Here is a 60948-nt window from a genome sequence, read left to right as displayed (position 1 = left end):
AGGATTCTGACAATACCTCCCCTTAATATCCTCCTCAGAGCTAAAGTCAACACCCACTCCACTCGGAGTGAAAGAAACCGTGGATTGGCTTCTGGATCCCGATGGAACCAGCAAATGAGAGCTGAGAAAGGGACGGGTGCGTCTTAAATCCCTCTGGTTGATCCATTTGCGCCCCCCATGATCTGAGCCGCTACGCTGCCTCAGCAGACGCGAGACCTGAACCATGGCGGGTGTGAATCTGGCCCTCCTTGAAGAGCGTTAGGCAGGAGCGGAGCGTCCTCAGCGGAAGACGTTCACAATGAACACACAGACCCCTCGACAGCATGCTTTGCTCCCAAGCAGACCACTCAAAGATCATGGGCCTCATTTATGAAAGAATCAACATGTGCAATTAATGACAGAAAACTGGGCATAAGGCCGTTTCCACGCAAAACTTGGCATTTATCAATAGGCCCATAAACTGCTTATTGGCCTATATATTCCTACAGGATAAACAACACCAAATCTAGGTTGTTTGCACATGACGTCACGCTGTGGCTCGAGATGCAGATTGAGGGCAGGACGCCATTTTCTACATAGTAAAGCACTTTCACAAACTCAAAATGCCTATGTTTTGTGTCGATTATGGTTGCTCAAATCGATCAAACCGTGAAACCACAAGGAGCTTTTATCATTTACGTAACTTTGATAGTTTTAATTTTAACTGCTTACCTTTTGACTTGGTTAAATATTCACATTCTTCATGGTATCGTTTGCAGTGAAGAGAAGCTATTTTATCCCATTGCATGATCATTTGATGTTTTCACTGAAGTTTTGTAGAATTCTGTTCACAATGTTGATAGTTCTGTGAAAACAGTGTCACGCGCTGCTGCTTCAGCCATCATATGGTAGAAATGTCTAATATAAAAATGTGTTCAACAAGCTGACAGAAGTCGATCCATTTCTTTGTTGGTGAAATGTAACTGAAGTTTTATAGTTGTCATTGTAAATATTCACTTTCCCATACAGTATGACCACAGAGGAGAATCGGAGCGTCATGTTCAGCGGACAGACACCGACACACTGTATTTTTTGTATTAATTTCAACAGATGACAACAAAAATCAAATCTATAGAAGCTTGTGAACAGGTCTGAAGTGGCTGTGTGCAAGTTCTGCTAATTCACAACCTGAGTGAGAATCATACTCACAAATGTAATGTTAATTATTAAACCAAATAAAATACAAACCTTTCAAAAACACTCAGCAATATGATTATTTTATTGAGTGATGAGGTTTAATCAGTGACATTATTACAACATTTGCTATCTGGCATCTTCCCGTCTCCTCCTCAACCTGCTTCCCTTAGTGTTTTTACACATAGACAAGGTGAAAAAGCATATTATATCGCCTAGTTTTCTCCCTGAACGATGATGTGAGTTCCTATGGCAATTCTCCATTCAGCATGAATGACATTTTTCACAATCACAACAGAAAATCTAAATACTGCCCTAGCAGAAAGGCAGTGTGAAATAAACAAACCAGACCTCAGCTTCACATTCTCTATATCTACCGCCTCAAATGGCAGGCAATGCTCCTCTTCATAACATAAGGATCACGTCCAACATATGTTGTGATTTTCTGTTTTATACCTTTCTATACTAGCACAGTACGGACTTTCCTCCATCTCGTCCATTCTGCTTTTCTCTTCCTGACCTCCATCTGAATTTTGCGCGTCATCAGAATCACGTGTCAACAAACAAGCTATAGACGGAGTAACATAGAGCGCTCACTGAAGGAACAGAAGCTGACGATGCTTTCTTCAACGGTACGCTATTATGTGTTTGAGCCAATACTACAAAACAGAACAAAACCTTTTTCAATGCTTTTATTGATTGGAGAAATTAAAGTTAAAAAGAGGTTGAAAATCAGATTTACATAATGTAGATGCTGTATGTTTCTATTACACTTAAATTGTCATCAATAAAGTAAGTTCCCTTTTAAAAAAAAAAAAGATTTCTGTAGTAAAGATAAATTCAGAAAATGTTTTAATGCATGTTCAATCAATGAACTTGTGAGCAGAATAACTTTTAATAAAGAGGTCTTTCACAAATATAAGGAATTTGTTCATGTTCTTGACCGTCATTCCAGCAGTGGTCACCTAGGATAAGATAATCAATAAATACATGATTATTTTTCAAATCAAAGACACTTTTATTATTGCAATTAACTTTATATTTAATTAGTTTGAAGAAATCTGTTATGTTCATACCATAGTTTATTGCCAGAACGCTCTCATTATTTCCATAATTGTCAGGTTGTCCACTGCACCAGTAGTTGTAGTCAAAGACAGATCCATCAGTCCACATCCACTGTCCTTCCTAAAGAGTGAATGGAGTGGTTAGAAAGTCTTCTGTTCTGAAACTCATTTCACAAGTTCATTTGTTGTTTACACACTTACTTATTGCAATTGATTAACTTTTTTCCTTTTTGTAAAATATTTGTGCCCAAATTCATATTGCGTCCATCTGACTGTTTCGATCACCAGCTGGAGTGCCCTTGAGAGCCACCAGAGGGCGCTCCACATCAGACTATTGTGACCCTCACAAACTACATTTCCCATAATTCTCTGCAGGGACTCATCAGCACTCATTGTTTCAGCTGTGTCTCATTATCCTGTTTAGCTCACCCTATATAAGCCTGGTTCATTCTGTTATTCTCTGCAAAGTCCTGTACATTTCGAACGGTATTTCTGAGTGCTTTTGTATCCTGGTTCTCTTGTTTCTCTGTCTGTTCCCTTGGATTTCTCTCTTTGCCTCAGCCCTTAAAGGTCCCCTGAAATCAAAATTTAAGATCTAAATATTAAGTAAGAATATGTTAGCCTTAAGGTTATGAACATTGTTCCTAAACAATGACAAAATTCACATTTAGGAGACATAAGCATTTAAACTTACAGTCTCTCACTTCCGCTAAAATAGATCAGGGATTTTTATGACATCACCGCAGACTTCAGCTTCTCGTCACATCTTCTGTCCAATCAAATTGCTCTCTAGAATTTAAAGCTCCACCCCCTCTACTATAAACACCACCTGGCCAAAGCGTCAATCGTTGGCTCGTTGCGGAGCAATATGTGTTGGAGAAGTGTGTTTGGTTGCTCTATTTATTTATTTATAATGCATCTCAAATCCAATACAAAAAAAAAAAAAAACTAAGCATATAATACATACAAATCTATGTTACATTATTGATGATTTACCATTTAAGCTTTATACTACGTTAAAAGGAATTAACCAATCTTCAATACCTTGTTAAAGGGAGAGACATTTGCTATGTTCCACATTTGATCTATTTCATAAGCTGTCAATTTCTGTGCATCTCTTAAAATACAGTCACCAATACATCTTAAGCTCGATTTTACTACTGATTTAACCGGGATCTCATAAGTCTGAAAGACACAAATATTTATAGATTTCCATAACGCTTCTTTAAAGGGGTGGTTGATTATGATTTCACTTTTTTAACTTTAGTTAGTGTGTAATGTTGCTGTTTGAGCATAAACAACATCTGCAAAGTTACGACGCTCAAAGTTCAAAGCAAAGGGAGATATTTTCTTTTAAAGAAAACGTTTTTTAAGGACTACAACAAACGGCTGGTTGGGACTACACAACATTCCTCCCGTTTTAGTGACATCACATAAACCCCGCCCCCATGAACACGATTTATAGATTATCAAGACAGAATATGCTAATCAATGACTAAAAGATAGACACATCAGCTACATAAATTCATTAACCATTCAGAAATGTCCTGTTGCTTCTACATGTTGTCACTTCTTCTCGAGTCTCCATCATTGTCTGACTCCGGTTTGAACATAAAAGGCTAAAAGTTTTTGAAATTTTCAGTGCATGTCTGTGTGAGGTAAAAGGACACAAGCTGTTGAAGCTCCGCCCCCTGTGCCAGGAGCAGCAGCTCATTTGCATTTAAAGGGACAGACACAAAAACTGTGTGTTTTAGCTCAGCCTCAAAAAGTGACAACTTTAACATGCTATATACAAATATCTGTGGGTATTTTGAGCTAAAACTTCACACACACACTCTGGGGACATCAGAGACTTATTTTACATCCTGTGAAAAGGGCATTATACCACCCCTTTAAAAATGTTTATAATTGTCCACCAACAAATCCATTTATTAAAATGAACCTCATTTAATTCTCCATACCAAATATCTCCCTCGCTTGGCACTCTATACAGATTTGACAACCATGGTCGAATTAAATTCCGTGCCTTCTAAGCATATGAACATTCCCACAAACAATGTCTAATTGTCTCTTCTTCACCACAGTTCGTTCTAGGACACAGCGTGCTACGGGTACAATTTCTTTTCTTCAGAAAAACCCGAGTGGGTACAATTCTGTACAACTTGCCAAGCAATATCTTTATGATAATTGAGTAAGAAGTCATAATTCACATTCCTCCAAACTTGAATACATTCTGATTCAATAAGCTTACAGACAGGGGTCATTTTAAGTAAGAAAGGGGATAACTTTTCTTCTATTAGTAGTCTATTCAAATTACCGATTGGGATATTGGACCAAGACGCTTTCTTTAATAAACGCAGTATTATATCGTACATAGCTGGTCTAATTTCTGCATGTGGGGTATTTTGTGGCGTTCGCTTATTCCATATTCTCCTTGTTTCTTGGCCTACCCAAAACTTCGCAAAGAAACTACTGAGATTTTTTTTTTCATCATTTAGACAAGCTTTTATTAAAGGAAGAAGGATCATGGCATGTAATTTAGCTTCAATATCAGGTAGCCTACTGCTAATCCTCCTTTCTCACATTTTTTGACATACTATTTCGCGTTTCAATTTCTCTTGATTAGAACCCCATAAAAAACGAAACATAATTTTCTTTACTGAATAAAAAAAAAAAAAAATCTTTACTGAATTTCAAAAGGTTGCTATAACTGCGTTGTGTGGTGAAGGTTTTTACAGCGTTGTTACAATGTTGACATTAAACCACCATTCAGGGCCATTGCTTAAGGTTGTGCCAATGGTGTCTAGACAACCACTGGACTACATATGTACTCGTCACTGCCCTGAAGCGCGAAAATCAGCCTTTTAAATTTCAACCACCTGTTGGGCTCATTGTGTTCTCATTCTTCATCGAGCAAGGATACGTGAGAATTGCGTTTAATTTACCTCAGATAAATAAGATACGTAATTATTCAAACACAACCTACAACTTCCTTGTTTAATGTGACATTTATTTGTTCTGTCTAATTGAAGGGACAGAATAACCTTAGCTGATAATTCATGGAGTTTGTAATCTTGTGTAAATTATGAATGAATGAATGAATGAATGCTTTATTTCGAACATAAACATAAAACAAGTAACAAAAGAAAGTAAACTGAAAAATAAAAAGCCAAACAAACCAAACAATTTATGATAATAATATGAAACCAACATGTCCCAAAAGGAGTAGGATGAAGCATAAACTTATTAAAACCTACCACTATTCTCCACTATTCAATAAACAATCAGTTTTCCCTAATAAACATATTTACATAATACCTATCTACAAAAAATATAAAAAATAAATAAATTAAGAAAACAAATACATAAATTATTTACAAAAAAACACCCGATTGCTAAATCCCTTCCTCCTCCCTGTACCTTGTGAAAACCATGTGTTTGTACTGCTTCTTAAACTGGATCATGCTTGGACATCGCTTAAGCTCCACACCCAAACTGTTCCACAACCTCACTCCACAAACAGAAACACAGTATTTACATACTGTGTTTCTGTTTGTGCCTACACTAATACAGAAATTACAGTATTAGTGTAGGCTATGCTAACGTTAGCTATATTTATTTTAGCATTCATCCTTTAATTCTTACCGTTAGGAAAAGTGTTGAACATATTCTGGTCAGTTATGACTAATATTTTAAACTTATGACAAAAGTTATAAGCCATAATGAAGCCAAAATGACTTAAATGATGAGTTATTGACATTTCAGCACTCCTTGAACAGACAGCGACTTACGTTAATGTTTTTTCCTATATTTGAAAACGCACAGAAAAAAAAAATGTTTGTAACCACTCGCACAAGGATAAACTATTTAACCCTCTGGGGTCTAAGGTGTTTTTGGGGCCCTTGAGATGTTCTGACATGCCCTGACATTTGTGCTTTTTTCAGTTGCTTATAAACATATTAATGGCAAAGGTGTAATTACACTCTATTTAGCACAAACAGGGCTACCATAATATGTGAGCAACATGTATGTACATGTTTGTATTTTTGAGAGAATAATGTTTATGCATGGTTGTAAATATGTGTCCACAAGACTTTTGACTAATGGATGTTGTTGCCTAGAGTTTTTGCTTCAAAATGTCCTGAAAATCATCCTGCCTAATCATTCACATAAAACAGTACATTGATTTAAACTTTGTAAGACACGTTTTGTTTGGAAAGGCAATATGCTTGGAGGCGTGAAGGATCATGAATAATGCTGTGATTCACACCTGAGAAGACAATGACCCGCATAATGAGCTGCATAATGAGCTTACATTGTTGCTTACATCTACCTTGTAAATATATGTTTTGCTATTTTATTAAACAATTTTCACATATAAATCAACAACAATTACAATTTTAACAATATTTCAAGTGTAATCTTTCTTTTTAAAAAGTATACATTTTAGCTGATCTTAGTTGATAATTCAATATACCTACTTTATTTTTGACAAAACATCACATAATATATTTACCATATGAGCAGAAATTGATGAACAAAAGCTTATTTGATGTGACAGTCTTTTTTACAGTAAAAACTTTATAATCTATCAAAAACTAATCAACGAAATCTTGTCTAAATATTCATATTTCGTCTGTAACATATCATTTTTATGATATATTAGCATATAAATGTTAATTTGCAGTTTAATACGTTGCTTATACCAAGACATTTTATTTCAACATATTTCAGTAGATTTTTACTCATCTCAGTATGGCAATATAGCTTGGTAAAAGCTAAACTATTAGATGTGTTCATGTAAAAATAACATGTTTACTAATGTAAGTTCAAGTGTGAATGAACGGCACAGATGCACGCTGTTGTTTACTACAGCAGTGCTGTTCATTCATTCACACACAGACACGCGATTCATATTTAAACAGTCTTTTTGCGGTTTACAGACACTATTGCATATCGCGATTAGAACAGAGCACTTAAGAATAAAGAACTTACTATTAACAATCCTCAGCTGGATCTGTTGCTCCTCGAAGTGAAACTAAACCAGCACTTCTGAGGTAAATTTCCCAGGATTATTCCTCACAGAGAAGCTAGACGACCTAAAGTACACGAGTCTGATTAAACTTGATGTGTTTTATCCAGCTGATGTGGGCGTTGACACGTTTGCATAGATCTTCTCAGATAATTTGTGTTTGAATTGCATGCGCTCTCCGTGGGCGTGTGCACATTAGCAGATAATAAGCTATAATGAGCTGAGATGAGACCGACTGACATCTCTCTCTTTTCATACATATTACATAAACTGTGAATATTTGTTTTTTATAAAAATTACTTCATTTAAAAGAAGAGAATTCAAGCTTCATGCCTGTGTGTCTGTGTGACTGTTTGACTGAGTATTCGCTGAGTTATAGTTCATTTTCGGACGCGTTTCAGAATGGACTACACTGACAGAGAGAAGGCAGAACTCGCATCATGTTTATTTTTCTTTATTTGGTAAAAAGCGCAACACTTTGTTTTTATTGTGAGTTTACACAAAAAAAATACACACTTAACAGGATCGATTGATGTGTGATCAAAGTCAACAGAGTATTTTGAGTCTCTTTTGCACTGAGAAGAAAGAAAGCGAGCAGATCACGCCGGCATGATCGCCGACCCCAGAGGGTTAAAATGTATATAATGATTTAAAGGGCACCTATTATGCCCCTTTTTACAAGATGTAATATTGGTCTTGGGTATCCCCAGAATGCATTTGTGAAGTTTCAGCACAAAATACCCCACAGTTAATTTATTATAACCATTTGAAAATGTCATTTTTGGGGCCTGTTTTAAAAAGAGCTGTTTTGGTGTGTACCACCTTAAATGTAAAAGAGCTGCATAATCCCCGCCCTGCTGGACCCAGATGATGAAGAGACTCCGGCAGAAGAAACACGAATGAGAATGGACCAGGGAATGTTTTTTTAATACATTTATGTACTTATAGAGTTTTAATCGCGTCCCCTTTGCAATTATGGATGTGCAACACACACACACACACACACACAAACAAATTGTGATAACTTTCGCGCAATTTTTTGAAACTACACACACGCTTATGTGGCAAATGTGAGAAGATGGCTAATGTTACAGAACCAGAAAACAAATGCTGCAGGGAGATAGACGTTTATATACTGTCTATGGAGATAGAGGTATTCATTTATTTACATTTGTTATTGCTGCAAAACATAATACGTGACATAAAACAGACAGTCTGACGTTGTTTGTTGAGACATCCTATGACGACGACAATAAATAGCTTTAGACGCATTTGTTGTTACTGCTGTGCTGACATCGATTGAAATGACTATTTGCTCATAAATCATAAAATACACTTACTTCTGGAGGTGACGTTGGATCGCGAACTGTTAGGCAACGATCCACACTTGATGATTAACTTTGACCCTTGTTCACTAAACAGTCAGTCGGAAAATGATTCTCGTATTTAGGAAGTTTAAGTGGCGCCTTTTCTTCATAAATAAAATCCATCCGCTGCGTTTTCAGTGGCTCTGATGTCAGTGAAGACTAGTATGTCCATTCTTACATCCCACAACAGAACACCTACACTTCTTATGAGACATTACACACACCGGCTGTCGTTGAAACAATGGAGGATGGTGTACAGATCACCGAGGGCGGGGTCTATGCCAAAACCAGACTGTCAATCAAATCACGTCGGTGGGGCTTAGCGCAATTCTACGTCACAGTGCGGGAAATCTAGAACAGGGCGATCTGAGACAGTGCTTATGATTTATTGAGATAGTAAAAAAACTACTGGGTGGATTTTTATCATTCTAGGGTGGTTTTGCTCACACACTGCCAACACACATTTATGTTCAAACACCATGTAAAAGTGAATTTTGCATAATAGGTGCCCTTTAACATCTGACTAATTAAAAATGAACCACAAAAATTACATGCTAAATGGGGGATATCTATATCTAGCATTAAAAAAAAGAAAAATTGTCAGAACGTAGCGTTGCTACAGCCCTGTTGCGTCTTACAATTCTACGTTGTTACAATGTTGCAAGCACGTAGACAGCGACGTTGCCATAGCAGAAATGCAACGTGCCACAGACGTTTCCACAATGTAAATGTGTTTGCTGGGACTCTATTTGATGTAATCTAGAGTTCCAATTCATTTCTTCCATTTCTTTACACCATACCATTTCTAATATTTAATGGATTTGTCCTGAGTTTTCAATCCAAAATTTTGTTTAAGTTCTGTCCAATTTAAATATAAAATCTCACTTTTACTTCTATTAATCTTCATACCAGTCGCTAGCACGAATCGTAGCTGAACGAATCGTAACAGGGGGTGACAGATGGCCATTAACCAATATACGACTCTGACACTCTATATATAACAGATTAATCCATCTGTATATTGATTCCCCAAGACTGAAGCTATGTAACACTTTACGTAAAAAACTTTTTATGTAAAGTGTTATTCTGTTTTCTAACTGTACGTTGGTTGAGAATGAAATGGCTAGAATTTATTCACATCTCTACTATTGAATCAAGCTTATCATCAACGCTCGGATACGCTTCCATGGTGCTGTCAGTCTGTGAGGGAAACTAAACGCTATTGGCTATTTGAAAAGGGGGAGGAGCCATTCAATATGCCCCACCTTAGCTTCCAGTTTCAGTGGAAATTACGTCTCAGACAAAGCAGCGCGATCCAAAGCACTTCAGTCGGCCTTTAACTGTTATTTTGTGGATTGTTTGTTTGTGTAAGACCTTTGCCTGGATTTTGATTAGGATTGTGGATTACTCTTTTGATAAATACTGCATTTGGATTCTCAGCCTTTGTCTCTCGCAACAGTTTGTGACACTTACAGGGCTTTTTGAGCCAGATAATGAAAAAATGTGAATTACTTTGAATCTGCATAAAAAGAAATGTTAGGCAAAGTTAGCTACTACACTCATCATGGTTGCTTATTTTATTATGAAATGTACCAATTAACCCACAAAAATATATGTTGTAGTCTTGAACATGTGCATAAACTATATAAAACAATGCATAATTTTTCACAGCCATCTTTTTGTTCTGAATCTATGAACAAACAATAAACACTGACTCGCCGTGTGGAACAGTCATGTTGTATAACAGGCAGAGGCTCACAACATCCCAAGTGTCCAAAGACAATACGCCTGCCCTAAGCTATTTCATGTCACAATATGTAAAGTTACTTTACGAAAATGTAAAGTGTTTTTTCATCTGCATAACCACTTACTTTTACAGCATCATGACCACCAATCCAAGTCGTACCAGGCACCATGTTCAGCAGAAGATCGTTTTCAGCTCTACTGTGCACCGATGCAAGATTTCCACCAAAAGTTTGACAGTGCTTCTGAAAAGGCAGATTCAATCAAAACTAATTATTTTAGTATGTTGTAACATTAATAATGGTAAATGTAGTATTCCTCAGCATTACAGATGTGTTTTTCCAAATGGGATCTGCACTGCGAAAAACAAAACTAAACAAACTAAACAAACATTTAATTTTTTAAATGTACAGACTTTTGCATGCGCACAAGAAACTTTTCATGTTTATGTATACTATAACCTATTTCATTTGTGCGCCACTGCCATTTTACTATGAAGAAGACAGGAGTATGGATGCACATGAATTAATAACGCTATATTTGCTCAAAATGTGGCTTTCATTAGGGCAGTAGTATAGTCTATCTCTAATATCACGGCCTTATCTCTGCTTCATGATATGGGCTGATGGCACAATAGTGTACATTGGGCTTATAAAAATTGTTTATCCCTGAATATTGTGAGAATTGGATGGATATCAAAGATATTTGATATCTTTATTTGGATTCTTCCATAAACATGCTGTAGATAAAAACCTCTGAGGAGTGTAAGCATGGTATGTTTGCTCAGTCCAATGAAACAGTGGATAATAAAGGCCAGTTTATCAGGTTCAATGAATGAGGACCAACAGCAGAGAGAAGGAAAACAGGATGGCAACATCCTATCCATGCAGTGTGAACTTGAACTGGATCTTTCAGACACTCAGCATTATGTATACTATATTTCGCTGAGTCAGGTATACATATTTTACTCTTTACCTCAGAGCATTTGATGTTATGTATTGATTATCTTTGAATTGATTCTGTAATTGGCATGATACATTTACCTGACTAATAATAAATTGTTACATTAGATTTTATTCTGACTTACGCTGAAATTAATTTCTCAAGTAGATTAAGCGAATGCATATGGGTATAAATAGGGTGAGTCTTATCTCTGTTTTAATGTAATGTTACTCTAGCTAAGTGTTTGTGGAAAACCAAGCAATGACCAAACCAAAGCTGCTATCAGAGAGGTAATATTGGTCGGCTTATATCTGTAGTAGTGGTCATGACCTCTGACTAGAGACAATGTTATTTTAATTCAAGTGTATACAGATCTATGGGGACTATACAAAATATCTTAGATAGAGTACGTGTGAATGTGACTCTCTATATTAGCCAATTACCTCTGTTTAGAGACCAAAAACTGACGAGTTTGTGATGGTGAGACCTCCGTTAAACAGCCGGCATGTGGACCCTTAAAGCAACATAGATTCCTAATGAATGGGTAAAATATAAAGTAAAGAGTTAAATATGTGTAGCTACACTATTATATAAATGACCAATAACCAGTTGGCATTCCAACCTAAATTCGAGGTTGTGATAAAATGAAGTCAGATAAAAGTTGAATTTTTAGATAAAAATGGAGTCAGATAAAAGTGAATGATCATAATATTCGACTCCCAGGAACAAATTTTGCCATGAGGCTGAAGCCAAGGAACAAATGTTATTTACATATTCTTTAATTACACAAAATGGAGCAAATCCTTATAAGACAAACAGAACCTTAGATACTTGGTCTCCTGAGATATGGACAACACAAACGCATACTGCCATTTGTCTCCACACCCCACAGAGTGAAGTTGCGGGAAGCTACTTTCCCTCCTGTCCTTCCCTTTACACATCCTTCTATTCAGTCAGTTCACTTAGAAAGATTATTAAGAATGTTCTGTGTAAATACAAGTGAATTAACAGTCATGTTTGGTATCATTTAAAATGTCTCAGTGCGACTGGTACAATAGTCTTATCTCCACAGAAGTAAACCAAATGGTAATAAGGGTTTAGAGATACTTTGCTTACTGGGTGTGCACTTTTTTCCAGGGTCCTTCATGCAAACTACCTCCTGTTCCTCGACAAGGTGTGAACTCCCTGTGTCTATAACTCTAGTCAATGCAAATTCCTATTGTAAGTTCATTCCCCACATTGAGTGATGTTTTGTCTTGGTCTGAGTACTTAAAGAAATTCTTCAAGAGGCTCAGTGTGATTTTGTAGCCAGATCAGCCTGTTATGCTGAATGTCCTCGGACGCTCAGCATTACGTTTTTTTTTTGTAATGTCAGGTATGCATATTTTACTCTTTATCTCTGAGGATTTGATGTTATTGTATTGATTATCTTTGAATTGATTATGTAATTGGCAGAATACATTTACCTGACTAATAATAAATCTAATCTAAATAGGGGTGAGCCTCAACCTCTGATTATTGTATAGTATTATTCTTACTAAGTGTACGTGGGAAACCATGGCATGATTATACAAAGTTACCATTAGAAGTAGTTAAGTTGGTCAGCTTATTTATTTATTTATTTTTTTTTTTTGGTATAGCAGCATGTACATCATAATTACAGGACCGTAATAGTTGCATTTTTCTGCTGTTCAATTTTCTCTTTTAACCTAATACAACAGTAAAATAAAGGATACACAATTACACATACAAAAAATAATATAAAATAATAACAATAATAACAAAAGTTTTACAACTTGAGTGAGGCAATGTTTACTAAATGTTCCAACTATGTGTTGAGGGTGATTATTGTGGATTCTCGGTCCATGATAGGGATTATAGGAGAAAGCATAATATAGTTTCCAATATGTATAAGGAGAGAGTTGTAGGGAAGATTACAATAACTTTCTTCATTCGGTCAGCTTATTTCTATGGTAATGGTCATGAACTCTGGTTTGATACAATCTTATCTTAATTAAGTGTGTTCAGATCTATGGGGACTGAATAATATATTCTAGAATGAGCAAAGTGGAGTACGGCCGTCTAGGATATTAGTCAATCACCTCTGTCTAATGACCGAGACTGACGAGTTTGTGGTTATGAGATCATATATCTGGCCGGAGCAAGACTCAAAGTGTTATAAGAATCCGGATGAATGGGTGTAATTTCAATAAAGAGTTAAATAGAATAAATCAAACATTCACCTAAATTTAATGATTAACAAACATTTTGGAGTCAGATGAAACAAAGAGGTCATTAAATGACTTTGCCATGCTGAAAAGACAGCAAGACGCAAAAACCTTCACCCGCTTATCGGAAACTCTTGTTGGACCGATGGGCAGGCCTTACAAACTGAATGAAATAAAGAACATTGCACAGCCTAGTGGACTATCTCCATTCTCTCCAGTGGTCTCCATTCTCTCCATTCTCTCCAGTGTCTCCATGTCTACTGTGTTCTACGTCCACATCTTCCCTCCAGTCTTCCACCAAACTCCACACCTGTAAGAAGAAACATTCTATTCATCACCAGCACTCCGCTCTCAAAAGCATCACTGCACTTACCACCAACCTACTTTCAGTTTATCCGCTCAGTTTTTGTCGCAATAAACTCCCTGTTATCTTTAATCTCCTTCTTGTGAGTCTGATTCCGTAACAGAAGACTGGACCAATACCGATAAGATGGATCCTGCAGTACTTTTACTTTGCATGGACCAGAACCAGCATTCTCTCGAGGCCCACACCACAGCGTTCCTCGACCTGGCATGCCTTGCCTCCTTCCCTGACCATTCATTGAGTGTTTTCTTCCACACTAGCCTCAATGCGGAGACGAAGACACGCCTGCCCGGTGTGGGACCTCGAGAGAACTTCAAGGCTTATGTGGAGTGGCTCTTATCCAACTGTGAGTCCCAGTTCACCATCAGCCATCCCAGTGATGGTGAACTCGCCGCCCTTCCAGAGCCTCGTCCCAAGATAGCCACCGCCATTACAGAGCCCTTGTCCAAGATGGCCACCGTGTCAGAGCCCTCGTCTAAGATGGCCGTCGCCGCACCTGAATCTCCAGTCTCCATCCTCGTCCCGAGTCCTGAGGTGACTCCAGTCTCTATCCCCGTCCAGAGTCCATCCCAGCGACACCTGGAGCTCCCCAATAATTTTATTTGTGGGGGGTGGGGGGGGGGGGGCATATACCCGTACTGCCGGCTCCACCCTGGTCCCCTGAGCTGCCGGCTCCACCCTGGCAGCCTGAAGGGCATGATCCGCCCTGGCCGCCTGAACCAGCACCGCCCTGGAGGCTACCTGCTCCGAATGATACCTGGAAGTGTCACTGCTGATCCTGGCTAACCACTAAACCTACGGGTTTCTGCCTAGTACATAATAAAGCAATATGCAATAATAACAACAACATATTCAATGTATATTTATTAAAATCATAAATGGATGCTACCTTATTGGGATCTTACTTAATTTCCAAATCTCCTCGCCACCTACCCATCAGCAAGCTCCTTCCTCAGCCCATTCCTCGTTGCCCCACGTCACACCTAGGACTGGACTTCATCCCTGATCTTGCGGCATCAGATGGTCCTTGTGGCAGTGGATTAGCTTTCCAAAGCTTGTTGTCTGGTGCCAATGAAGGGTCTGAATGTAACCCTGATGTACTTCATGCTGTCATTATCATGTGACCTACCAGCATCAGTTGCGTTGCTTCACCACCATTCACAAATCCCAGAAAAATGTTACTGGAATAAATGCTGTTTCCTGTATTATGGTGACTTTTAATTAAGTCAATTAAACTCTGCTTCACGTCGGGCGGTTCTTTGCCTCCACGTCTTGCATTAAATGCACAGCTATCCGTGAATTATCCCACTTATACCATGGTCATTTGCCAGCATTGACAACTTAAAGCTGTTATTGATGTTTGCAGCACAATATTTGACTAGAAGGGTAAAACTGGCGGTTATTTTCATTCATTGAGAAATATAGTGTAGCGGTTCAGCGTAAATGGAGTTTAATTTATTAGGGCATTCCTCAAGTGGAATGGATATGACTGACGGCGCTCTGAAAAGCAAACAGACATATGCGCTGAATTAGAGATGGTAAAAGTGAGTCGTTCCAATGTCATTGTCCCACCCATATACAATGGCTCCAATGCCAATGAAAGTGTCCATCATATGCACACTTTAGAATCTCGCCAGAAGTAGTAGGAACATTTCGCCAGAAAATTCAGGATGCCACCTGGAGATCTAATGCTCCCACATACAAACCAGGGCAGAATGTCTGGCTCTCCACCTGTGACACCGGCTACAGTTGACCAGTCAAGTTGAGTCCCCATTTCGTTGGTCACTTTTCACGTTTCACTCCTCAAACCTCACCATTCCTCTTCACCTACCCCTTCATGGTCTGACAAGAAAGATGGACCTCCTCCTCCTATACCTTAATGGGTACATTTGTATAAACAACCAGCCGTCATTAGGATGCTTTTACACTTGGTTCGGTTGCTGTCACTTGGCTCGTCAGTCACTCTTGTCAAGAAAGTGAGTGAGACACACACAAACACAGTTTTATCGAATCATACATCATCAATATTAGTTCACTTCCGTGATTAAGTAAGATTGTGTTGATATCAGCAGCGAACCGTACCCAAGTTCACATGAACCGTACCCCAGACAACCATTTTTAAATGGAAAAGAACTTTCACATCATCCAAACAAACTGAACTCTGGCGTGAATTTAACTTGTGTGCACCAAAAGAGCTAGTGTGAAAGCACCCTAAGTGTGTACAGTTCTGGTTGTAGGTATGGAGAGGATTTGCTCCATTTTGTGTAATAGTGGTTCTAAGAAATGTGCGATTGTTCACACTTGGGGAAAATAATGAAGGAGAATAAAGCCATTCCTGTGGGGTCATTCTGTGACATTCTAGCCATGCAAAGCAAAGAAACAGTTTGCCAGTAAGAGTTTGCACATACCAGTCACGGTAATTAAAGTATGTTTTCATGTATTTAATCATTTAAGCAGAAACAATGAGCATGTTAAAGCAATGGTTACATGCTGTGATCGTAAAGATGACAAAATATAGAAAATATGTCAATTTTGTATGTTGATTCAGAGTTGGAGGGCTTCTTGCCCAAATGGATGCAAACTGGAGCTGATGTAATCCCGAGGTAGAAACAGAAAGGCAAATGGAGAATAATTAGCATAAATGAAAGCTTTAGCATAAGTTCTGCCGGGAAGACTCAATTGTTTCGTCACATTACCTTCTCATCTAACCAATCATATTCTAATACTTGTGGTATAAAAGATTGGTACTTACACACGTTTGAGTTCGCAGATGCTGACGCTTCCATTCACCTCCATCCTCCCCACCACCTCCAAGACGGATACTTCCCTCCATCCTCCCCACCACCACCAGGATGGTCCCTTCTCATGCCTCACAGGGGGTCGACTGGGCCCCTGCCTTCGTCTTCAGGCAGGATGTGCAGAGTCTGGACCCTCGGATTGCGAGCTACGGACGGGGCCTACGCCAAAGAACTTTATTGCTTGCTGGGCTGTTAATAAATGTATAATTGTCACAGTATTTATTCTCCCGAGTCTTTCTGGTAGAACTGCTGCTCATAACATTTTAAGCAAGATAATCATGTGGATCTCATCTAACTAAGAGTACAAGGTTATGATATGCATTATGTGAATGCTTGGCTATGAGTGTGTCATGGAAAGGGAAATGTAGATAGAGGGCTCAGTTTGACCAGATGAAAGAGTGATGGAGATTCGAACAGAGAAAGAGCGACACGCGTCATAATCTGAAAGCCACGCCCACACCGGGGGGGAAAACAATCCAACCGTCTCCATTGACTTTGTATTGCGTGAAGCTGCCTCCTTGTCATTTCTGACTTGTGCTGCTATGTGACAGGGTGTACAGAAAACAAGCTAAAAACCCAGAAATAAGTTTTTATAAGCTGTTGATCCAAAAAAACAATCGTTTAAGGAGACAAAACTGGATACAGGCAATAAGACGTGAAGCATCAGCTGGAACGAATGGGTAAATTGTGGGATCCTAAGTATGCACTAAGAAAAACACTACGTGTGCAGTAAACATTTTGTTACTGGTAAGTCAAATATCCAAATCTCAATTTATATATTATATTTCTGTAAACTAAGCTATCCTGTCGCCGATTACGTTCCCCTTCAGTGGGTGTAAGTTAGTTCTCAGAGTAAAGGCACATTGCGCTCTGTCTCAATTGTTTGTATCCACTTTTGTCTCCTTAAACATTCGTTTTTAGGGGTCGACAGCTTATAACGTATTTCTGGGTTTTTAGCTTGTTTTCTGTACACCCTGTCAGATAGAAGCTTTTAGACATTGACTACGTTTACATGCAGCCAATAACTCGTTCAAAACCGGGATATTAGCAATAACCCGGTCGCGCACGGCCATGTAAACACCGGCAAAAACCCGGATATGCTCATATCCGTTTTTTAAAAACCCGGATATTATACCTGGGGTACCCCTTTTCTAACCCGAATATTTGGTCATGTAAACGCGTATCGGCATATCCCCATCAAAAGGAACATTGATTTGTGTTCTGCGCATGTTCTATTCGCAAGGAATCTTGGTCTTTTGAGTAGAGACGGCGCATACAAAAACCCGCGTGCAGTATACCGGAAGTAAACAAGAAGTAGAGGTAAACATGGCGAGACGCAGCACAGCACCACACTTTTGGAGCGAGGAGGAAAGCGCAAACAAAGGCGATCGCTATCTGCCCGAACTATTCATTATCCGCGTGCTGCTGTTGTTGTTGTTGTCTTTGGATACAGGAAGAAGAATCGGAAATGACGCACATTGCGTCTTAAGGTTGTCCGTACGTCCAGACGCTAACCGTGCGTCGCCGTTTACATCGGGATATTGCCGATTGATTACAAATTCCATGTATACAGGAGTAACTCTCTCTGCTCATGCATGTAAACGGGTTATTCCTAATGTTTCAGAAACCCAAATAGTGACCTTAACCCGACCATAACCCGAATTTTAACAGCTTGTAAACGTAGTCACTGTTTTGTTTTTTTGTTATAAGTCAGAAAAGAGTCAATGGAGTAAATAGAGACACTTGAATTGTTGACCATTCATACAATGGAATTGGCGGCATACAAATGTTTCATGAATCACACCTGAACCCTGTCGTAAGATGATGTAACAAATACGACTTTGGGTTAATGTGAATTAGCTCAAGAATATAGGGAATTTTGGAAATATTAATAATTATGACTCATGGTCATAATTCATAAGTCGCATGTACATTTATTTTATCAATTATCGAGATTACCTTGTTCTGTAACTGGTCTGATCATCAGTTATTCGTCCAGCGAATAAATGTAAGATCATCACAGTTAAGAAGGGGTATTTACAAACTCCGAGAAAGTTTTATGTTCTGGCCACAAACATCAAACTTTCTGAGTTTATGAATTAAGAACTATTCAATGTAGTCTAGATCGAGCTTTGTAGCTTATAATTGGATCTTTTTAGTTTCATTGACTTATAAGGTGGATTTTCAAACACAGAGACAGTGAAAAGTATTTATGAATTTTAATAAATGTAAAACTAGAGATTATATGGGCTACGAATATAAACGTACGTAAAAATGCAAACAATAAACACAAACAAACATTTAACCGAACAAGAACATAAAACAATAACGTGGTCAGAATACATGAAAGAAAGAAAGAAATAGAGAGAAGGGAAAAGCTAGTAATTATTACATACAGAAACCTAGGTTCACGAGACCCCTGGAAACAGCTTTTATCAGATAATGTACTTGCGAGTTTCTGTGCTCTTTCTGGTGAGGCTGAGGCTGAGGCAGGACAGCGTGGACGGTGTCGATCCTGTTTCTGCTGCGTCTTCCGGTGCCGCGGGAAGCTTGAAAGGCTCACTGAATGTAACGTTACCGAGAAAGTTCAGATTCGTCTTCCGGGAGGGAAGAGGCAAAGATATCTTAGTTGCAGAAGACGGCAGGGCAGCTCTACATGACGCGGAGGTATGCGTCCCAGAGGCCAAGGCAAGGCCTGTTCAGCGGGTTGCGATGGAGCCGTGTTGCGCGTGGAGGAGGAAGGGCGACAGATCAGGGATGAGAGAGAAGAGAGAGAGATGAGGGGGTTTCTTCCTTTTATCAGACATCTGTTTACGCCCTCTTTTTGAGGCCCAGCGAATCAGATTGTCTTTTCTGAAGCGGGAAAAATTCTCTTTGTGTGAAGAAAAACACGCCTCCTTTGACCATGTGTTTTATGAGGGAAAGGATCATATTTAGAAATATGATATTTCCTGGAACAAATGCATATTATTGTACTTTGCAGTCAAGATTCGACTCCGTTAGATGGAGAGGATTACAGAGATATCAAAAATAGAATATAGACGTTGTAGCAATGCACAGATACATTATTATGCATTAGTATAGGCATTTTAGTTATATTAATGTTACAATAGGACTATATATGCTTTCCTATGGTTTACACACAATAAAATTGTCAGCGTTTCCATTATGGCCAGAGACAACACTTGCGAAACACAGGAATACGTATCAAACATTTGAAGAGTTTTCTCTGAAATGTTCCATGAAAAGTTCCATGTGTGTTAAGGTGTTGGAATGTTGGCTTGCAGAGGAACTGGATGAGATGCAGCTTTGGGGTCATAAAGTTTATGACCATGTCGAGGTCGGTTTACAAGACACTATTGAGGAACTTCTTTCAGTGAACATTTAGAATTCAAACCTATACTCTAGCAAACCACACCTCTATTATAAAGCAAACTAATCACACACATACATATCGGGAGGTATACATTCAAGAGCCATATTTCTATATGAAGTTGCATTCAAAGGATGTTTTGTGTGTGTGTGTGTGTGTGTGTGTGTGCTCTGGAATGTCTTTGAGGCTTGTCACGTGATTCAAAGGCATGGGGGGTTTCAGAGGGGATTCTCAAAACAGGGTCCTCTTTGTGACTCAAATGTCCCTCTGGGGAGCAACAAGTTGCAAATTTGACATGTCCGAGCAGACTTAAAGACGCCGTGGACAGACCCGTTGTCTGAAAAGACAACGAAGGATGTGTTTGGAGACCAGGATTCACTAATTTGAACAGCATGTGACCGTACGTCATAGTCATTGTCGTTACAATGATTTCTGCACTCGCTTCTTCGTTAGATTGATAAATGAGGCCTGTGAGTGTCCCTGCCCATAATGCAAGGAGACACACACAATCTAAGCTGCTTATTGGCCTTGATCTATATATTCTATATATGGACAAACAACACCAAATAGACAGAGTAACATAGAGCACTTACTGAAGGCACAGAACCTGACAATGTTTTCTTAAATGGTACGCTATAATATGTTTGAGCCAATACAAAAAAAAAAAAAAAAAAAAAAGCCTTTTTCAATGCTTTTATTGATTGAAGAAATTAAAGTTAAAAAAAGAGGTTGAAATTCAGATTTAGGGGTGAATTCAGGTTGATTGGGACACTTTTTTCCAGTCATCTCAATGGCAAAAAGTGTCCCAATCAACCCGAATTCACCCCTACATAATGGAGTAATTTCTGTAGTAAAGATAAATTCAGAAAATGTTTTAATGCATGTTCAATGTGAGCAGAATGAATTTTAAAAAATACTTCTAGCACAAATATAAGCAAATTGGTCTTGTTTGTCACCGTCATTCCAGCAGTGGTTACCTAGGATAAGATAAACAATAAAACATGATTATTTGTATGAATCAAAGACACTTTTATTAATGCAATTAACTTTTTATTTAATTAGTTTGAAGAAATCTGTTATATTCATACCAAAGTTTATTTCCAGAACGTTCTCAGTATTTAAAGAATTGTCAGGTTGGAGAAACTCATTTCACAAGTTCATTTGTTGTTTACTTTTTTTTCTTTTTTATTAAATATTTGTGCCCAAATTCATTTTGTATCTTACAGGGCTTTTTGAACCAGATAATGAAAAATTGTGAATTACTTTGAATCTGCATAAAAACAAATGTTAGGCAAAGTTAGCTGATACACTCGTCACCGTTGCTTATTTTATTATGAAATGTACCAACTAACCCACAAACAAATATGTTGAAGTCTTGAACATGTGCATAAACAATATAAAATGTAACAACTGAGACCAGATCAGACACACTTATTTGGTACATGTACCATAAAAACTTTCAAACTTCTCTGGGATCTGCGTCCCATCCTCCAAAAAGACGGTCTCCGTTACCCGGACAACAATCAGATAAGGTTTTATGGGTGTTAAAGAATGCAGGCCAAATGCAAGAGAGAGACCATGGAAAGACAGAAACAATCTGCAAAATGAACTCTCCTGCATTCATTTAACAATGAACTGACCAACATGAAATTAACATACATTCCAGAACATTTTGTGAATGATTTACTGGCTTGAGTACTATTATGTATATACTTTGATATATATTTGATTATACAACCAAAACGGGACTCTCACTTAATTCTCGCTGAGAAGGAGAGATAAACCTATGTATTCTATGTATAACCTCTTGAGAAATGTGTAGACATGTATCTTATTCTCCCACCTCATGATTTTCAGACTTTGTTGCATACTATGGTTTACCAAAATCAGATGTGTGCTGATTTGGTCTCTATAAACTCCCATCTGCGTCCCCAATTTGTTAATTTACATTACATTTTGCTAACTTTGTGACGCATTAGAATTATAAGAATCTTAAAGATTCTTCTCTTAAACACCCAATGAAAGTACCCATTGCAAATGTGCATGCTTGAACAAGGTCATAAAAAAAGACATTTTCCCTCCAAAGGAAGACACTTCTTATTGGATCTTACACCTCCAAATGGGTGTGCCATCTTCATGCTTTAAAAGTCACTGACCACAAGATCCGGCGCTCTTAGCTCTTGTCCTCGGACCTAAACCTCGGACAACTCTTGCCTTAAGGATGCCGTGTGTTCCAGCATGGCATCAACAGGCCCAGGCAGGAGGCTTCGAAGCATCCAGGACATGTGCTCACTCCAGCATCAAGGACAACTTCAGGAGTTCAGTGACGTCATTCAACACGGACGAAGTCCCTCGCAACTCTCACCATGTGCTCTTTGTGTCCTGCCGGCCCAGAGCGTGTAGGCCACAACCTGCACTCCAGCCATGAGAACAGCGACAATACAAGTTCATCCTATCTTCTTCATCCAACGGAGAAGAAACGATTGCAACTTGCACCATGACTTTTGACCCTCACAGGTCCACCAACAGACTCATTTTTCAACCACTTCAAGAAGAAACAATTGCAACTGACCATGCAAGTACCATATATCAATTTAATGAGGTGCTCAAAAAATGATTAGCTGATGGTTCTTTTCATACTAAAATAGATCTTGCTCCAGAGTTCTATTTCCTGTTTCCGGTTCCATAACACTCACACCTTTACCTATGCATGTATGTATGGATGAATGTATGTATGTTTGTTTGTTTGTTTAGTTTAGTTATGTTTGTGATTTAGTTAATAAAACTTGTGCACAATTATGCATCTGGTTTCTGATTCTCTGCTTGCATACAAAGTCCTTTTTACGATTTTGATCTTGTTACATGTTCAGTGACCCTGAAAGATACACTTTTCTTAGAATAATTGAATAATCGAAGAGTTCTTTGGAACTGATTAATTGATTGTAATATTAATTTGGCATACCTCAAATTTAATCTAATTAACTGACCCAAATATTAATAATTAATCATAATTGGTAATTAAAGAATATTATTAATATTTCCCCTTAGAGTTAATGTCCTTACAAAAACAATACATACTTTTTCACAGCCATCTTTTTGTTTTCTTTATTTTTTTTATCTGAATCTACGGCATGAACAATAAATCTCCAATCTCCTACTCTGACTTCAAGCTCATGTGATTGCCACTGACTCGCCGTGTGGAACAGCCATGTTGTAGGCTCACAACATCCCAAGTGTCCAAACGACAACACATACGCCTGCCCTAAGCTATTTCATGTCACAATCAAGCAGCAACCTTCCAGTCTCTCTCTTAAAAACCAACACAGAAGTGACTTAAACTGCAGTTCATCGACGGGCTGCAAAAGAGAATCAATTCCATAGACCCCCATGTTCAAATGCCCAACTTTACATCAGAAAAAAACATGTTTACAGCCTGGTACAAAACGTTGTTTTGGTCTATATAGCTAATTTTGCCCTTCATGACAACTGTGAGGGGGTGATTTTTTTTAATAACCAATCCGTTTAAATTATATTAAGCCTTAAAGTTCTGCATAATTAAGGGCGTGGACACTTGAGTGGCAGGTGGATCGCTACTGATGTCACTACTAGCCGTTTGTCTGCTGTCTGTTAGCGTCACATTACCTCAGCTAATCTGCCTCTTTGCCTGTTTTGACACGTAACTTTGCAAAAAAGCAAACGCAACTTTAAGAAAATGTAAAAATAATTAAATGTTTTATCATTTGCATAACCACTTACTTTTACAGCATCATGACCACCAATCCAAGTTTGTGTCGTACCATTCACCATGTTCAGCAGAAGATCGTTTTCAGCTTTACTGTGCACCGATACAAGATTTCCACCAAAAATTTGACAGTGCTTCTGAAAAAGCAGATTATTTTTAACCCTCTGGGGTCTGGGCTGTTTTTGGGGCCCTTGAGATGTTCTGACATGCCCTGACATTTGTGCTTTTTTCAGTTGCTTATAAACATATTAATGGCAAAGGTTATGCATGGTTATTGAAAAAACTAAAAACTAAAGTTTCTGAAATAAGGCCACAAAACACATAGTAAATATGTGTCAATAAGACTTTTGACTAATGGATGTCCTCACCTAGAGTTTTGATGTCAAAATGATGTGAAAATCATCCTGCCTAATCATTCACATAAAACGATACATTGATTTAAGTTTTGTGAAACACTTCTAGTTTGGAAAGCCAATATGCGGATGGGGCGTAAACGATCATGCATATTTAGTAGTTCACAAATGATGTGCTGAAGGGCCGCTGTGCCTTGGTGAAACGGTGTTTGTACGTGAAGAGCTCTTTTCCAAAACGCCATAAACCTAAAAAGCTGCCTCAAAGATCCACCAAAAGTAATGATTATGAATATGTAAAATATTGCAATAAGACATTTTAATTGTTTATTAACTTCTGGCAAAGATGAAGTTGACGATAGGCTATTGACTCGCGATCTTCGCAGTAGGCTAGTGAATGCACCGGAGAAATGCACACTTATTAGGCTACATAGTTTTTTGTTTTGGATGGTTTTGTTTAGAACCAGCTTTCTGTAAATATATTTCACATTTTTTAGACATGTGAGGCGAGTAGGCTACGGTCTGGTTAATATTGATCTCCAGTTCAAGCACCTTATGTTGTGATTGCTAGCCTATATTTACTTTTATGTATTAAATCCAGGAAATTTGTTAATGAAAAAATTATTAAAATTAAGATACAATTAATACAAAATGAAATTCGTTTTAAAGAAAGGATTTGTACTTTCTGTTTTGAGGTCTCTGTGAAAGTTTGAAAGTCTTTTAGTGCTGCTTTCAGAGCGCTCGCGTCCATAATGGAGAACTGTCACGTAATATTGTTTTTTCCTCATAAATGCGAACACGAAAAATAAAAGACAAAAGACTTTTAAGTAAAACTTACTCCGAAATTGTGTCCTCGGCGGAATTCGCTCTTCAAAATGCTGCCGTTCGTCGTCTGAGTTACAATCTCCCTCTGAGGAAACAACCCGGTATCATGCATTCTTCCTCGCTGTCCAGAATCATCTGAAGGGCGTCTTTACCGGAGAAGCGTGCCATACTCAAAACGCGATGAACTATCAGTAAGTCTGATGAAGAAACTGTGTTTTTATGGCATTGATCGGGGGGCATAGATCACCTAAACTATTTACCATGTGAATAGCGCCGGGGGCGGGGCCGCAGCTGATTATAGAGATAATGAGGCAGAAGGAAAAACGGTACCTTTCCTTGCTTTCAAACGGATTACATGAGTTGACAACATTTGTTTTTTATATAAATTACTTAATTTAAAAGAAGAGATTTCAAGCTTCATAAAGACATATCTCACGTGTCTGTGTGAGAAGTATTCGCTGAGTTACAGTTCATTTTCGGACGCGTTTCAGAATGGACTTCACTGGCAGAGAGAAGGCAGAACTCGCTTCGTGTTTATTTTTCTTTATTTGGCGAAAAGCACCACACTTTGTTTTTATTATGAGTATACACAAAAATAATACACATTTAACAGAATCGATTGATGTACGAAACTCCTATGAAAAATCAAAGTCAACAGAGTATTTATGAGTTTCTTTTACACTGATAAAAAAAAAGCGAGCTGGTATCGCCGGCGATACCGTCGACCTCAGGGGGTTAATATCATCAATCAAAACAAATTATTTTAGTATTTTGTAACATTAATAATGGTAAATTAAGTATTCTTCAGCATTACAGATGTGTTTTCCCAAATGTGATCTGCACTGCAAAAAAACAGCAAGTTCCCTTTCGTTGTCACTCCGAGTTACGTCGGATGACGACGAATGGGGTTTCGCTTAGAAAGCCTATCATCTTCGAGTATATAAAACGAGCCAATGGCAATGAAATGCCATGGGTCTGCGGAATTTGCACAGCGTATCTCCGCCCCACGCAGGGGGTATATAAGGAAGTGCGCGAGCAACATGCAGATATGTTTTCGCTTCGGAGCCAAGAGTTTTCTTCACTCCTACAAGCCATTCTGTATCATCTTCACTCTACGAGACGAGCGGCTCTTCAGTGTGTTGGTGTGACGGCGTGTTCCAGCGAGATCGCATTGCCTGCTGCTGGTCTGTGCAGTGATCTGCCGACAGTGTGTGTGTTTCTCCCTGGGCGCTTCAGCACTCTGCTGAGCTTTTCCTCTCTCTAAAAGAGCTGCACGCGGCACGTCTTTTTCAAGACGACTCGCCTGTGTATTACTGGATGTGGGCGCGTGACTCATCTGTTTAACGGTCGCGAGCGCTGTTTTGCATGTTGGGCTTAATCACACTTGGCAGCGCTCGTGGATGAGTCATGTTTTCATTGTGGGAACATGACCATCGCGATGTTTATAGATCGAGACTCAATGATCTCCGTGTGGGTAGAGTCCCCTCTGCCACACCCCAATCTACGAGTGGGGATACTTTGGCTGGTGGCCAGGGTGATCTGAGGGTTACAGTGTGGCATAATACCGACGAGCATTCCTCGGGCCACGCCCCCCTCCACATCGCAAACCGTGGGGCTTCCGTGTGTGCCTGGTTCCTCTCGGGGACCCAGTGTTTTCATTCGGGGCTCCAGCAGGTGGTGTCATGTCACTCACAGCATCACAAGGCGGGCTTGATTCCTCTGGAAATGAAGATTCGACTGCGTTGCCTCCCTCTGGAGTGTCAGCGTTAGTCGGGTCAGATCCAGAGCTGATGGCCATGCTTTCCCGGGCAGCTGAAAGCATCGGTTGGAGTGGCACCGCCCTCCCCCCGAGCGCTGTAGGCTTCCCGGATGTGCATCAGGACGCTTCCGGTCCGCGGGAGTCCACGTGACTTTTCGCGGCCCGCGGGCGTCCTCCGCCTTCGCTGCCCTTGATCGTGAGGCGATCTTGGTCTGTATGTTCTCTGTCACTATTGTGACACAGGCATGCGGTCCTGTGTGTCGCCTTCACCTTCGAGGCAGTGCTGACTCGGGAGTTCTGTCAGAACCGGCCGCAGTGGAACGCTAGTCCTTCCCTGGCCAACACTGACAGAACGCGGAATATCGACCACGCCCCCTTGCTGGGACGCTATGCCTCCCATGCCCGGCCTGGTCGTTCCGCCGCGCACACTACTGACCTCGCTCTCGGGCGACATCGGTACCTGCGTGATCCCAGGGCCAGGTGATGTCCACAGCTGTGGTCCAGGAATGGGCTCAGCCAGGTCGATGTGAGGGGATCTGAGAATTCATTTTCTCAGCTCCCCCATGTCCCAGGCTGGGCTCCTCGGCGGTGTGGTTGAGGACTGTACCCTACAGTCCTTTGACCCCCCCTGAAGCAGACCGAGGCCTTCTGCACCGACGGTCATCCGTCCGTGCGGTCTCCTTAGTCTGCTTCCCGCCGAGGCCGCCTCCCTGCAGCCCCTCCCCTCGAGCCTTCACTGGCCCCGAGTAGGAGAGGGTTGCAGGAGGGCGGCACCACCCGTCTCCGCCCCTTAGCCGGCCAAACGCCAGGCTAAGCAGCACTCTCGAGACGGGTGGCTTGCTCGGCAGTGTGGTTGAGGACTGCGCCCAACAGTCTTCGACCCTCCCCTGAGGTGGACTGAGGCCTTCTGCACCGACGGTCATCCGTCCGTGCGGTCTCCTTAGTCTACTTCCCGCCGAGGCTGCCTCCCTGCGGCTCCTCCCCTCGAGCCTTCACCGGCCCCGGGCTGAGGGGGATGCAGGAGGGCGGCACTGCCCGTCTCCGCCCCTTAGCTGGCCAAAACGCCAGGCTAAGCAGCACTTTTGAGACGGGCAGCTTGGAGTTAGGGCTCAGTTCTTCTCAAGAGTTGGTAGCAGGGCCACTCCGTCCCCCGGTGGAGGGCCGGGGGAGAATCTCTTGTTTCTAGAACTGATGTCCCTTCCTCCGAGCCCCAAGAGGCTGTGGATGACAGTGCGCGCCGCTCACGAGCCTCGCCACTCTCGTCCCCCTCTGTCGCCAGACCCCTGCCAGAGCACACCCCCGTGGGACGCTGGTCCTCCCCTGGCCTCCTCTGGCAGGGCGCGGCTAATGACCGTGCCCCCACACCGGGCCGCTATGCCACCCACGTCCGGGCCGGTCATTCCGCTTCGCTGCTCCACCAGTGTACGTCTGATTCGCATCAGGCTCGGCTACGCGATTCAGTTCGCGCGGTCTCCTCCCCGCTTCAGGGGAGTCCGCTTCACTATGGTCGGTGGCAATGCCCCTGTCATGAGAGTGGAGGTCGCCACCCTACTGGCGAAGGGTGCGATCGAGATTGTCCCTACAGCCGAAATGAAGTCCGGCTTCTACAGCCCCTACTTCATTGTACCGAAGGCAGCGATCGACCTGAAGGACGCCTACTTCCATGTCTCCATTCTTCCTCGACACAGACCGTTTCTTCGGTTTGTTTTCGAGGGGCAGGCATACCAGTACGCGGTTCTCCCTTTCGGGCTAGCCCTGTCTCCTCACGTCTTCACGAAGGCCGTCGAGGCAGCCCTTGTTCCCCTACGAGAACACGGGGTTCGCATCCTGAGCTATCTCGACGACTGGCTGATCCTAGCTCACTCTCGAGACCAGGTTTGCGAACACAGGGACCTTGTTCTCCGGCACCTAGTTCGTCTGGGCCTTCGGGTCAACTGGGAGAAGAGCAAACTCTGCCCCGTGCAGAGGATCTCTTTTCTCGGTATGGAAATCAACTCGGTCGCCATGTGCGCGCAGCTTACGAGCGAGCGCGCGCAGTCACTGCTGACTTGTCTTCGTCAGTTCGAGGGCAGGAGTGCGGTCCCACTGAAACGTTTTCAGAGGCTCCTGGGGCATATGGCATCCGCAGCCGCAGTAACGCTGCTCGGATTGCTTCATATGAGACCGCTTCAGCTTTGGCTTCTCGATCGAGTCCCGAGGTGGGCATGGCAACACGGCACGCTCCGAGTCCCAGTGACTTCGACCTGCTGTCAGACCTCACCCCGTGGTCGAACCTCAATTTTCTACAGGCCGGAGTGCCCTTAGAACGAGCTTCCAGGCATGTTGTTGTATCAACAGATGCCTCCACCACGGGCTGGGGTGCCATGTGCAATGGACATGCTGCCGCGGGCTCCTGGACAGGACCTCAGCGCCTTTGGCATGTCAATTGCCTCGAGTTGCTGGCCGTACGCCTTGCCCTGCACCGCTTCCGGGTGTTGCTCAAGGGTCAACACGTACTAGTCCGATCAGACAATACCGCCACAGTAGCGTACATCAACCGTCAAGGTGGTCTACGCTCCCGCCGTATGTCACAACTCGCCCGCCACCTCCTCATATGGAGTCAGAAGCATCTGAGGTCGCTTCGAGCCATTTATATCCCGGGACACCTGAACCAGGCGGCCGACGAGCTGTCTCAAGTTCGGCCTCTCGCTGGAGAATGGCGACTCCATCCCCAGTCGGTCCAGCTGATTTGGGATCAGTTCGGGGACGCACAGGTAGATCTGTTTGCCTCCCACGACTCGTCCCACTGCGACCTGTTTTATTCCCTGTCCGAGGGCACGCTCGGCACGGATGCACTGGCGCACAGCTGGCCGCGGGGCCTACGCAAGTATGCGTTTCCCCCAGTGAGCCTTCTTGCGCAGACTTTGCGCAAGATCAGGGAGGACGAGGAGCAGGTAATTTTGGTTGCCCCGTATTGGCACAACCACACCTGGTTCCCAGAACTAGCACTCCTCGCGACAGCACCTCCCTGGTCAATTCCTCTGAGGAAGGACCTGCTTTCTCAGGGACGGGGCACCATTTGGCACCCTCGTCCCGATCTTTGGAACCTCCACGTGTGGCTCCTGGACGGGAGGAGGTAGGTTTGAGTACCCTACAACCAGCGGTGGTGGCTACCATCACTTCCGCTAGAGCATCGTCCACGAGACATGTCTATGCGTTGAAGTGGAACCTCTTCGTCAACTGGTGTTCTTCTAAACATCAAGAACCCACGAAATGCCCGATCAGTGTCGTGCTTTCCTTCCTGCAAGAAGGGTTGGAGCGAAGGCTGTCTCCCTCCACCCTGAAAGTGTATGTTGCCGCCATTGCCGCACATCACGACGCAGTTGATGGTAAGTCTCTGGGAAAGCACGACCTGATCATCAGCTTCCTGAGAGGAGCGAGGAGACTAAATCCTCCTCGCCCTCCTCTCGTTCCCTCTTGGGACCTCTCAGTGGTTTTAACTGCCCTGCAGAGTGCTCCCTTTGAGCCTCTGCAATCAGTGGAGCTTAAGTTCCTGTCAATGAAGACAGCGCTCCTGGTTGCATTGGCCTCCATCAAGAGGGTAGGGGACCTGCAGGCATTTTCGGTTGACGAAGCGTGCCTGGAATTCAGGCCGGCTAACTCTCACGTGATCCTGAGACCCCGGCCTGGATATGTGCCCAAGGTTCCCACCACTCCCTTCCGGGACCAGGTGGTGAACCTGCAAGCGCTGCCCTTGGAGGAGGCAGACCCAGCCTTGGCACTGCTCTGTCCAGTACGCGCCCTCCGTGCTTACGTAGACAGAACGCAGTGTTTCAGGACCTCAGACCAGCTCTTTGTCTGTCATGGTGGAAAGCTGAAGGGAAAGGCTCTCTCCAAGCAAAGGTTGTCTCACTGGATAGTGGACGCCATTGCTTTGGCTTACCAGCAGCAGGGTCGACCATGCCCCCTTGGTGTGACGGCCCACTCCACTCGGAGTGTGGCTTCCTCTTGGGCTCTAGCGCATGGCGCCTCGCTAACAGACATCTGCAGAGCTGCAGACTGGGCGACACCCAACACATTGCGAGATTCTACAATCTCCGAGTAGAGCCAGTTTCTTCTCATGTACTCGCTTCAACCAGCCGGTACTAGATTCTGCTCAGGTGTCTTCGCTTGCTCACCATTCCTCTCCACGGACAGGATACGTGCGATATTTTCCTCAGGTGAGCCTCATAAGCCCTGAGTTTCCTCCAGCACTGTTGACGTCAACGCCAGAGTTATGCCGCCGGCAGCTTTCGCGCTTGGCTAGGTGCCTCCATGTGCATGGTTCCCCCCCTGGGCGACCCCCACATGTGTATTTCCACTGTAAGCCTCTCTGAGCATGTGTCTTTCCCTCGGCAAGCCACCTTGCCACCCTTGGGGTTGAAATATTCCACCTGCGGCTGGACACCCCAGTGATTCTCCATATGCAGCCCTTCGCGGTCATATGTGTATTCTAAGTCCCCCCACCTTCGGGTTGGGCATAATTGCATATTTCCACTGAGATATGCTTCCCAGTGTACCTTGGTATTCCTGTGTTAAGTAGGAGTCCTTCGTCCGTGCCAGTCTCACGACAGGGAACTCAGACTTACGCAGGGCACTGGAAGACAGTCGAGAGGTGGCGTGATTACACTGGGAACCCCATTCGTCGTCATCCGACGTAACTCGGAGTGACAACGAAAGGGAACGTCTCGGTTACGTATGTAACCCTCGTTCCCTGAGTAGGGAACGGAGACGTTACGTCTCCCTGCCACTTCCGCTGTACCGCTGGAACGCCTGAGTTCAGTCTCGGCTCCTCAGCGAAGACATATCTGCATGTTGCTCGCGCACTTCCTTATATACCCCCTGCGTGGGGCGGAGATACGCTATGCAAATTCCGCAGACCCATGGCATTTCATTGCCATTGGCTCGTTTTATATACTCGAAGATGATAGGCTTTCTAAGCGAAACCCCATTCGTCGTCATCCGACGTAACGTCTCCGTTCCCTACTCAGGGAGACGTTTCTCCCTGACGTTTCTCTCCGAGACGTTTCTACGTTTCATCTTCCAAGGCATATGTTACGAGTAGGGTTGGGTACCGAAACCCGGTACCTATATGGAACCGGTTCCCAGGTAACGGTATGTAACCGGACCGAATCAAAACGCATATTTCGGTGCCTCATTTCGGTGCCACTTAAATGCCTCAGCTCGTCAGCTGTCGGTTGAAATATTTGCCATCTGGTTCTCTAATGTCATTCACCATCGTTTTGAGGCTTTTCATTTATTTTTATTTTTTTTAAGTATCGGTTCAGGCACCGTTTAGGCACCGGTACCGTTTTAAAAGTATCGATTTGGCACCGATATCGAAAAAAAAAAAACGATACCCAACCCTAGTTACGAGTTCACAGTGCTTCCATCTGGGCTCGCGCTCAGTCCAAGAGTGTTTTTTCTGTGTGCGGAGGCAGGGTTAGCACAGCTGAGAGTAGCGGGGCTCAAATTCCTGACATACATAGCCGATTCAAGAAAGATAATGACGCAAAACACTGCCCGTGTGCTTGCTCACATTCACTCTGAAGCTGAGCACTGTGATGTGAGCAAGCACACGGGCAGTGTTTTGCGTCATTATCTTTCTTGAATCGGCTATGTATGTCAGGAATTTGAGCCCCGCTACTCTCAGCGGAAAGCAATTTCACTCCCGCTCAGAAAGTTATTTTTCTGGGTCTGGAGCTGAATTCAGTTACAATGTGCACGCATCTCTCACAAAAGCGCATTCTCTCCATAATGAATTGCCTCTCACAATTCAGAGAAGGAGCGAGAGTACATTATCGTGCATGTCTCAGGCTACAGGGTCTTATGGCTGCGGCTATACGTGTCCTGCCTTTGGGCCTTCTGAGAATGAGGGTGTTCTTGAAGTGGATTTCATCTCCATCTCAGCCCTTTACGTGATCTCAGCCGCTTTGCAACAATGCACCCCCTTTCCAGCTGACCGTCCTCTGGCTTTCAGGGCCTCATTGTAGTGTATTGGGCAATCAGGGAGCTGTCCATATCTCCCATAGGTGGATCTCGAACACGAGATGATGAAAGAGAACAATAGGTTCCGTAACCCCGGTTCTCTGAAACATCGAGTGGAGAGATCCACCAAGCTTGCCCCGTTTGCTGCATGAGAAGCGAATATGCTCACTGAGGAAATATTTTCCTCACGCGTGCAGGTGTTTTATACACTTGGGAAAGGGCGAGTCCCTTACCTGTCATTGGACACGCGCTTCTGTCTGTCAGGCCAGACTTGGTGCAATTGGATGCTTCTGCAGAGGTCAGGTGCGAATGCCCTTCCCATAGGTGGATCTCTCCACTCAATGTTTCAAAGAACCGGGGTTACGAACAGTAACCTATTGTTTTTTCCCTTCATTTGGCCTAAAGCACTGTTTGTTGTGTTCCATTTTTAAATATTGACTACAAACACAGGTTTTTTAGATTTCCTGTCCTGGCGTTCACATTTACGATTCTTTGCAGCCTTTAAAAACTGTGCAAATATAACATTAGAAGCAGATCCTGAGAGGTGTTGTGTATTGTCAGGGACACGGACGTGTCACTAAACAGAGCTGAGGGCCACTGCCGTTTACAAAGTGACATGCAGGACTCTTGCTCTGGATGCATCACATGACCATACGAGCCAATACATCTCTGCATGTGTAAGTTTTTTTTTTATTCTACAATCATTTCTATGTACAAAGATGGGCACAAATACATCAAAAAGTATTTAATTACAAATTACAAATACTTACTCCTCAAATGTATTTAAATAAAATACTGCTGTGAAAAAAAGTTTAAAGAAAAGAAAAGAAAAAATTAAAATACAAGTAATTTGTAATACAAAATTAGAGACAAAATTTTAAGTCTTTTGAAGTGCAAGAGTAACTGTGGAGTTAGATACACTTAAGAGTATAGAATATCGGCCATTTAGTGCAGAAGATGAGCTTTTAACGTACGTTGCTACATACTGTCATAATAAAAGATCATTATGCCTATAACACTATATTTGTATTATATAACAAAAAATTAAAGACGGCCATTATCAATCTCTCTCTATTTTTTTTTTTTTACTATTTTTTTAAAGTTGTGAAAACGCTGTTGTGGTGTTTTTCTTTTGCTATTTGAGCAAATGGGAACACAAAAATAAATAAATGTAGGCTCACTGTTATAGAAGTTTACCCAACTATGACACCTTCCACTTCTGAAAAACGCAGAAATGTGAACAGGGTCAATAGGATGTGTCACGTGACGTCACGTGATTTTCTTAAACTGTGATAGGCAATTTGGTAGTCCTATTCGTATTTTGTGTCTATGGTCCTATTAAGCATGGTGATGAAAGTAAATATATATGCAAATAAAAATTATATATTTAAATAAGTACTTTGAATATTTTAAATACAAATTACAGTCTATCTCAAAATACTGTCCATCTCTGTCTATATAGACTATATTTTTTAATTGAACTTATGAACAAGTTTGTAACAATGAGGCAGGAACGAAGCGGAGAGAGAATCCACATGCAAGCACTACTTTAATAAAACAAACAGGTAATCCAGGGCAAACAACAGAACACGGAACTCAGGACAGGAACATGGAAACCGCTACAACGACCGACAAACAACAACTGAAGCACAGAGGTAAAAATACAAAGACAAACAAGCTAAACAAGGTAACAAGGGGACGTGATAAATCAGAAACACCTGGGGAACCTAATAAACATAACGGGGAACTGCTAAACATGGGACAAGACAGGGGAACACAGACATGAATCATGACAAAGTTATTGCACCAGAATGTGGTGTGTTGCGAGTGGCTCATTTTTGTGAGTGTATTTAAAGATGAAATAATACCTGGAATAACTCATGAACCAAGAGGGTGTAAATGTAGTTACTGATGCGTTTGGTTATTTCTCATAAGATTTGCAGATTTGTATTGCTTATTTAAGTTATACTACTTTATTATTAGGGGCCAAGCACCGAAGGTGCGGAGGCACCTATTGTGTTTGTTCCGGTTCTTATTAGGGGCCAAGCACCGAAGGTGCGGAGGCACCTATTGTTTTCGTTCCCGTTCTTATTATTATTAGGGGCCAAGCACCGAAGGTGCGGAGGCACCTATTGTATCTGTTCCATTTCTTCTTATTATTATTCTTCCGCCATGGGAGTCTATGGCAGCCCATAGAACCAATTGCGGGGAAGTTGTTTTGGTTTGAAATTCTGATAGAGGACAGTCCCAACATTAAATACAGCAATTTTGGTGTTTCTAAGTCTTTCCCTCTAGCGCCACCACCTGTCCAAAATTTCACTTTTATTTTGCTAATAACTTTTGAACCGTAAGGCCAATCAACAAAATATTTTTTTCCTCTGATTCCTGAGCTCATGACGATTTGATTGCACCCTATGACGTCATTTTCCGGCATATAAATATGGCCGCCATTTAGAATTTTCAGAAAAAGCTACTTTTTCGAACTCGTCCTAGACGGTTTGTCCTATTTGCACGAAAATTGAACCAGATCATCTTCAGGTAGAGCTGACAAAAAGTTATGGAATTCAAATTGATTCGTCAAACCGTTTTCAATAAACGCACGAATAAATTTTACGTAGCGCTAGCAAAAACAGTCGTAAGGCTGTATCTCCGCAACGGTTTATCGTATTCAGACCAAACTTGGTACATGTACTCACAAGCATGACCTGAGGCAACATTCTGCGTTTCGGTGCAGCGCCACCTACTGGTCCGGAGATATGAAAAATGGCTATTTTTGCTTATAACTTCTGAACGGTTTGTCCAAAAATCATAAGATTGGTCTCGTTAGATTCAGGGCAACATGGCGAGTCGACTGATATCCAATTTTACCATATCGGCCATTTTGACTGTCGGCCATTTTGAATTTTGTGCTAAAATGCTGTATTTTAACAACGCATGAACGGATTGTTACGAAACTTTGTATGGGTCATCAGCACAATGCCCTGAAGGAGCCTGATAAGTTTCGAAACAGCACCACCTAGTGGTGAATTTTTTTTCCCAAATGCTTATAACTTTGGGTGTGGTCGACTTATTTTCATGAAACTCATCTCTTTTGACTCCTGAATCGTTGCCGAGTCCTACGATACCAAACATGCTAGGTTTCGTCTTACGGTTTGTGTAGCGTTGTGATTTAGCGCTTAAAAAACATTTGGCTATATCTTCGAAACCGCTAGTCCGATCGAGACGAAACCACCATCAGAAGTTTGAAAACATAGGTCGATAGCTACATACCAATGCCCAAATGCGAAAATATTGATGTTTAGGGGTAGTAAATTCCAATCAAAGTCATGTGTCAGTCATTTTTTACGTGTTTTTTCATATAAATGTCTATAACTCCGAAGCGAATTGAGATATTTTCACCAAAATCAACACACATATGTATGGGCTCACTCTGAGGACACATAAAAAAAATGGTGGGACTGAGCCTCTTGGTGGCGCTATAATAGTACAAAACATGAAATTCCCATTGACTTCAATACAGTTTTGTGAAATAAAATGCTATACTAAACAAATGCATTGGTGTAATATTACAAAACTCAGAATGTGCCATCAGCACCATCCCCTGAAGGCAACCAAAATATTTAGAAACAGCGCCACCTAGTGGTCAAAAGTTATAACAAAATTTACAAAACTGATAATAACTTTTGAATAAATTGGCTTATTGTAATGCAACTGGTCTTAATAGATTCCTTGGGTCAAACCGAGAACATAGATACCAAGTTTTCCTTATTTGGCCAAACTTCCTGTCCGCCATCTTGATTTTCATTCAAAACCTACTTTTTCGAACTCCTCTTAGACCGTTTGTCCGATTTTCACCAAAATCGAATCATATCATCTCCAGACCGTGCCGACTAAAAGTTATGGATTTCGTGTCGATTGACAAAACCGTTTTCGTATACCGCAGCAGCAAATTTGAGGCATGATGCCAAAAGGACTATTCAGGCTTTATCTCTGCAATGCCTTGACGTATTGACACCAAACTTTGTTTGTCTCATTGTCACTTCACTCTGACCACATCACAACAGTTTTGTGACTGCGGCACCTATTGGTCGAAAGTCATAATCCATTAAATCATATTCTTATTTACTGTTTCTATGATTTTTCAGCCATTTCGCCTATAATCCCCTTTAAATGTCTTTAATTGCTCATTGTTGCAGTTGGTCTGACACTTTCAGCAATGTTGGCATGTCTTGTCATCTTATTCTGCTTGGCCCCGGTAATTGCTGCTTGCAGCTATATTTATTATTATTTTTCCGCCATGGGAGTCTATGGCAGCCCATAGAACCGATTGCGGGAAAGTTGTTTTGGTTTGAAATTCTGATAGAGGACAGTCCCAACATTAAATACACCAATTTTGGTGTTTCTAAGTCTTTCCCTCTAGCGCCACCACCTGTCCAAAATTTCACTTTTATTTTGCTAATAACTTTTGAACCGTAAGGCCAATCAACAAAATTATTTTTCCTCTGATTCCTGAGCTCATGCCGATTCGATTGCACCCTATGACGTCATTTTCCGGCATATAAATATGGCCGCCATTTAGAATTTTCTGAAAAAGCTACTTTTTCGAACTCGTCCTAGACGGTTTGTCCGATTTGCACGAAAATTTAACCAGATCATCTTCAGGTAGTGCTGACAAAAAGTTATGGAATTCAAATTGATTCGTCAAACCGTTTTCAATAAACACACGAATAAATTTATGTAGCGCTAGCAAAAACAGTTGTAAGGCTGTATCTCCGCAACGGTTTATCGTATTCAGACCAAACTTGGTACATGTACTCACAAGCATGACCTGAGGCAACATGCTGCGTTTCGGCGCAGCGCCACCTACTGGTCCGGAGATATGAAAAATGGCTATTTTTGCTTATAACTTCTGAACGGTTTGTCCAAAAATCATAAAATTGGTCACGTTAGATTCAGGGCAACATGGCGAGTCGACTGATATCCAATTTTACCATATCGGCCATTTTGACTGTCGGCCATTTTGAATTTTGTGCTAAAATGCTGTATTTTAACAACGCATGAACGGATTGTTACGAAACTTTGTATGGGTCATCAGCACAATGCCCTGAAGGAGCCTGAGAAGTTTCGAAACAGCACCACCTAGTGGTGAATTTTATTGAAACTTTGTTTGTCTCATTGTCACTTCACTCTGACCACATCATATCAGTTTTGTGACTGCGCCACCTATTGGTCAAAAGTGATAATCCATTAAATCATATTCTTAATTACTGTTTCTATGATTTTTCAGCCATTTCGCCTATAATCCTCTTTAAAAATCTTTAATTGCTAATTGTTGCAGTTGGTCTGACACTTTCAGCAATGTTGGCATGTCTTGTCGTCTTATTCTGCTTGGCCCCGGTAATTGCTGCTTGCAGCTATATTTATTATTATTATTATTATTATTATTCAAAGCTCATTTCAATAAACAAAAATATCAGAATATTTATTTGATGATCAGATTCTTCAGTTCAGATCAGATTCACTCTCAAGAACTCAGAGTGTCTGAATTCTTAATATTTATCTGTATAAAAATGACATTTCAAACACAAATTTGTGCATAAACATATGTCACATAACTATAATAGTGCTGTCAGGAGCACATTACCTCTGCTGACATCCAGTCAAGTGGTGTTGCGAAGTATTTGACACATTTCAGTCCAAATGCAGACCATCCAGTGGGGCAGCCATCAGCTGTATATATAATATTCAAGAAACAGTGAGAGTATTTACATACACAATCATTGATTATGCTTAATAACCCAACAACATGTAGGTCATGTAAACACTTTAAATAGGGTTGTTATTGGGTAAATGTCATAAACTGTTTAAATTACTCAAATAAGTACATAACTTCTTGGAAGAATATAAAATGTATTCTCTGCTCTCTATGTAATAACAATAATTATTTCAATAGTAACCTGCTGCGTCCCCCTGAGAGAATGTCATGAAGAGAAGCAGAAGTGTCAGCTTTTCCATGGTAAACCTGGGAATGAATCAGCAGCAAAGGTAAAAATATGACTGTGCATTATAAGAAAATCTACAAAGAGACCAAGCAAGAAAAAAGCTTTTTGAAATGCACAAAAAAAAAAATATATATATATATATATAGATAGATAGATAGATAGATAGATAGATAGATAGATAAATGCACTTAATCAGTATCCTAGGCTTGTTTTATAATAATATAAATATATAAAAAAGAAGAGGTAAATGAGCTGCATTAAATATTAAGACATAAATGTAAATTTTACATATTGTTTCACTGGCAGAATTGTATTGTCCAGTAGATGCTTCACATTTCACCACTGCAAAAAGTCTTTCCTGTACTGTGTCTTTGACATACCTCAGAACTATAGAGCACTGATCTTGGGATGTGATGTCTTGAGTTGTGCCAATCTGCACTGAAAACATCCCAGCTTCAGTAACCTCTTTTGCAATAGTCTCTTGAATTAACTGCTGCACTGTAGATATGACTTTCATTACAGTTGTTTTTGACAGAAATGTCACAACAGAACCTCGACCTTTAGCCTGGGTTTGATGCATCTTCTTGCTTTTTTCTATGCACTCTGTGAGATGTTCCTTCATGCATAAATCATGTTTCCCAAGAAGAATGATAAGCTCTAAAAATTCCCATGATCAATGCTCATGTCATCCACAGTGTAAGCTGCTTCCGACTGTGTCCCTCTGTAGCCAAGTCCTCTCTTGCCAATGACCTTAACTATGTCTACAATACGTTCCAACACCTGCCGTCTCTTCCGCACTTGATCTCTGTGGGCCACTACTTGGGGACCATGAAGCAGACTGGCTATATCATATGGAAAGCATTTTCTGCCAAATTTAAATAAATAAATAAAATTAAAACCAGATTAACGATTTCATTACAGAAAGCAGTACGCAAAATATGTGACAAAATTGAGAATGAAATTAAATGATTTCATTTTCACAGTGACATTGCATTATCCCTGTCAAATTGAAAAATTTCACATTTCATTTTCACTACAGTCTCGAGGCAAGACTGCCAATATTAAAATGAAAAGCCAAACGTGAAAAAGAAACTACAAATACAGTTTTTACAATGCTCTTTAGTAACGCTCACGCAATAATAGTGACACAATTCAAATTCAAATGTAAATTTTCGTTTTCATTTTAATTCCTCTTTTATTGCACAGTTTTCATTTTCGTTTTCATTTTCAAAGACAACCTGCATGCAAATTCTATGTTAATGAGTGGGTGTGGCTTATTCAAGTAACGACGCTAGAGACACGCCTTCTGTAAAGCGAAGTCGTCGACGTCCCGTGTGCATGAGTTGAATGTGTGAAACGAAATCGAGACGACAAGATATGGCGAAATCTGTTAGTGAGCTTTTGCGGGAAGCTGCCGCAGCATTAGAACATGGAAACAACCAGCCTGACCATGTTAGTTATGATGTTAGACTCAGACTAGACCATAATCGACGATGAGGTTCATTCATGTATTAGGCTGTTTTGGAAATTCAACTATTTGGGTGTACAGAAGTCTTAGTAACACAATTTCTACAACAATTATAGCCAGACATTAATACCCACTGGCTTTAACCGAGAACCTCGGCCAATGTTTCATATTTGCGTCGTGCCTAACAACGCCCTTCAGCCGTGACTTATTCAGATAACGTACAGCACTAGCCTGTATCTGTCCGCTGTTTAACTGTTACGTGTCTTTTGGTTATTTTAAGTTTGTGTACAAAAAGAATCACAATGCTGAGTGATTTTCATTTCCAGTAACAACTTCTGGATGAGATCGAGAAATCGAGTGTACCTGCATTTACAGTAGGCTAGATATTTCCTTCAGGTCAGTCCTATATTCATAATAAAAAATCCGTTTGAATGTCCGGTGTGATATCTTGTACTTTTAACAGTTAAGGGGTTGTCCGTGCCTATAGTCATGTCAGTTGCGTCTTTCTTCTCCGTGATCACAAGTTTGAGTCATTTCAAAAGTCTTCTCTACTGACTGACTGACTCACTCATTAAGACAGTCTTTGTCTCCATCTAATGGAGAAATAATGTAACTTCTTCTGTTGCTTTATGGTCAGGGACTATTTTTAGCGCAATTTTCCACCGGACAAATTGCGATTGTTAACTCATGATTTCTGTTCTGTGCGTCTGTGCGCACCAATCTTGCACTTCTATCTACTCCTCAACCAGACCACCTAGAGACTTCGGGTTTTCGGCATTATGTTAAGGAAGGTCTAATCTCGGGAACGCACAAAAAAAATCCAGGAAAAGATTTACTATCTCTTAGTGTTGTGATCCCATGAGGTGAGAAAATTGCGCTAAAACACTCACCGAGTTTTTATTACTTGTTTTTCTCCAGCGGAAGGAATTGGCTTTTAGTGATTCATTTTACTTCATGAAAGTTGCATAGATACATATGTTTCGGGATTAATATTTGTATTGCGTGGTAACCGTTTTATAAAAGCAATAAGGTACTCTAGGCTAGTGCTGTATCTGAATAAGTCACGGCTGAAGGGCGTTGTTAGGCACGACGCGAATGAAACATTGGCCGAGTGTCTCGGTTAAAGCCAGTGGGTATTAATGTCTGGCTATAATTGTTGTAGAAATTGTGTTACTAAGACTTCTGTACACCCAAATAGTTGAATTTCCAAAACAGCCTAATACATGAATGAACCTCATCGTCGATTATGGTCTAGTCTGAGTCTAACATCATAACTCATGGTCAGGCTGGTTGTTTCCATGTTCTAATGCTGCGGCAGCTTCCCGCAAAAGCTCACTAACAGATTTCACCATATCTTGTCGTCTCGATTTCGTTTCACACATTCAACTCATGCACACGGGACGTCGACGACTTCGCTTTACAGAAGGCGTGTCTCTAGCGCCATTACTTGAATAAGCCACACCCACTCATTAACATAGAATTTGCATGCAGGTTGTCTTTGAAACTGAAAACGAAAATGAAAACTGTGAAATAAAAGAGGAATTAAAATGAAAACGAAAATTTACATTTGTATTTGAATTGTGTCACTATTATTGCGTGAGCGTTACTAAAGAGCATTGTAAAAACTGTATTTGTAGTTTCTTTTTCACGTTTGGCTTTTCATTTTAATATTGGCAGTCTTGCCTCGAGACTGTAGTGAAAATGAAATGTGAAATCACCAATTGCATTTTATTTTTCAATTTGACAGGGATAATGCTGTGAAAATGAAATCATTTAATTTCATTCTCAATTTTGTCACATTTTTGCATACAGTTTTCTGTAATGAAATCGTTAATCTGGTTTTAATTTTAATTTTAATCATTTAATTTATTTATTTAAATTTGGCAGAAAATGCCTTCCATAATATCAGCTTTTGATGCCCGTAAAAAATAAGCTTCAGCACACAGCCTGTGCATGTGTCTCCTTTCGTGCTCTTCTACTCGTTGACTTCCAGTCCTGCATTCCACTTATGAAGGGATTTGTTTCACCTGGCTTGGCAATTGCTAAACAAACTGTACAATATAACTGGTGATTCTCCTCACAGAATGTGAGCCATTTGCAGTTGGTACCATCTTTACAACTGAACACTCTCTGTAGAGACAGGTTTTTAGGCTTTTGCTGAGGGTGGTTAGCAAAGAATTGTTCCAGGCTGTGACTATCTGACTTGGGCCGTTTGAAATATTGTGATGTAGAGCATCCTGGGACATCCTGGCACTTCCCTGCACTCTCCCTGTCATCTTTTGTACTGCAACTATCTTCAACCTGAATAAACAAATGATTTGAAAGATAGGTTATTAGCTTTTATTGATGCTATGTGTTGCTTTGTGTTAAAGAATTAGCATTGAATAACCTATTTAATATTTTGTCAATGTCATATTACACTTTGATTCATATTAAGGCTGTGAAATGATGAAAATGGCTAGGCCCTATTAATTTTGTCTGTGAAGCTTTCACAAACAACCACCAGGTCTTTGCCAGTTCCACAATAGTAAAAACAAATATGAAAGACAAAGAAAAACTGCACTCTGATGGAAGACAGACAGAAAGTGCAAGCTAGGATTTTTTGGTTAAACTAAAATTTGTTTAATTATTTAGCCCCCTTCCTTGTTTGTTAGCACGTTTAGAGTGGTAGCAATGCATGCCTGATGTTTTCCCGTTTAATTCAATACCATAGTCTTCATTCTAGCAGAAAAAGTGAGCTGTAGAGTTTACAGTTTGACAAAAGCACAATGTTGTGTTTTATTGCGAGTGTACACAAATATAAGTAAACACTTTGCAGTTTGAATGATGTCCTGTATGAACAAAATGACGGAGTATGTTTTAATGTTTCCACTGTTCGATCGCGCCACACACACACACACACACACACACACACACACACACAAAACATATTCCAGCATTGCAATCTTGACATCGCAGCCTGTTCATTATAGTCACAGAGCTTCAGAGCTAAGGCGGAGCTACAGATTAGGTGTCCCTAAAGAACCCGCGTATCTAACAGTAGTTCCGCATTACATTAATTAATTTGCACGCAAGTTTTATTTATTTTTATACCGTGTATTCTCAGTGTAAATTCATGCACCGAACCGTGATGCCCTAACCGGTTCGGTTAAAACGGACTTGGCACTCTTTTCTTTTACTTTTTCCCATCCACCTTTCTCCTTACGTTTTCTGCTAGCCATTCTGCCGGCGATTTGATTCCGGGGACCATTCACAAACTGGCTAGTAGGCCGACTCTTTTTTTTTTACACCTAGCATATAAGTGATCGTATTAGTGCCCCTGCTATTGGCTGTTCATATTGTTTTATTAGACTTTTTTTTTTTTTTTTGTGCCGACAGCCCTCGGTTGGACGGCCATTCTGGACTTTTCCCGAACGCACAGATTGTCAGTCCGTCCCTGGCTCACGGTAGAGTGACGTCACCAGTCGAAATAGCCGTAGCCCCGAAGCTCCCGGTATAATTCGAACACTGCATGAAAGTAAGTGGCCGCTGACGTTGGAGAACAATAGAATAAACATTACAGTTTCTCACACAATGTGTATCTGATATGAATAAAACAAGTCGTCAATTTAGAATTGAAAGGATTGCTATTGCCGCTTCTATAGACATCAGTGTTTATTTTACAAACTATAAATGCATTGTTTTGCTAGTACTTATGTGTATTTAAATATCTGAATCCTAAAATAAAGATTATGTGGTTGAAAAAACGGAATATTTGTGATATATGACAGCGCTGAGTGTGTCTGTCTCTGGCTCAGCCAACGCGCAAAAGCACATTAGAATTTAGCAGCTGATCAACTGATGCACTGAACGGTCTAACCATCACACCAGTGAGATTGCACGCGTCAGAGTGTTAATCTGATATATGTAGTAAGGCATTAAGTTACTTTTAAAAAGACAAACAGGTGATTAGTGTATTTCATTGGATTTAAAAAAATAAATAAATTTGTATGTCCTCACGTTTTACCCCTGATTTTTAGTGAGATTCGGCATGGGCCACTGACAGATGACCGTTGCTCGTCCCCCTCTTCCTCTCCTTATTATTTTAAGTTCACTTAAATTAAAAATTTTTATATTATTTTAAGATTATGAAATGTTTTAAATTACACTAATGTGGAATAACTATAATTAATGTAAAATTGAGAAAACAATATTTTTTGTATACATTGTGTCACAGACAGCACCGTATACAGTTCTGTTAGTGGATATGAAGAGGATTTGCTTAATTTGTGTAATTACAGTATGTGAATATCTGTTCCTTGGCTTCATCTGTCACGGGTGAGGTGGTTAAGATCAAACGCACAACGAAGGAGATACAATAGGAGACTTTAATTCAGAAATTAGACCAGAAAACATAACCACACATCAACAATAACTTAAAGTAAAATACAAGACAAGGGACAGGGAGAAACAGAGGGCTTAAATACACAGATCAGACAGCTGAACCAAATTAACTAATGAAGGAGTGGCTAGAAACTGAACAATGAACAGAGGAAGAGCATGTAGGTGAGGGCCAGGGAGGATGATGGGAAATGTATTGACCGTGACATCAGCCTAATGGCCAAAACTTGCTGTTCCTGGGAGTCCTATGAATATTATGATCATTCACACTTATGAATAAGAATGAGGCAGAACAAAGCAGTCCCTGTGATTAAATGAAGACACAAGGCATTGTTTGTTGCCCACAGAAACCTGATCCAGTTCAAGCTCACGTTGCATGGAAATAGTTTCCATCCTGTTCACCTTCTCTCTGCTGTTGGTACTGATAACCTGATAACCTGGCCTTTATTATCCACTGTTTCATTGGACTGAGCAAACATACCATGCTTACATTCCTTGGAAATATTTATCTACAGCATTTCGATGGAAGAATAAGGTAATAAAGCTATCCATTATCTTTGATATCCATCCAATTCTCTTGGCACTCCACCCAAATTTCAAACTGTACCTAGTTTGTCAAAATAATCAATATTTATTGACATATTATCTCACTTGTGACTTGCATATGACGTCTTGTCAAAGAGTTAATACTGCAGGGCTGAACGCTAAAGATCTTTTTTACTGGTCCAGTTGCGCCAGTTCAGATTTTAACAAAAAATTGTTTTCATAGTTTTGACCCATGTAACCTTGTAAAGAGTGCTTTAATATTTTCAGGTAGGTCTAAACGTAATGTTAAGGTAGGAAATATACAGCACACTCAAACATACATAGATATACTTAACATACCTATACATGCACATGCCACCTACTGTACATGTACACAAAACACTGGGACAAACATTCAGCCCTGGCACTGTCTCGACACCAGCCCACATTACCACACTCACAGACACACACATTCACTACTTACATTTGTGTACCGATGGTGAAATAATATAAGCAGACCGTATGCAACAGATATTTAAACATTTAATGTTTGTGACTGGCAAACAATGCTTAATACTTCTTAAAGAGCACACGTTTAAAACAAATTTACACATACAGTAAAAACCAATCTGAGTTGTATTGTCAGCAGGCGTTGCAGAAATTCACTCTTCTCTGCCACCCTGTCAGTGACAACATCTGTATCTAGGGCCATAACGAAACAGACGTCTACTGAAGGCAAGTTGTAGAACCCATGTGCAGTTTAGTGTTATTCAAAAACAGGACATGCTAGTGATGTTACATTTAACACTGAAGCTTCAAAGTGCGCATCGAGTATGCAGCGCAATCTCTCATGAAGCTCCGTGCCGCAGCACGTATTGTTTTCAGAGAAACACGAGAGCAACGAAAAACGAAGCCTCACTTTCTTTCCAGTCACGTGAATGCTTCACTCTGCGTGTCAGAAAGTTTGAACCCAGAACACTACTCTACAGGGTTTTGGAAGTTTAAGTCCATTTACTAAAAATGTATTTTATATAAATAAGCCTATCTATAGCCTATGTTACATTATCATATATTCTGACACATAAACAGCATAGAAACCATAAAATAATTAGACCAACATTTACTTGCATCAAGCAACTCTGTTGGTATTTTTATAATTAGTGTTAATATAATTGTTACATTTAATTTATTGCCACAATTTAATATGTGAATTATATTTTCATAAAACTGAATATTTGGCATTAAAAGTCAGGCTTTTATTTGTGCTTAATAGATAAAACAATGGCGCTGTGCACTCGGCTGCTCATAAACATGTTGTCGCTGTTTTCGACACTCTTGATGCTTCAAATCTTTTCCCGAAATATTCAGGGGAAAGCCTCAGGGCTTCACGAGGCTTCATTTGCCCATCCCTAGGACATGGACATGGCGCTCACCAACAGTTGTTACAGGAAAACAATACTTGACAAGGATACATGGCAAACATGAGAGCTTAAATACACACAAGACTAATGACAAGACAAAGGGACACCTGTGAACAACGAAACAATGAACTGCCACAATCACATGGGGAACACATGGCAGGATCACATGACTAACACAGGGAATCACATGACAAGACATGACACATGAACCAAAACAGGACGTGACACATAAGTATTTCCTTTTCAGTTGCCATCAACATAAATGCCTCCAAGTGATCATTGGATATGGTGCTCCTGAGTCAATTATTTATTTTTTTTTATATAAATTTGAGTGTTGAGAAGCTTCTCTCACAAGCTACCTGGGTGACGGACAGGGTGAGTAGGAGCATAGTTGGCCTATAATATAGTAACCATCTGTTAACAAGTTGTATCGCCGTAAAAGTCGATAACTTATTTGCGTCTTTATTATATCAGGAAGCAGCGTTAAGCAGTGGACTGAACTTCTGGACATCACTATGCTGAGGTACTCTTTATCTGAACTTTTATCTCCGGATCACCATGGCCTGTCCAAATATCAGTGTTATATCTCTGCGCTCCTTGCACCTCCTCCGCCGGCCTAGTTACCTTCATAGAGGCTCTCGTCAGAGTCGTTCTGCTGCCAGTGCTGGAGTCACTGCGTTTTGGTCGAACAGCAGGCCCACGCTGTGTCGTACTTTTGTACGCCATGGAATCTGTCATGGAAATTTACGCTCTCTCTCAAAAGTTTGTGGCGAATGTGTTTTGCAGCACTATGCAAATTGCTCATTTTAACACGAGGTCAATAAACAATAAAATGGCACTTATCACTGACACTATTCTCAATAGGAAAATAGACATTCTTTGTCTCAGTGAAACATGGCATAAAGACATTGACTATTTTAATCTGAATATGTGTGCCCCATCTGGATATAAATACATCGACGTGCCTCGAGCTTCTGGTAAAGGTGGTGGCCTGGCTGTAATATTTGGATCTAACATATCTATTAATGTTATTGATGCTCCTAGTGTTTCATCATTTGAATATCTGGTTTTTAAAATGAATGGTGTTTCACCTGTTCTTGTGCTGCTCATTTACTGTCCACCAAAACCAAATCCTTTATTTCTCTCTTTGCTGAGTTGTTGACACTTCTTAGTCCACTCTGTCCTGCTATGGTGTTGACTGGTGATGTCAATTTTCATATTGATAATCCTAATTGTGTTAATACTGTCTCCTTTTTGGACATTTTGGATGGTTTTGATTTTACACATCATGTTACTTTTCCGACCCATAGGTTGGGCCATACATTGGATGTGGTTTATTCTGCTGGAGTTGGTATTCAATCTCTGGATAGTATTGACATGAGCATAAGTGATCATAGACTTATTACTTTTGACATGAATGTTGTGTCATCACGATCTATTTCTAAACGCATTATTAAATTCCGTAACATCAAGCACATGGACTTCACTTTCTTTTCTACTTCTGTCTCTGGGCTTCCCATTACTAACTCAGTTGAGCACTATAATTTGCTATCTGCACTTCTGGACGAGTTTGCACCTGTGCGAGAACGGGTTGTTACATTTAGGAAACACTGTCCATGTATACTCCGGAGTTACGGTTAATGAAAGCTGCTGGAAGGCAAATAGATCGGCAGTACAAAAAATCTGGCCTGACGGTACATAGGCTTCTCTACACTCAACAACAGTCTGTTTACCATTCTGCTCTGAATACTGCACATAAGAACTATTACTCAAGCATCATTGGAAATGCTGCAACTAATTCCTTTGTTTAAGACTGTTGACAAACTTCTTAAACCAACTAAGGACATTGTTCACTCCTCTGTTGACCAGTGTAATAAGTCTCTTTATTATTTCATTGGAAAGATTGAGGCCATATACAGCTCTTTAACCACTATCACCCCAGTTGAGCTACTGTAGTTGATACTCAGCCTTTAAATCCTCTGGCCACTACCTTTTCGAACTTTGACATGGTTGGAGTTGATTTTTTTATAAGTACAGTTAAGTCCATGAACTCAACTACCAGTGTTTTAGATCCTGTTCCCTGCTCGGTTATTAAGAACTGCCTTGGATCAATCTGCCCTCATATGACTTCAATTGTGAATTTATCACTGAGTTCTGGAATTATTCCTGCAGATTTAAAAATAGCTGCCATTACACCAGTCCCTAAGAAGTCTGGTTGTGATGTTTCTGATTTGTCCAATAACAGGCCTATTTCAAACCTTCCATTCTTGGCTAAAGTTCTGGAGTGTGTTTTTGCTATTCAGTTAAATCATCACCTAGCACTGAACAGACTTTTTGAACCTTTTCAATCTGGGTTCAGAAAAGGTCATAGCACTGAGACAGCTCTAGTGAGGGTCGTAAATGATCTAATTATTATTGCGGCTGATTCTGGTGCATGCAGTATTTTGGTCTTATTAGACCTCAAGTGCTGCTTTTGATACTATATGTCACTCTCTTCTGCTAGATCGGCTGGAAAATTGGCTGGGTCTTTCTGGAGAAGTATTCAGTTGGTTTCGGTCTTATTTAACGAATCGTACCCAGTTTGTAAACTTGGGTAATTACAAATCTGATACCGTGTCTGTTCGACAGGGAGTTTCCAGCACCGCCGCTCCCACCACGCGCATCACGCGCTGTGCGTAGGGGCAGGGCACCAAGTGCCGAGGGGGCACCAAAAATAGCCTAATGAAAAAAAATATATAATGCCGATATTATTTCATTATTATTTCTATATTATTTCATATTTCATTTATATATTTTTTTGTAAGAAAGCTGTGATTTTGCTAAAGTGAATTATTATTATTATTATTATTATTATTATTGTCTGAAGGATTATATTGCTCATTGCACATAACAGGAGGATGTTGGATAGAAGTCTATTATTTTATGCTAGAGATTCAGAATATGTTGAAGTTTGTATTCATTTACTACAAGTACGCTGCTAGTACAGGCACACGTTTATTTCCCCTGTTGGTTCTTTGAAATGTTGGGACATATGCTGGCAAATGTAACCTTACAGTTGACTTGCCAAATCACTTCCATTTGTTTTATTAATAAAATATATTGGAAGTGTGACCACCCTGTATATTTGGGTCACAAAAATATTTAAGTGTTTATATATATATATATATATATATATATATATATGTCCATTTCAATTTATATACAGTTTATGTATGTTTTATTTAAACTACTTTAATTATAACTAGTGCAAAAAATGCCCGTGCAAAATCAATTTTTGTGTGTGTTTTTAGTAATTGTTGGTTTGGTGTGTTTGAGTGCTCATTGTTACAATTACACAGCAAAAGTTCAGTGACATTTTTATTTGTGCATGGTAGAAAGCACACAGTGAACTCCGAGAAAACGCTACGCTTGAGGAAACAGTTTGTGAATAGGCAACTACAAATGATGCCCGTGAAAGAGACTGTGAACGCATTGAATAGGATATGTTTAGTTGGTGAATAGCATAGGCTACTATTACACAGTAGCGATAGCGTTAAGCACACCAGAATGAAATATAATATTCAGAAGTAAACAGCATAGCTGACTTACAGATTCAGTTTACATCCACAAATGAATAAGCGCCTCGATTCAGGGAGCAGTGCAAAGTGCCTGTCCAAAATCAGTTTTTGTGAGCTGATCGCCATCAAAAAAGTTCAGGAGATATTTCTTGCGATGGCAATATGATCAAAAATAACTTTATATTGATTCAATGGATTAATTGAATTTTGAAAAAAAAAAAAAGTCATGAATTTATTGCATTTTTGAGAACAAATAATCCGTTTTTATAATAAATCTTTGAAAATCAAAATCTGGATTTGAATTTTTTATGTTATTATAACCTTAAGATGCTATGTGAAAGTTTGAAACAGAAAATAGTGGTTTTCACACATTTAGTGGTTATCTCACATTCGAGAGATATGCGAATAACACACAGACAGACAGACAGACATACAGACAGACAGACGTTTCTGTAATTTATAGATAGATGGATTTATCACGTTCTGGAACCAAACTATAATATTCAGAAGTAAACAGTGTAGCTGACAGAGTGTTTATGTCAGAATGTTTATTTTTAAACCACAGCCTTCTTGGGGCTTCTTTGACCGATACAACCCTCTAATGTCAGAATGTTTATTTTTAAACCACAACCTTTTAAAAATGATATATTTAACGATATCTTTAGCATTTCTCATCCAAACAACGTCAAACTTGGCACTGCACTTACTCGTGACCGTAGCGAGACACCTGCCGAGTTTGAAATCCATCGGACTAACGGTTCGAGAGATATGTGGTTAACAGACACACACACAGACAGACAGACAGACGTTTCTGTAATTTATAGAAAGATGAGTTTGCACTGGACAATTGACCCTTCGCTAAGCCCCGCCCTCCTTAGTTACTGTTGCTACGCCTGTCAAGCTTTTGCGCCTGGCACGTCTATTACAGTATGTATGCACTGGTTTCAGACATTCCTAAGGAGATAATTAGTCATTTTTGGCGAACAGGTGAAAATATGAGAGAGCAAGACTGCAGTATGTATTCGAGGGCTATATCCACAACATAATATGCAAACGATTAGAGAATAATTTCATCAAAAATGAAGCTAAAGTCTATAACGTTAGGTCCCAGCGCAAGCAGCAGCCGCCTCATACACTGACCATTCAAATGGGAAACACACAAATTGAGGAACAGCTATGTGCATACACAGCAGGGTGAGTGAAATGTGAAAATATTCTAATATTTATAAATCAAACAGCTTATCCATAAGTATTGTGGAATAAACACAAGACATTAGCCTGACCACTTTGCAATGATAACATTCTCCCGCTTATATTTGTAGTGCGCCAGGCTAACGTTACTGCTCACACGTCGTGGGTCACATTAGTGACTACTGTTATGAACTGATTAAGTTTGCATACCAACCTTTATCTTGGAGATCTCCGGCAAGCCCCCTGATGTTCCCTCCTTTTACTAACTACCTTTTACTTTTACTAGAACTAACACCGGGAGAGTCACGATCGGATTGGGGTAAAGTTACTAGTTTGGCTGTCGATTAACAAATAATAAATAATAAATAATGTTAAATTATGTCAGTGAGCCTCCGTCTTGCCTTTAATCACACTGCTTGATCCACGAGCTGGACAATAACTTTATTCTAGAGCTGCTATAAAGCCAAAACACTTTACTTTAAATTTCCAATTATCAATGTAAAGCTGCTTTGGAACAATCTACATTGATAAAAGCGCTATATAAATGAAGATAACGCCCGGCATTTCTCCCCTTGGGTATTAGGTTTCGGGAAGGGAACAAAATCCACCACTCCATCCAAACTTTTAGGATACCGGGTATCAGATTTGCACAATCCATACGCACAACGCTTCGGCATGTTTCCCTCGCTCGAAAGCTTGCCAGACCTCCCGCGCCTAGTTACGGTTGCTAAGCCACGATTGGCCTGTGGCGGTTTTCGGGCGTGGCTTAGCGAAGGGTCAATTGCATTTTCTGAATTCGGAGTGGCAGTTGGGAGTTGAGAGTTGCCATGACGACTGTGGCATCCTCAAACAACACAGAGAGGACCACTGAAATAACAGTTTTCGTCTCTCTCACTCTCATTTATTGCTAAAGGTTAGTAAAAATGATAAGATTTTAGAAAAAGAACTGTTATTAAGATGTTTTGGCGTCTACTATTTTAGTTCAATTGGATGTTCGTTTTATTAATGATTTTGGTTTAGTTCTATTATAGAAAATCTGTTGTATGATTCATCTACTGTGTGAAACAACTGTGAGAGAGTCTGGAATATTGTATTTATTATTATTATTATTATTATATTTGTTGTTTTCTTTGTGTGTATATTTGTTTACTTATTTATTGAGAGTTAAAAAAATTACATTTGTTTCATGGTATTGAAAACTATGATTAAATAATAAAAAAACAAAACAGAGAGGACCACTGAAATAACACAGTTTTCATCTCTCTCACTCTCATTTACTAAAGGGAGTACTACAGAAGTAATTTTTTTTGGGTCATTATACTTTGCTTTAAAAGTACCAGTAGTCACACACAAAAAAAAGATGCATTGATAATCATTTTTAGCATCGGATCGCAGCCCTCTGAATCGTAATCGAATCGAATCGTGAGGTGCCTAGAGATTCCCACCCCTACTGTCAGTGCATCTCGTCTCTTTATACCAGACTGTCTGATATCCATATTTAGCTCCGCATATATGTCATAAAATAAAGCAACTCCGATTTTTCGAGAGCTTCCTCTGTTCCTCTGACTGATAATATAACTGTATTGTGAGAGAGTGCTAAAGCTCCTCAGGGCGTATTTTGGTGGCAGATTTGTAGAAATGATCGTTCTTTCTAATTGTGATGAAACATACTGTCCTGTGACTGCAAATAAACAGAAACAGACGCGACTGAATAAGTGTGTTTCTTTTGGGAAATAATGGCAAACCACTTTATTTCTGTGTGCAGTCTTGACACAAATTAATTCATTATGATCAATGTATCACTTAATATTGTAAACCTGTGGTAAAACATTGATGCTTGGGTTTTAACGGTCGCTTTTATCATGTTTGTTTGCGATCTCGCTATTTCCAGTGATTTCTTTCTGATTAGTTTTCTGATAAATCTTCATTTGTTGGTGAAATGATGGGTTTGTGTGACGTTGTTCCAGAGAGGCGTGTTACGGGCGTGTTTTAGTGAAGTGCTGCGGAGTTTCTGGCCTGATACTGGAAACACAGCAGGTTTTGGGCTTTTGCACTGTCAGAATGTCCAATTTGCTGGTTTGTAGGTACTTGGAGAGAGGAGACGGTTTCTTAAATACATACAGAAATGTTTGGGCAATGAGGATGGTTTCATACTTGAGCAGGGACTCTTTTAACCCTCAGGCTTTGACATGTACATTTGGCTTTTGACTTGCTATCTCTTCAATAGTTGTCAAGGTGAGAACTACAGGTCGACCGATAGTGGATTTTACCGATACCGATATTTAGGTTTGACCGTACATGCACTTCTGAAAGATTTGGGATGAACTTTGCCAAGTACTGCTGCAACATGGCTAAGAACCTCTGCAGGGCTGACTTGTCCTGTGGCTCTGGCATCTCAAGAATAGCTTGTTTCATTGTCAATTTTCAGTCAGTTTGCTCAGCACGTGACCTATGTAGCTGATTTCACTTAGGCCAATCTTGCATTTGTTTTTGTTCAGTTTCAGGTTTATGCTTCTCAGTTTTTCTAACAACTTCCTCAGTCTGCAGTCGTGTGAGTCTTTGCCTTCTCCCCACACCAGAATGCCATCCAATACATTAACTACTCCTTCCATTCCTTCCAGATGCTGAGACAAACACCTTTGGAACACCTCTGGAGCTGATGAAATCCCAAAAGGAAGCCTTGTAAAACTGTACCCCCCCAAGGGTGTGTTAAATGTGTAGAGTTTAGAACTGTCATCATCCAGCCGGATCTGCCAAAATCCCTGATTTGCACCACAAAGAATCTTGGCTCTGGACATTTCTGCAACAACTTCCTCAAGCGTTTTAAGAGAATAAAGTTCCCTTCGTATTGCCCTTGAGGGTCTAAGCAGATCCTAATCTTATTGGTTTTTACTGTGGTCACCATACTATTTACCCATTCTGTGGGCTCAGTCTGTTTTTTGATGACACCCATCTCTTCCATACGTTTCAGTTCTCTTTCAATGTCTTTTTTCAAGGCCACTGGAACTTTCCTTAGAGCATGAATTACTGGCATGACCTCGGGCTTTGTCTGAATGTAGTGAACCCCTGGAACACAACCCAGTCCTGTAAACAAATCTTCAAATTCACTCAGAATATCTTTTTGTGTATCTCTTGTTATTTCATACATCCTTTTTATCACTCCCAAAGTATTGCATGATTCTCTTCCCAAAATTGCACAAGCATTTTGCGCTATGACCTGAAATTCAAGAGTGTACAGCTTGAACTGGCATTCAAGGCGTTGCTGACCCAAGGGCGACATCTTGTGGCCTGAATATGTCACTAGTTTACACCGTGATTTTCTTATGTTATGCTACTGCACGACCACCCCAACCTACTACCCTGAGGAGCAGACCACACCCACAAATAAGGTTCAGAGGCTCAAAAAATTATTTTCAACAAAGAATTTATTGAAGTCGAACAATTAAGAGCATCTCTAAAAGCAAGGCAGTCGCCCTTTGCCAGGTGTGTCTCTGGGCCAGGCTTTAGTCGGAAGTTCCCAACCCCCCCCCCGGCAGATGAACTGGAAAGGCGAAGGTTACTTCGGTGCAGTCCTGGCTGCCAATGGTTGAATTGCAATGATTCACTAGCACACTACACAGGCTATTAACTGGCGGTAAGGTGTGCCCGGCTCGCTCCCAGACACTTCAGCTGGACGCTGGGTCTGACAAGGCCCCGTCAACGAGGTCTGGGGAAATCCACTGCAAACGTGGGACACACTTTGAAAGAAAACACCACAACACACCAAGGTTCAAGTGAGACTTCACCGCAATCTTCACACCAACAGGCAGCAGGCGGCTGACTCAGGACAGTGGCAGGCAGGCGGCGACGTCAGCGGTGCTAGAGTGCAATATTCAGTCGGGTATACCCATACACAAAAGAAATATATTTGAAATATATTTTCAAAATATATTTTTGGAATATATGCAAATATTTGAAATTTATATGTAAATATATTTTCATATATGTTTACATATATGTTCATATATGTTTTAACTTTTGCAAATTGTTTCATTTGAAATATATTTTGAAATTTAAAAAGTTAACATTTTTACAAACAACACATTTTCAATTTATTTTTTAGATAGACCACTTCAGCTGTGGATGTGGGCATGGGAGAGCAGTGCTCTACCACTTCCCCTGCCCACATTTTTCCTACTGGTCGGGGATCAAACCTTCAGTTACAAGCCCGAAGCCCGAAGCCCTAACCAGTAGCCCACGGCTGCCCCTTTACTGACTTTATTGGCCTAAAATGACAATTTTATGTAGGAAATAACACACAGAATGCAGAGTTTTTTTCCCTATTTTTACAGAATTGAATACAGTTATTAAAAGCGGTGGTTGAGTATGATTTCACTTTTCTAACTTTAGTTAGTGTGTAATGTTGCTGTTTGAGCATAAACAACATCTGCAAAGTTACAATACTCAAAGTTCAAAGCAAATGAAGATATTTGCTTTTAAAGAAAAGGACTACAACAAACGGCTGGTTGGGACTACACGACATTCCTCCCGGGTTAGTGACATCACTAACCCTAGAATTTACATAAACCCCGCCCACTGGGAACACACAGTCCATGTTGAGAAGAGGAAAAGTTGTTGTATAAGAGTACATTTGTGAGTCAGCTCGAACTTTAGCATCCATCTTTTCACATGCAATAGAAAGTCACTCTGTGTGCATCTCACAACAGTTTCTATATGAGCGATTTATAGATTACCATGACAGAATATCCTAATTGAAGATAGTTAACTCCACATCAGCAACATATATTCATCAACTAACCATTCAGAGACGTCCTGTTGCATTCTACATGTTGTCACTTCTTCTTGAGTCTCTCCATCTTTGTCTGACTCCGTTTTAACATTAAAGGTAGAACAGTTTCTGTCATTTTAGTGTGTCTGCGTGAGGTAATCGCAGCTGCTAACACACACAAGCTCTTGAAACCCCGCCCTCTGCAGCAGCTCATTTGCATTTAAAGGGCCAGGCACAAAACGGTGCGTTTTTGCAAACCCTCAAAAAGTGACAACTTTAACTTGCTATATAAAAATATCTGTGGGGTATTTTGCGCTAAAACTTCACACACACACACTGGGGACATCATAGATATATTTTATATCTTGTGAAAAGGGCATTTTACCACCCCTTTAATAGTGTGTGTATGCAGTGTTAGACACTGAGTTCTATCTATTGTTTAAGTGCACTTCACTGTTGGATGTTATACTTGCATCATAAATATTGTGCATATTTTCAATATTGAAATGACTTCAGGAAAGATGTCAATAAAACACAACAATAAATCTAATAATTGCACTTAGTGTTAGGTACGTGCCACCTAGTATGGCCTAATAGTCCTAGGAAAGCAACTATATGTCATTTTACATTGCAGTCATTTAAATGTAAGTACAGTATTTATTATAGCTGTGTGTCATTATAAAGTAGTGAAATATGGTAGCCTACTGTTTAGGGCTGGGGAAAAAATCAATTTGATTTAAAAATCGAATTGGTAGGTCAAATCGATTCATATTTTCAAAAAATCGATTTTTTTATTTATTTTTTTCTCCCCCTCTTCAGTATAGCGTACAATACATACATTTTGCATTCGCCAAACATTCCTTCAGGGTTTCCGTACCACACTCCCTGCGGCGCAGCCCCTGAATGTTTAGGGGCGTGATATTCAAATGCCGATTGTCTTCCGCCGCCACATTTTTCAATGTACGATCATTTGTACAATGGAGTTGGCGGCATACCAATGTTTCATGAATCACACGTGAACCCTGTCGTAAGATGATTTCTGCGCTCATTTCGTTAGATTGATAAATGAGGCCCATAATGCAAGGAGACACACACAATCTAAACTGCTTATTGGCCTTGATCTATATATACACTCCTACTGGACAAACAACAGCAACTAGACAGTGAGACATAGAGCGCTTACTGAAGGCACAGAACCTGACGATGTTTTCTTCAACGGTACACTATCATATGTTTGAGCCAATACTACAAAACAGAACAAAAAAGTATTTTTCAATGCTTTTATTGATTGGAGAAATTAAAGTTAAAAAGAGGTTGAAATTCAGATTTACATAATGGAGATGCTGTTGGTTCCTGTTTCACTTAAAATGTCATCAATCAAGTAGGTTCCCTTTAAAAAAAAGATTTCTGTAGTAAAGTAAATGAGTAAATGTAAATGTTTTAATGCATGTTCAATCAATGAACTTGTGAGCAGAATGACTTTTAAAAAATACTTCTTGCACAAATATAAGCAAATTGGTGTGGTATGTCACCGTCATTCCAGCAGTGGTCAACTAGGATAAGATAAACAATAAATACATGATTATTTTTCTGAATCAATGACACTTTTATTAATGCAATTAACTTTATATTGAATTAGTTTGAAGAAATCTGTTATATTCATACCATAGTTTATTTCCAGAACGATCTCATTATTTCCATAATTGTCAGGTTGTCCACTGCACCAGTTGTTGTAATCAAAGACAGATCCATCAGTCCACATCCACTGTCCTTCCTAAAGAGTGAATGGAGTGGTTAGAAAGTCTTCTGTTCTGAAACTCGTTTCACAAGTTAATTTGTTGTTTACACATTTACTTTTGATTGACTTTTTTCCTTTTTATAAAATATTTGTGTCCAAATTCATATTGCATCTTACAGGGCTTTTTGAGCCAGATACTGAAAACTGCATAAAAACAAATGTTAGGCAAAGTTAGCTGCTACACATCACAGTTGCTTATTTTATTATGAAATGTACCAACTAACCCACAAAAAATATGTTGAACGTGCATGAATGATCCAAATCTATGGCACAACCAATAAAAGCTCCAATCTCCTCCTCTGACTTCAAGCTCATGTGATTGCCACTGACTCGCCGTGTGGAACAGTCATGTTGTATAACAAGGGCAGAGGCTCACAACATCCCAAGTGTCCAAAGACAACACATACGCCTGCCCTAAGCTATTTCATGTCACAATATGTAAAGCAGGGTTCCTCAATAGGCGGTCCGTGGGCCGAGAGAAAAATGTTTGGCCCGCACTAATGTCAAATAGTGTTGTCAATGTAATGTCAGCATAAGCACGTCGCTAGTGCAAAAATTAAAACTCAGCGTCTTTGACAGCTTATAGAGCATGTCCAGTAGCGAGGTGAAGAGCGTCCACCATGGAAGTTTCACGGCCGCCAAACGAATGCTGAAGGCTGGAACCAGGGCTGAAACAACGCGACATCACTTTAACGGCTGGTTCACACCATCGACACTTGGAGCTGACCCGATTATCATAGTGACAAAAGCCAATAACAATACTAGCTCCAGCTTACTTTCATGCTATGCTAAGCTGGCTTTCATTCAATGACAATCAGAGTACGTTATATGTAAAAGTTGCCGTGCTCCACTGACTATAATAGAAGTGGAGTTGATCTAGCGCGCTAGCGTCGCAGCAGTGGTCGCACTATGCGTTTGACAGGTTAAAACTTAATGTCTGACAGGCGATATGGCACAAGGTAAAGCTGTTTTTGATGTAACTTTTAAAAAATTAATATATAAGATTGTCATTTAATGAGCTGGAACAGCGGTCAATGGTATCAGCTTGTTGATACCATTTTTATTCACACATATTTTCAATGGCTGCTCTTGCTGCTCCTGTCACATCCTACAACATTTACTAAATGTTTTGAAAATGTTATGATTGTAAAAGACTGACTTGCCATCGAATAAGAAAATATTATATAACGGTCCAGTATATAACAGAGATTTTGGAGTGCATTTTAATTATTTAAAATGAAAAACCTTCCATTTAAAATTGACTGACCCAGCACTGTCAGCAACCCAGCAAATGGGTTAATGTATAAAACCCAACAGGCTGGGCAAAAATAAGCATGTGTTCTGTCCAATATTTACCCAGGGCTGGGTTGCAAAATAACCCAGAAATGGATGTTTTTAACCCAGCATATTTTTAGAGTGTAGCAGAAAAAACATTGCTGTCAGAACATTGTGGTCGGTGGCCCTTGGCTTTTTATTGTTGGTAGAATTTTGCCCTTGGTGAAAACTAATTTAGGAACCCTGATGTAAAGCAACTTTATGAAAATGCAAACACAAATGTAAAAAATAATTAAACAAATGTTTTATCATCTGCATAACCACTTACTTTTACAGCATCATGACCACCAATCCAAGTTCGTGTCGTACCAGGCACCATGTTCAGCAGAAGATCGTTTTCAGCTTTACTGTGCACCGATACAAGATTTCCACCAAAAGTTTGACAGTGCTTCTGAAAAGGCAGATAGATGTTTTTAATATTGTCACATATACACTCATGCCAGGTATATGTTCTTTTAGGATTTATTGAGAGCAACATCTAATTCAACACAGCATGAGCAATACCAGTTGTATACATCTGTCATCTACCCCATATGCTCGAGTCACATGTCTTATGTAATACACTCCCAAAGCCTCATGGGTAATGTAGTATGAGATACATCCTGACACATATCCCCCCCTTAAAGGGATACACTTTTAACCACATTAGGGGACAGAAATCAAGATTATGTTTAACAAGATTAACCTCACATCAAACATTAATCAACATATAACCCAATACAACAGAGAAGTTAAACTCATTATGAAAATCAAATTAGAATGACATTCAAGCCAGTTCACCTTCAAAATTTTGGCACAACATAAGTACAATCTGAAATGCATAACATTAATAGGAATACTGTTTCCTACACAATAATATACTCCAGATTATGCTATAAACAACTCTTTACATGTAACCATGACTCTTATTCTCACTTTATGTAAGAGAGAAAACCAATAAAGGATATGATCCACTACTAGTCTCTGTAATGAACTGGCAGTTTTATTACTCTACCACTAGAGGTCATTTTAGGACCAGGAACAGATTTCTGTGGAACTTGCTCTGCATTCATGACAGGTGTGGAATGCTCATGTGGGTTCTGTGTTAGTGGTGTTTGTGCAAAACTGTCCATGTCAGTCTTTACAGAATCAGTTCCTGTGGGTGACAGCCCCACTTTGTGTCTGAACCAAATAGGATCGTGGCTCCTTTGTGTGCTTCAGCAAATTCTTCTCTAGGACGGCCAATGTAATGCGGATTTGCTGTCCCAGCATTAGCTGAGCAGGGCTTGCTCCAGTAGCTGCAATTGGAATGGCCCTGTAACTCAAGAAGGCCTTTACAAAAGTCTGCAAAGTCTATGCTGCTGAACTGGGTACCGTTATCTGAGTGTAATTCTCCTGGGATTCCCCATCTTGCGAACATCCCCTTTAGGGTAGTGATCACACTGCAGCTGCTAGTGAGGTGTAAATGGGCAATTTCAATGTCTCTAGAATAGAAATCTAACACCACCAGATAGTTTTTTCCTCCATGTTCACACAGATCTGCTCCTATTGTGTGCCAGGGGCTAGGAGGAAGTGGAGTGGTGACTAGGGGCTCTTTTCTCTGGGTAGGTCTGTGCTCGTGACAGAAAGCACATTGAGATACTTTTGCATGAAGATCCGCTCCGATGCCAGGCCACCAGACTGACATTTTAGCTCATTCTCTACATTTGTTTAGCCCTTGGTGACCCTTGTCATGCAATCGGTCAAGGATCTCTTGTC

At 40.3% G+C, this 60948-nt stretch overlaps 1 protein-coding gene across 1 annotated transcript; it reads right to left on the bottom strand.

Moving 5' to 3' along the window:
- Nucleotides 1-1736: 1736 nt before the first annotated feature.
- Nucleotides 1737-38794, bottom strand: LOC311088758 (ladderlectin-like). The gene is made up of 5 exons (XM_084123039.1): nt 38724-38794; nt 38411-38496; nt 10508-10624; nt 2250-2358; nt 1737-2138 (listed from the first exon to the last, which is right to left on the bottom strand). Exons 1-5 carry the CDS (start codon nt 38779-38781, stop codon nt 2068-2070), a joined length of 441 nt encoding a protein of 146 aa, XP_083979165.1. The 5' UTR covers nt 38782-38794; the 3' UTR covers nt 1737-2067.
- Between the last annotated feature and the right edge of the window lie 22154 nt (nt 38795-60948).

This window comes from Abramis brama (assembly GCF_963993115.1).
Source record: "Abramis brama genome assembly, chromosome: 8".
Lineage (NCBI taxonomy): Eukaryota > Metazoa > Chordata > Actinopteri > Cypriniformes > Leuciscidae > Abramis > Abramis brama.
The sequence above is the reverse complement of the archived record's forward strand: the minus strand, read 5'-3'. Positions and strand labels throughout refer to the sequence as shown.

What these genes read in the sequence shown, in the direction of transcription:
- LOC311088758 (XM_084123039.1), bottom strand. Translation starts at nt 38,781, where the DNA reads ATGGAAAAGCTGACACTTCTGCTTCTCTTCATGACATTCTCTCAGGGG. An exon ending in TTGACTGGATGTCAGCAGAG is followed by an intron (nt 10,625 to 38,410) that starts GTAATGTGCTCC and finishes CTGCCTTTTCAG; the next exon opens with AAGCACTGTCAAACTTTTGG. An exon ending in GTGGTCATGATGCTGTAAAA is followed by an intron (nt 2,359 to 10,507) that starts GTAAGTGGTTAT and finishes TTCACTCTTTAG; the next exon opens with GAAGGACAGTGGATGTGGAC.